Below are 72089 nucleotides of genomic sequence, written 5' to 3'. Positions count from 1 at the left end.
AATGAAATTAAATATTTAGCAGAGTGATTCAAAATATGTTCTGAATTATTATTGTTGATATTACTATACATTACCTTAAGACATATTTTAATTTATGAGGACATCTGTTCTGTACTGGCCAATTCTAGATCTTTAAGTTAAAACCATAATTACTGGTGGCCATCAAACAGAGAGTACTCAAACATTTTAATTTGTAAAGCCTATACTTTCACATTTCAAACAGAATCTCATATTAAGTACCTTCTGTTTCTAAAAATGGGAAATGTCATGGTCATACACTTTGTTATATGGCAAGATGCTTGATAATTTCCAGTCAAATTCTTAATCATGGACTATGCTTGTAACATTCTTACTACAAGGCTGGCCTTTCTCTGCAACCTGGCTTTCTCCCCATCTCCCACAAAGCTAATGGAAAGAGAAGGGAGAGAGGGAAGAAATTACTACACTTCACATCTTCTGTTTGGGGTGGTGGCTAAATATGCTGCTTTGTTTTGTTCTTGTAACCCTCAGGGACATTAGAAGGTCTGGAGATTTTCTTCACACACTGGCAAAAAACGAGAAGATTACAGAATGCTTCCTCCTTTTCAAGGCATTAGCTAGAGGTGAAGGGAGGGGCAAAGAATAGAAGTTCCTTTTTGGTCATAAAAAAGTACATTTGAATATTAAAGGAATTAGCTTAAGTAAACAAGTGTTCAATTGTTTTCTTTTCTATTCTGTGAACAATGCACATCAGAAAGACATGCATGTAGACATTTCTATTTTTCTTCATGTCATCGAGGTAAAATTTCCTCTATCAAATTTCCAGATTTCCTCTATCAAAATTTACATGTGTAACACTCTTTTAAGATTTAGATTTGAGTTTCCTGAAGACACTTCGCTGATTCTTTGATTAGTTAATTTTAATATAATTGCGAGCTCTGTGCTAATTTACCAGTAAAGCCAATTGGCCTCAGAACTTTCTTTGCCAAAGTTAAATAATATTTAAATTGAGATAGGACTATTTAGATTTTCTACTTTCTCTTGAGTTAGTTTTCGTAATTTATGTCATTCAGGATATTTGAACAATTTATCTAGGTTGTCAAATTTAGTGCATAATATTATTCACAGTATTCACTCTTTAATCTTTTTCTCATCGGTAGCAATGTCTCCCCTTTCATGACTGATATTAGTAACTTCTTTTGCTTTATAAGTTTAATTAGAGTTTAATAATTATGTTGAATTTTTCAATGAACCAGTTCTTGGTCCTGTTGTTTTTCTCTATTTTTTTTTGCCTGTTATCTATTTCAGTGATTCCCACATTCATCTTTATTGTTTCCTTCTTTCAGCTTAATTTGATTACAACATGCTCTTTTGTTTTTCTAACACCATAAAGTAGAATCTTAAAACATTGATTTGGGGGGTAATTTTTCTCTAATATAAGCATTTAAGGCTACAAATTTTTCTTGGCACTACTTTAGCTGCATACCATAATGTTTAATATTTTGCACTCTCAATTTGTTACATGTTTACCATATTTTATTAATTCTCTTGAGACTTGCTCTTTGCCCCAGGGGCTATTTGAAAATGTGTTTCTTAATTTTCAAATAATTGAAAATTCCTAGATTTTCTGTTATTGATTTCTAGTTTAATTTCATTTTTATAGAAACAATATTTTGTGTGATTTCATTTCTTTTAAATTTAAGATCCACTTTATACCCAGTCTTTCTACCTTGATGAATAGTCTGTGTGCCCTCAAAAAGAAAGTTTTTCTTTTGCTGTTGGGTAATGTGCCCTTTAAAACTTAAGTAAGTTATTTAATAGTGTTATTTAAGTCTTCTAAATTCCTATCTTTTCTTTCAATTACTTAGAGAAAAGTGTTGAAATACTCAAATATAATTGTGGGTTTGTTTATTTCTTCTTTTTGTGCTGACAGTTTTTGCTTCATATATTATTGAGTCATGTATTAGTTGCATGGGCATTAAGAGTTTTTATGACTTACTGGTGAAATGACTATCACTATGAAATATTTCTCTTGATTCCTAGTAATAATCCTTGTTTTGAAGTCTATAATGTTTGATAACAATTTAGCCACTCCAACTTTCTTATGATTAGTGTTTGTTTGGAATATCTTTTAAAAATCCTTTTGCTCTTAACCTATATTTCCTTTATATTTAAAGATGAGTTTCTTATAGAGAGAATAAGGTTTGTATTGCTTTTTCTTTATCCAGTCATATAATCTTAGTCTTTTAACTAGAGACTTACTCATGCATGTAATATATTTATTGATATTGTTGGTTTAAATCTACTGACTTTCTATTTACTCTATTTTTCTTTGACCTGATCTCTCTCTCTCTCTCTTTTTCCTATTTGTGCTTTGTTTTTATTAGGTTCTATTGTGATGTGACCAAATAGACTTATCTTTTTTCTTAGAGTATCTAAACCTCTGTTAATCCAATCCAGTGCAATTTATATGTCCTATGCCACTTTTTTTTTCATTATTATACGTTCCACTTGATTATTTTTGTTGTGTATTCTATTTTATTCTTCATTAAGTTTCTGTTTTCCAGTAAATACTTGAGCATATTGATTACATTTGCAGTGGCATATTTTAAAGATCTCATCTGCTAATAGTAGAACCTCTGTCATTTCTGGATATGTTTATACTAAGATTTCCCCTGCTTATGAATCACATATCACATTTTTCTTCTCCTATCTCTTAGTTATTTATTGGATTACAGACATTTTTACCTTGACATTTGTGAGTCAAAATTTGTTGTATTCATTCGAAGGGTGCTGGTCTTTGTTCTGGTAGATAGTTTAGTTACTTGGAAATAAGTTTGATCCTTTTAAGGATCATTTTTTGCTAGGACAGACCCAGAATAGTTGATAATATAAGGTTCATTTACTCCCCATCATTAATGTGTGATCCCTGTGGGGTTTCTACTGAATGCCTTGTGTATCCTCCTAAGGTTGGGATCTTGAATGATCCATCGACCTATCTGGGTTTGGAGAATTGTTACTCTTACTCCCCCCTACTATATTTCTCCCAGGAAGTTATTATATTTCCAACCTCTTGCAATTTCTCCAAATGTAAGTACAAAATGGATTTAAGTCAAACATTTGAGGTGACCTTTATACTAGTTCATAGAGTTATTTTTTTGTTGTTGGTTCCTTCTCTCTGGAATTCTGCCCTGCAACTTCAGTTACTGTGGTCTCTCCAAATTCCAATCTCTATCTACTCAGTGCTGTGAGAACTTATGGGTCTTTTTCGGTTTCCCCAATCTGTGGCGTGGTCTGGCATTACCTCTAGGCTGAAAGCTAAGGTAAGTGCATGTCTCACCTTGGATGTTTCCATTTTCTCAGGACCTACAATCCTGTGATATCTGTTTTCTAATGTCTGTGATAACTGTTTTCTAGTCTTTTATATACTTTGTCTAGTTCTCAAGGTAGTCAAAATTCAAAGGAAAAATGAGAAACTGTTATTCCCTCATGGCTATAAATACACATATTTTAATAATCTCACTTTAAAAATGAGCCACCACGATGGAAGATAGTGTGTACTATCCACCCCCATTTTGCTTATAAGACAACTAAGCCCCAGAAAGGATTAGTAATTTGCTTAACGTCACACAGGTAGTAAATGGTGGAGTACAGTTTAAAAATCAGTCAGTCTGGAGCTCATGTTCTTAACCAAATTAGCTATTCTACTGACTTACACTTCTGAATAAATTACAAATTTAGTTATCTAGTTATCAGATAACCCTTTCACACTTAGCAAAATAGCGAAGTTAGTTTCACTTTTCCTGTTATACTAAATATCCAGATTTCCAACTGAATGACATTATTATATTATGTCACTAGTCTAAAAGGAAGCAAGAGATTTCAACCTGCTTTTGAAAATGCGAAGGTAAGAATCATTGTTTCTAAACTGGAAACCCTCAATCATTCATTCATTCAATAAAGATGTATTGATCTTGGCACTGTTCTAGTTGCTAATGACAATATCCTTACAGAAAGTGAGATTTTTTTTTTACAATAATTTAATCAGCAAGCTAAAAAGCTCCCTAAGTCCCTCAGTCGTTTCTTGCAAAGTCAAAAAAAAAAAAGAGATTGTTCGCATTTTTAGGGTGTGAACCAGGGCCAAATTATTTTTGTATCCTCCAAAACAGCTAGCCTAGTCATTAACAGGAGCTCTGTAAATATGTAATATTAAAATATTAAATTTAATTGAAAGGCAGTTAAGGAAGAAGTTTGATTTTCAGTGTATTTTTTGCTTATATTTCTTTGAGTTGCCTAGGAAACCAAGAAGACTGCCCTTTTTTCCCTCTAAAAGGCAGCAGTTATTATATTTTTAATGATAAATGGTGACAAATTGTATCTGACATTTGCCTGAGTGACCCTTTTACCTAAATGGTAAAAATGTACCAAAAAAGAAGGCTGTATAAGAATATCCAAGACTTTTCTGATTATGTTTAACCTCTACATTTTTTTTTTTAATTAATTAATTTATTTATTTTTGGCTGTGTTGGGTCTTCGTTTCTGTGCGAGGGCTTTCTCCAGTTGTGGCAAGTGGGGGCCACTCTTCATCGTGGTGCGCGGGCTTCTCACTATCGCGGCCTCTCCTGTTGCGGAGCACAGGCTCCAGACGCGCAGGCTCAGTAATTGTGGCTCACGGGCCTAGTTGCTCCGCGGCATGTGGGATCTTCCCAGACCAGGGCTCGAACCCGTGTCCCCTGCATTGGCAGGCAGATTCTCAACCACTGCGCCACCAGGGAAGCCCTACATTTTTTGATTCAGTGCACTGCCTTATCTAGAATCATACTGTTTTATTTATTTATTTATCTATTTATTTATTTTTCACAAAGGTTCATTTGGGCACATTTTCTTGGTTAAGCTTGTTCCAGAACTGCATGGTTACTTTATTTTGCTCACTTCTAAATTCCTAATTTACTGTTTGTGAGCTATTGACTGTAGAATACACGCAATTGCTCTGATTGGTTGCAAGAATTAAACCATAAAAAGGGTTAGGAATTAATCTCAGAATGCTCATATTGGGTTCTTCTCAAGTGTGACTACAGGCATTTATTAACTTGAAATTCAGCCCTCTCTCACAATGTGGCTGGATTAGAAAAAGATTGAATGTCGAGTAGAAATGACTCTTTTCAAGTTGGTAGTTAACATTTATATATAGTTTAAATCCTTGAGGTAGAATTATATTGGGCTGAGAAACTAAATAAAATAGTTATTTTTTTCTGTGCCTCGATTATCACTCCAATATTTTTTACAATGAATGTTAATTTGATATTTAGCCATACATGTATATGTTTAATAGCAAGTGATTAACGAAAACTAAATGGATAGCATAGGAAAATATATCAATCCATAATTTGCCATCTTATTTACAGCATTTTAGAGTTTAAAAGGAGACATCTACTTCAAACACCAATTTATATTCAAAGTACCTGATGTTCAGAGATTAAGAGATTTACCCAAAGTAATATGTAGCTAGTCAGTCAGGACTTCTGATTCACAGTCCAGGATTTTTTCATCAATCTGTACTGAATGTTTTATTTGCCTTTAGCTACTCATGAGAAATCAAAATCACCCTCTCTTTCAAGGTTTCAAAAAATGTCTGTGATTAACCTGCTGTGCTAGTGTGAGAACCAGTTTCTCATACAGGAGTCTACACCTCATTGACAGTTTCCCGTGGGAGTCTAAAGTGGAGTTGACTGAAGAAAGGAAGCAGAAAGGATATGGGATTGAAGAAAGTAGAACCAGAAATACTGTAAGAGAGAAAGGGCTACTTGAAAAATATAGTAACTGGTTCATATGGATTGGTGAAGCAAGATACAGTGGAATGATTCAGGCTGACAGAAAATGGATTGAGAGTTTTTGAACAGAGCATGTAATGATAAAGACAAAGTTAATCCATTTCCATTAAAGAAGTCAGATAATTCCAACTTATATTTTAATTACAGTCTGCTATTATTTATTTCCCATAATGTTGTGACCCCATGAAAAGACTCTTACAAGAAATTCAGGGTTTAAAAACTTTCTTCTAATAATGAAAAATCCTATGAACTGGCTCTCAGTGGGGATTTTTTTTTTCTGTTTGCTTGTTTTGCTTCTTTTTATTTTTGGTTTAAATTAATCAGATTCATTGGACATATTGTTTTTAAAATGACCAATTCATTGTTTCCCAACCTTAGTTCACAGACCAAAGATGTACTGTATATCTCTATTTTTCATTCCTGGGATAAGTAGAACCAAAAGAAGATGAATCAAAAATTCTTGATATAGGGAGAAGGGGACCAGATGGTGGAGTAAAAGGACCTTGAGCTCACCTCCTCCCACGAGAACACCAAAATCACAACTAACTGCTGAACAACCATTGATAAAAAAGACTGGAACCTACCAAAAACAATATTCTACAACCAAAGACAAAGAAGAAATCACAACAAGATGGTAGGAAGGGTGCACCTATGATATAATCAAATCCCATACCCCCCCAGTAGGCAACCTACAAATTGAAGAATAATTATATCTCAGAAGTTTCCCCACAGGAGTGAGAGTTCTGAGCCCCACATCAGGCTCCCCGGACTGGGGGTCTGGCATAGGGAGGAGGAGCCCCAGAGCATTTGGGTTTGAAGGCCAGCAGGACTTGATCACAGGAGTTCCACAGGACTGTGGGAAACAGAGACTCCACTCTTGGAGGGCGTACACAAGGTCTCATGTGCACCAGGACCCAGGGCAAAAGCAGTGACTTCATAGGAGCCTAGGCCAGACCTACCTGCTGGTTTTGGAGGGTCTCCAGGGGAGGCAGGGGGTGGCTGTGGTTGTCTCTGGGGACATAAAAGCTGGTGGTGAACAAATCTGGGAGTACTAATCTGAAGGCTGACCTCTTGCTTGGGTCATTAGTGCCAAGACCTGGCCCCACCCAACAGCCTGTAGGCTCCAGCGCTGAGATTCCTCAAACTAAACAACAAACAGGGCAGGAACACAGTCCCACCCAGAGAGGCTGCCTAAAGACTTCCTGAGCCCACAGCCACCTCTAGACAAACCCCTAGACATGACCCTGCCCACCAGAGGGCTAAGACCCAGCTCCACCCACCAATGGGCAGGCACCAGCCCCTCCCACTAGGAAGCCTGCACAAGTCTATAGACTAGCCTCACCCACCAGGGGGCAGACACCAGAAACAAGAAAACTATAATCCCACAGCTTGTGGAACTGAATCCACAAACACAGGTCAGAACCTACCCTGGGACCAGCTGGTCCCTGGCCCATGGGAGATGAGAGGGGAGTGTACTGCTGGGACACATAAGATATCCCCTACAGAGGGTCACTTCTCCAAGGTCACAAAACATAACTAACCTTCCACATACATAAAAATACAAATAGAAATTTAGACAAAATGAGATGGCAGAGGAATATGTTCCAAATGAAGGAATAAGAGAAAACCCCAGAAGAATAACTAAGTGGCATGGAGATAGGCAATCTACCCAAGAAAGAGTTCAGAGTAATGAACGTAAACATGATCCAAGAACTCGGGAAATGAATGGATGCGCTGAGTGAGGAGTTATAAGTTTTTAACAAACAGTTAGAAAATATAAAGAACAACCAAACAGAGTTGAAGAATATAATTACTTAAATAAAAATACACTAGAAGGAATCAACAGCAGAATAAATGAAGCAGAAGAATGGATGAATGAGCTGGAAGACAGAGTGGTGGAAATTACTGCTGTGGAACAGAATAAAGAAAAAAGAATGAAAAGAAACAAAAACATTTTAAGAGACCTCTGGTACAACATCAAATGCACCAACATTCACATTATAGGGGTCGCAGAAGGAGAAGAGAGAAAGGATCTGAGAAAATATTTGAAGAGATAACAGCTGAAAACTTCCCTAACATGGGAAAGGAAACAGCCAGCCAAGTCCAGGAAGCACAGAGAGTCTCATACAGGATTAACCTAAGGAGGAACACGCCAAGACATATAGTAATCAAACTGACAAAAAGTAAAGAGAAAATATTAAAAGCAGTGAGGGGAAAACAACAAATAACATACAAGGGAACCCCCATGAGTCTATCAGCTAAGCTTTTCAGCAGAAACTCTGCAGGCCAGAAGGGAGTGGCATGATATACTTAAAGTGATGAAACGGAAAAACCTAAAACCAAGAATACTCTGCTCAGTAAGGCTCTCATTCAGATTTGACAGAGAAATCAAAAGCTTTACAGACAAGCAAAAGCTAAGAGAATTCAGCACCAACAGACCAGCTTTACAACAAATGTTAAAGGAACTTCTCTAGGCAGAAAGGGAAAGGCCACAAAAGAAACAAGAAAATTATGAAATGGGAAAGCTCACTGGTAAAAGCAAACATACAGTAAAGGTAGGAAATCATCCACATACAAATATGATATCTAAACCAGTAATCGTGAGAGGAAGAGATTACAAATGCAGGATATTTGAAATTCATTTGAAATTAAGAGATAAACAGCTTAAAACAATCATGTATGTGTATGTGTATGTGTGTGTGTATATATATATATATACACACACACACACACACACACACACACACATATAGACTGCTATATCAAAACTTCATGGTAACTGCAAAGCAAAATCTATAATAGATACATACACACACACAAAAAAAGGAATCCAATACAAGACTAAAGAAAGTCATCAAATCAGAAGAGAAGAAAACAAAAGAGGAAAGGAAGAACAAAACAAGTCCAAAACAATCAACAAAATGGCAATAAGTACATATAGATAACTACCTTAAATGTAAATGGAATAAATGTTCCACCCAAAAGACATAGACTGGCTAACTGGATGCAAAAATAAAAACTATATATACAAAAGACCCACTATAAGAGACCCACTTCAGATCTAGAGACACATACAGATTGAAAGTGAGGTTATGGAAAAAGTTATTCCATGCAAACGGAAACCAAAAGAAAGCTGTAGTAGCAATACTCACATCAGACAAAATAGACTTTAAAATAAAGACTGTCACAAGAGACAAAGAAAGACACTACATAATGATCAAAGGATCAATCAAAGAAGATATAACAATTGTAAATATATATGCACCCAACATAGGAGCACATCAATATATAAGGCAAATGCTAACAACCATAAAAGGAGAAATCAACAGTAACACAGAAATAGTGGGGGACTTTAACACCCCACTCTCATCAATGGACAGATCATCCAGACAGAAAATCAAAAAGGAAACAGGTCTTAAATGACACATTAGACCAGATGGACTTAATTAATATTTATAGACTGTTCCATCTTAAAAAGCAGCAAATTACACATTCTTTTCAAGTGCAAATGGAACATTCTCCAAGATAGATCACATACTGGGACACGGCTCATACAGCTCAATATCAAACAAGCAAACAAACAAAAACAACCCAATCAAAAAAATGGGCAGAAGATATAAATAGACATTTCTCCAAAGAAGACATACAGATGGCCAAATAGTACATGCAAAGATGCTCAACATTGCTAATTATTAGAGAAATGCAAATCAAAACTAGAATGAGGTATCACCTCACACTGCTTAGAATGGCCATAATCAAATAGTCTACAAATAATAAATGCTGGAGAGGGTTTGGAGAAAAGGGAACCCTCCTACACTGTTGGTGGGAACGTAAATTGGTACAGCCACTATGGATAACAATATGGAGTTTCCTTAAAAAACTAAAAGTAGAGCTACCATATGATCCTGCAATTCCACTCCTTGGCATATATCCAGAGAAAACCATAATTTGAAAAGATACATACAGCTTAATCTTCATAGCAACACTATTTATAATAACCAAGACAGGGAAGCAACCTAAATGTCCATTAACAGATGAATGGATAAAGAAGATGTGGTGTATATACACAATGGAATATTACTCAACCATAAAAAAGAATGAAATAATGCCATTTGCAGCAAAATGGATGGACCTAGAGATTATCATACTAACTGAAGTAAGCCAGACAAAGACAAATATCGTATGATATCACTTATATGTGGAATCTAAAAAAAATGATACAAATGAACTTATTTACAAAAGACTCACAGACATAGAAAACAAACCTATGGTTACCAAAGGGGAAAGGGGGAAAGGATAAATTAGGAGTTTGGGATTAAAATATACACACTACTATATATAAAATAGATAACCAACAAGGACCTGCTGTATAGCACAGGGAACTATACTCAATAACTTGTAATAACCTATAATGAAGAGAATGTAAAAAAAAAAAGAATATATATGTATATATAAAATTGAATCACTTTGCTGTTTCATTTGAAACTAACACAACATTGTAAGTCAACTATATTTCAATAAAAATTTTAAAATAAAATTAGAAAAATCCTGATATAAAATACATTGTCAAATACTATCCAAATTTTTACCCAAACCTCAAAGTGACAAGTGGACTGTCTGCAGGATACAGAACACATTCACAAACCAGAATTTATTAAATAAATTCATCAAATATTTGAAATTGTAAACTCTTTCCTTCATTTTTAAAGTGAAATACCTAGGCAAGAAAATGTAAATAACATCACAAGAAAGCACTATTATTTCTGGAATATTAAATCTCATTTTATGTCACATAAGTGTAGAATAATGTTTACCTTCCTTGGCTTAACTGAGGAAGGTAACTAAATTTCAAGATAGTGAAATTACAATGAAAAGTAGTCATTTTTGATGGAAAATTTTCTATTATCTATTATACCCCTGGCATTCCAAGAAGGATACCCCACATGATTTAGCTATTTCTTGATAACTCAGGATGAACATTAAGTGCATCCTTTATTATACTGTGACAGATTAAAGTTCACTACTATCTTTTAGTTATTCTATTCCTTTCTTTGAAGTCACATGTTGAGCTATTACTTCTCTTGTTGTCATTATAAGTGCCTTAACAGTTTCCTCCAGTTTCTTCCTGGTTTATTACTTCTAATCTTTTTTGAGCCAGGAAACCAGGTTACCAATCTGCCTATTAAAGCAAAATCACTACGTCTCTGACTGAGAAAAATGCAAAATTCAAGGCTAGGATTGTTGTGACTATTTAAAAACTTAAAACTTCATCCCTTATTTTTTTGTGTCTATGTTTTTAAGGGTGGAGGTTTTATTTTAATTTTCTTTGAAAATTTATATGACATATTCCAATAAATTTGTATATTAGTTTTATATAAATGAAAGCGAGTCTGGCACTTTTAAAAAGTGTTCATTTTAGGAAATTTACATTGTAAAAACCAGTAGTTAAACTTTGGAGGGGGGAGTGTAATGGCAATTTGTTCCCATCAGAAGATAGAATTATCCTTCAAGCTTGAGTGGATATAATTGGCCATCATATAACTCTCTTGACAAATAGTGCCTTCAGGCAGTGTGGCTATAATAATTGTTCAATTACATACTTTTGGCTTTCAAATGACCAAAGCCATTATTATGCATCACATTAATAGATATACAGGCATATTTTAATCACATGAATAAAATGTTTTTCTTTAGAAGATGAGTTTAGTTTTGAAATTAAGCTGTATTGTAATTACCTGTAATTTTTAGTAATTGTAATTTAATTCCCTCTAATCTAATAATGATGATTACTCTCTAATCAAATAATTTTACCAAATGCAAGCTGTGTCATCCAACTGAACTGAAAGAAGACTGATCCTTATTGAATTTAATAAAACTGGTTAAAAAAAAGTATTTTTGTTAAAATAAAAGTTGTGTATTTCAACAATAAACCAGATAGGATTTGAAATGTGTTGGCTGTATCTAGGGTACACTGAGTACATAAAAGTTCAAAGTTCATATGTATTGGTATTTTTATAAACTCATTTTATTGGTCACATGTTTTCATTTGTAAAATTATATTTAAATCTATAAACATATCCTTAATAAAAAATATTGTTATACTGAGCTTAACTTTTTGTTTTATTATCATCCCTTACATATAGATAGGGAAGGGAGTCTATTTTCTCTTTATCATACCCTCATGGAAATATTAAGTAAGTTGGTTTACACTATGGTTTATTTCTTTGCAGAGGAAGTCTTTCAAACATGACACTGCATTTCCATAGGATTAATGTCCATTATTCTTAAAGGGTTTTATCCTATGCAGTCCATCAGAAGAGTGACATACCAAGTAACATTTTAAATTAAAATAAGAGATGGTTTGCCATAATTATCACTGCAAACCTCGAATCTGTGACATATTTAATTTTATACACGTAACATTTGGAATTCTGGATTTGTTATTTATAGAAACGATGAAATGATCATTTAAAAAATCACAGTGTATTACAGAATTGTGATGCAGAATCACAAAAAAGCTAAAACAAAATTGGAACCGAGGCAGGAAACTAAACAAAGATGCAATCAGTGGCTTGTTAATAAGGAAAAGGCTTTATATCTGAGTCGCTCAAGCCATTGAGGTCAACTTTATTATTCTTCAAAAAGCAAAGTGAAACATAAATGTTATCTGGAAAATCCTATTTAATACTTTGACTTCTAGATACTAAAAGAATTTCAGTTGGACTTATTGGGAGGAGCCTCAAGATGGTGGAAGAGTAAGATGCGGAGATCACCTTCCTCCCCACAAATACATCAGAAATACATCTACATGTGGAACAACTCCTACAGAACAGCTACTGAACGCTGGCAGAAGACCTCAGACCTCCCAAAAGTCAAGAAACTCCCCACGTACCTGGGTAGGGCAAAAGAAAAAAGAAAAAACAGAGACAAAAGAATAGGGATGGGACCTGCACCAGTGGGAGGGAGCCGTGAAGGAGGAAAGGTTTCCACACACTAGGAAGCCCCTTCGCGGGCGGAGACTGCGGGAGGCGGAGGGGGGAGCTTCGGAACCACGGAGGAGAGCGCAGCCACAGGGGTGCGGAGGGCAAAGCGGAGAGATTCCCGCACAGAGGATCGGCGCCGAGCAGCACTCACCAGCCCGAGAGGCTTGTCTGCTCACCCGCCGGGGCGGGCGGGGGCTGGGAGCTGAGACTCGGGCTTCGGTCGGATCCCAGGGAAAGGACTGGGGTTGGCGGCGTGAACACAGCCTGAAGGGGGCTAGTGCGCCACGGCCAGATGGGAGGGAGTCCGGGAAAAGGTCTGGACCTGCTGAAGAGGCAAGAGACTTTTTCTTACCTCTTTGTTTCCTGGTGCTCGAGGAGAGGGGATTAAGAGCGCCGCTTAAAGGAGCTCCAGTGACGGGCGCGAGCCGCGGCTATCAGCGCGGACTCCAGACATGGGCACGAGATGCTAAGGCCGTTGCTGCGCCACCAAGAAGCCTGTGTGCCAGCACAGGTCACTCTCCACACCGCCCCTCCTGGGAGCCTGTGCAGCCCGCCACGGCCAGGGTCCCGTGATCCGGGGACAACTTCCCCGGGAGAACGCACGGCGCGCCTCAGGCTGGTGCAATGTCACGCCGGCCTCTGCCGCCGCAGGCTCGCCCCGCATCCATACCCCTCCCTCCCCCGGCCTGAGTGAGCCAGAGCCCCCGAATCAGCTGCTCCTTTAACCCCGTTCTGTCTGAGCGAAGAACAGACGCCCTCAGGTGACCTACACACAGAGGCGGGGCCAAATCCAAAGCTGAACCCCGGGAGCTGTGCGAACAAAGAAGAGAAAGGGAAATCTCTCCCAGCAGCCTCAGAAGCAGCGGATTAAATCTCCACAATCAACTTGAGGTACCCTGCATCTGTGGAATACCTGAATAGACAACAAATCACCCCAAATTGAGGAGGTGGACTTTGGGAGCAATGATATATATATATTTTTTTTCCCTTTTTCTCTTTTTGTGAGTGTGTATGTGTATGCTTGTGTGTTTGATTTTGTCTGTATAGCTTTGCTTTTACCATTTGTCCTAGGGTGCTGTCTGTCCGTTTTGGTTTTTTTTTTTTAATTACTTAAAAATTCTTTTTTCTTAATAATTATTTTTTATTTTAATTATTTTATTTTATTTTATCTTCTTCTTTCTTTCCTTCTTTCTTTTTTTCTTCCCTTTTATTCTGAGCCGTGTGGAGGACAGGCTCTTGGTGCTCCAGCCAGGCGTCACAGCTCTGTCACTGAAGTGGGAGAGCCAAGTTCAGGACATTGGTCCACAAGAGACCTCCCAGCTCCACGTAATATCAAACGGCGAAAATCTCCCAGAGACTGCCATCTCAAAGCCAAGACCCACCTCCACTCAACGACCAGCAAGCTACAGTGCTGGACACCCTATGCCAAACAACTAGCAAGACAGGAACACAACCCCATCCATTAGCACAGAGGCTGCCTAAAATCATTATAAGGCCACAGACACCCCAAAACACACCACCAGACGTGGACCTGCCCACCAGAAAGACAAGATCCAGCCTCATCCACCAGAACACAGGCACTAGTCCCCTCCACCAGGAAGCCTACACAACCCACTGAGCCAACATTAGCCACTGGGGACAGACACCAAAAACAAAGGGAACTATGAACCTGCAGCCTGTGAAAAGGAGACCCCAAACACAGTAAGTCAAGCAAAATGAGAAGCCACAGAAACACACAGCAGATGAAGGAGCAAGGCAAAACCCCACCAGACCTAACAAATGAAGAGGAAATAGGCAGTCTACCTGAAAAGGAATTCAGAATAATGATAGTAAAGATGATCCAAAATCTTGGAAATAGAATGGAGAAAATACAAGAAACGCTTAACAAGGACCTGGAAGAACTAAAAAGCAAACAAACAGTGATGAACAACACAATAAATGAAATTTAAAATTCTCTAGAAGGGATCAATAGCAGAATAACTGAGGCAGAAGAACGGATAAGTGACCTGGAAGATAAAATAGTGGAAATAACTACTGCAGAGCAGAATAAAGAAAAAAGAATGAAAAGAACTGAGGACAGTCTCAGAGACCTCTAGAACAACATTAAACACACCAACATTCCAATTATAGGGGTCCCAGAAGAAGAAGAGAAAAAGAAATGGACTGAGAAAATATTGGAAGAGATTACAGTTGAAAACTTCCCTAATATGGGAAAGGAAATAGTTAATCAAGTCCAGGAAGCACAGACAGTCCCATACAGGATAAATCCAAGGAGAAACACGCCAAGACACATATTAATCAAACTATCAAAAATTAAATACACAGAAAAAATATTAAAAGTAGCAAGGGAAAAACAACAAATAACATACAGGGAATCCCCATAAGGTTAACAGCTGATCTATCAGCAGAAACTCTGCAAGCCAGAAGGGAGTGGCAGGACATATTTAAAGTGATGAAAGGGAAAAACCTGCAACCAGGCTTACTCTACCCAGCAAGGATCTCGTTCAGATTCGATGGAGAAATTAAAACCTTTACAGACAAGCAAAAGCTAAGAGAACTCAGCATCACCAAACCAACTTTACAACAATTGCTAAAGGAACTTCTCTAGACAGGAAACACAAGAGAATGAAAAGACCTACAATAACAAACCCAAAACAAATAAGAAAACGGTAATGGGAACATACATATCGATAATTACCTTAAATGTAAATGGATTAAATGCTCCAACCAAAAGACAGATTGGCTGAATGGATATAAAAATAAGACCCGTATATACGCTGTCTAAAAAAGTCCCACTTCAGACCTAGGGACACATACAGACTGAAAGTGAGGGGATGGAAAAATATACTCCATGCAAATGGAAATCAAAAGAAAGCTGGAGTAGCAATTCTCATATCAGACAAAATAGACTTTAAAACAAAGACTATTACAAGAGACAAAGAAGGACAGTACATAATAATCAAGGGATCAATCCAAGAAGAAGATATAACAATTTTAAATATTTATGCACCCAACATAGGAGCACCTCAATACATAAGGCAAATACTAACAGCCATAAACGGGGAAATCGACGGTAACACAATCATAGTAGGGGACTTCAACACCCCACTTTGACCAATGGACAGATCATGAAAAATGAAAATAAATAAGGAAACACAAGCTTTAAATAATACATTAAACAAGATGGACTTAATTGATATTTATAGGACATTACATCCAAAAACAACAGAATACACATTCTTTTCAAGTACTCATGGAACATTCTCCAGGATAGATCATATCTTGCGTCACAAATCAAGCCTTGGTAAATTTAAGAAAACTGAAATCGTATCAAGTATCTTTTCTGACCACAACACTATGAGACTACATGCCAATTACAGGAAAAAATCTGTAAGAAATACAAACACATGGAGGCTAAACAACACACTACTTAATAATCAAGAGACCACCTAAGAAATCAAAAAATACCTAGAAACAAATGACAATGAAAACACGATGACCCAAAACCTATGGGATGCAGCAAAAGCAGTTCTAAGAGGGAAGTTTACAGCAATACAATCCTACCTTAAGAAACAAGAAATATCTCAAATAAACAACCTAACCTTACACCTAAAGCAATTAGAGAAAGAAGAACAAAACACCCCCAAAATTAGCAGAAGGAAAGAAATCATAAAGATCAATCAGAAATAAATGAAAAAGAAATGAAGGAAACAATAGCAAAGATCAATAAAACTAAAAGCTGGTTCTTTGAGAAGATAAACAAAATGGATAAACCATTAGCCAGACTTATCAAGAAAAAAAGGGAGAAGACTCAAATCAATAGAATTAGAAATGAAAAAGGAGAAATAACAACTGACACTGCAGAAATACAAAGGACCATGAGAGATTACTACAAGGAACTATATGCCAATAAAATGCACAACCTGGAAGAAACGGATAAATTCTTAGAAATGCACAACCTTCGGAGACTGAACCAGGAAGAAATAGAAAATATGAACAGACCAATCACAAGCACTGAAATTGAAACTGTGATTAAAAATCTTCCAACAAACAAAAGCTCAGGACCAGATGGCTTTACAGGCGAATTCTATCAAACATTTAGAGAAGAGCTAACACCCATCCTCCTCAAACTCTTCCAAAATATAGCAGAGGAGGAACACTACCAAACTCATTCTACGAGGCCACCATCACCCTGATACCACAACCAGACAAAGATGTCACAAACAAAGAAAAGTACAGGCCAATATCACTGAAGAACATAGATGCAAAAATCCTCAACAAAGTACTAACAAACAATCCAACAGCACATTAAAAGGATCATACACTATGATCAAGTGGGGTTTATCCCAGGAATGCAAGGATTCTTCAATATATGCAAATCAATCAACGTGATACACCATATTAACAAATTGAAGTAGAAAAACCATATGATCATATCAATAGATGCAGAGAAAGCTTTTGACAAAATTCAACACCCATTTATGATAAAAAACCTTCCAGAAAGTAGGCATAGAGGAAACTTTCCTCAAGATAATAAAGGCCATATATGAGAAACCCACACCAATATCGTCCTCAATGGTGAAAAACTGAAACCAATTCCACTAAGATCAGAAACAAGACAAGGTTACCCACTCTCACCAATATTATTCAACATAGTTTTGGAAGTTTTAGCCACAGCAATCAGAGAAGAAAAAGAAATAAAAGGAAGCCAAATCAGAAAATTAGAAAAGAAGAAGTAAAGCTGTCACTGTTTGCAGATGACATGATACTATACATAGAGAATCCTAAAGATGCTACCAGAAAACTACTAGAGCTAATCAATGAATTTGGTAAAGTAGCAGGATACAAAATTAATGCCCAGAAATCTCTTGCATTTGTATACACTAATGATGAAAAATCTGAAAGTGAAATTAAGAAAACACTCCCATTTACCATTGCAACAAAAAGAATAAAATATCTAGGAATAAACCTACCTAAGGAGACAAAAGACCTGTATGCAGAAAATTATAAGACACTGATGAAAGAAATTAAAGATGATACAAATAGATGGAGAGATATACCATGTTCTTGGATTGGAAGAATCAACATTGTGAAAATGACTCCACTACCCAAAGCAATCTACAGATTCAATGCAATCCCTATCAAACTACCACTGGCATTTTTCACAGAACTAGAACAAAACATTTCACAATTTGTATGGAAACACAAAAGACCCCGAATAGCCAAAGCAATCTTGAGAATGAAAAACGGAGCTGGAGGAATCAGGCTCCCGGACCTCAGACTATACTACAAAGCTACAGTAATCAAGACAGTATGGTACTGGCACAGAAACAGAAATAGAGATCAATGGAACAGGACAGAAAGCCCAGAGATAAACCCACACACATATGGTCACTTTATCTTTGATAGAGGAGGCAAGAATATACAGTGGAGAAAAGACAGCCTCTTTAATAAGTGGTGCTGGGAAAACTGGGCAGCTACATGTAAAAGAATGAAATTAGAACACTCCCTAACACCATACACGAAAATAAACTCAAAATGGATTAAAGACCGAAATGTAAGGCCAGACACTATCAAACTCTTAAGAGGAAAACACAGGCAAAACACTCTGACATACATCACAGCAAGATCCTTTTTGACCCAGCTCCTAGAGAAATGGAAATAAATACAAAAATAAACAAATGGGACCTAATGAAACTTAAAAGCTTTTGCACAGCAAAGGAAACCATAAATAAGATGAAAAGTCAACCCTCAGAATAGGAGAAAATATTTGCAAATGAAGCAACTGACAAAGGATTAATCTCCAAAACATACAAGCAACTCATGCAGCTCAATATCAAAAAAACAAAAACCCAATCCAAAAATGGGCAGAAGACCTAAATAGACACTTCTCCAAAGAAGATATACAGATTGCCAACAAACACATGAAAGAATGCTCTACATCGTTCATCATTAGAGAAATGCAAATCAAAACTACAATGAGATATCATCTCACACCAGTCAGAATGGCCATCATGAAAACTACAAACAATAAATGCTGGAGAGGGTGTGGAGAAAAGGGAACCCTCTTGCACTGTTGGTGGGAAGGTAAATTGATACAGCCACTATGGAGAACAGTATGGACGTTCCTCAAAAAACTAAAAATAGAACTACCATACGACCCAGCAATCCCACTACTGGGCATATACCCTGAGAAAACCATAATTCAAAAAGACTGAAGTACCAAAATGTTCACTGCAGCTCTATTTACAATAGCCAGGACATGGAAGCAACCTAAGTGTCCATCAGCAGATGAATGGATAAAGAAGATGTGGCACATATATACAATGGAATATTACTCAGCCATAAAAAGGAATGAAACTGAGTTATCTGTAGTGAGGTGGATGGACCTAGAGACTGTCATACAGAGTGAAGTAAGTCAGAAAGAGAAAAACAAATATCGTATGCTAACACATATATATATGGAATTTTTAAAAAATGGTCATGAAGAACCTAGGGGCAAGATGGGAATAAAGATGCAGACCTACTAGAGAATGGACCTGAGGATATGGGGAGGGGGAAGGGTAAGCTGGGACAAAGTGAGAGAGTGGCATGGACATATATACACTACCAAAAGTAAAATAGATAGCTAGTGGGAAGCAGCCGCATAGCACAGGGAAATCAGCTCAGTGCTTTGTGACCACCTAGAGGGGTGGGATGGGGAGGGTGGGAGGGAGGGAGATGCAAGAGGCAAGAGGTATGGGGACATATGTGTATGTATAGCTGATTCACTTTGTTATTAAGCAGAAACTAACACACCATTGTAGAGCAATTATACTCCAATAAAGATGTAAAAAAAAAAAAAAAAAGAATTTCAGTTGGAATATCCAGGAAAAAGAGCAAAAGGTGTATTGTCGAGTTTTTTTTTTTAATTTATTTATTTATTTAGGCTGCTCCAGGTCTTAGTTGCAGCACATGGGATCTTTTAGTTGCAGCATGCATGCAGGATCTAGCTCCCTGACCAGGGATCGAACCTGTGCCCCCTGCATTGGAAGTATGGAGTCTTAGCCGCTGGACCACCACAGAAGTCCCTATTGTTGAGTTTTTATTTAACTATTTGAACAAATATCTCCAAGTTTTGTACTAAGCAAAGGCTTCCTTTAGATTTGTGTCATTTGCTTGTGAAGTGCCTCAATTTACTGCCAAGTTATATTAATACATTATATCTTATAGACATTTAAAAAAATTTCCTATACACTATCTCATTTGAGATACATAATCATTTTTGTTCCCTAGGATTTAAAACTGTGAAATTCAACTGGGTTTATAAAGCTAGTTTGGTTCATGAGCAACCTTTTTCTGAAATTTAGGTAAGAGCCCTTCATTTTTTTTTTATTATATATTTTTTTATTACTTATCTCCATATCATTTTATTTTATTAAAAAAATGTTTTTTTAAACATCTTTATTGGAGTATAATTGCTTTACAATGGTGTGTTAGTTTCTGCTTTATAACAAAGTGAATCAGTTATACATATACATATGTCCCCATAACTCTTCCCTCTTGCGTCTCCCTCCCTCCCACCCTCATTTTTAAATAGAACACATTCATGGCTTCTTTGAACAGTGTTGAGATTGGTGAGTTAGTTACAAGATGGGGGAAGAAGTCACATTCCATTCTCAGGAAAAGAGCTCCTCATATTTCCTGTCTGATCTAAATTTTAAAGTGAGAATTTACTTTCACTAAAAAAAATGCAGTTCCTGTCTTATACTGATTGCTAAATGAATATTTAAATAAACTATTTATCTAAATCATATATTTGTATATATTAAGGGACTACAAAAATAGATATACACAGATTTTATGGGCTGAACTGTATTACTTCACAATTCATATGTTGAATCTCTAACCCCCAGTACCCCGGAATGTGACTATATTTGGTGATGGGGCTTTAAAGAGGTAAAGTCAAATAAGATCATATGGGTAGACCCAAATCCAATCGGGTAGACCCAAATCCAATCTGGTATCCTCATAAGAAGATAAAACTTGGACAAATGAAGAGACACCAGGAATGCATGAGCACAGAAGAAAGGCTATGTGAGAATGCAGCAAGAAGGTGGCCATCTGCAAGCCAAGGACAGAGGCCTCAGAAGCAACCAAACCTCCAGAACTGTGAGAAAATAAATTTCTCTTGTTTTAAGTCAATCAGTCTGTGTTATTTTATGGCAGTCCTAGCAAACCTGCGTATATATATACACATACACATATATATGCATATATCAATATATTCCACCATTGCACACCTCTCTGCATCCTCTTGCCAAGTGATAATAGTTTTTAAAAATATTTTAAATCCAGTGTATTACTGATGACAGTTTGCATTGACATAAGCTCTTCAGAAAGTAATGTATATTACCTGGCAAATTTTACTATATATATATATATATAAAATTATCATTTCAACTCCTAGGTATATACCCGAGAAAAACTCTTGCACATGTGCACACAGAGACATTCATACACTGTTTATAATAGCAACAACAACAAAAAATCAATCTAAACACCCATAAGTAGAAGTACGTATAAGAATATTATGGTATACGGATATAGTGGCATACTACTATATATGTTGAAATGAATGAAATACGTCTGTATGTATCAAAATGAATATATACAAAGAACATAATATTAAGTGAAAAAGCAAACTGCACAATGATACAAGCAGTACAATGCCATTAATATATATTTAAAACATACAAATATTAAAACCCAATAGTATATGTTTCTTACTAATATACATATGTAATAAAATATTAAACCAAATTATAATTATAAAAATATTTACAATAGTGCTATGTGCTAATGAAATTGGGAGAAGAATTGGACTGAGGAAAAAAACAAAGGGTTTTAAATAATGTTCTCCATGTTAAATACGTATATAATATGAAATAAAAGATGAAAAACCTTTTCATTAGTATAAAATTCGTTAATTGTGGGAAATGATATTATGGGTGTGTGTTGCAGTTTTTAACATATTTTTGCATGACATTTTTAGCAAATATAAATAAACACAAAAATGAACCCTAACAGAATGATTACATTATATACTTCTAGAAGCACCGAAATTTTAGCGACTGAAAACTAAGATGTAGTTGAAGAAACTTCCTCTAAATCTTGAATTTTCAGTTTCTGTGACCCTATGTTCTAGACAGTTATGCTATTTAAATGCAATTGACATCATTTTTTTAAAAAGCATTAATTAAAAAATGATTAATGGAAGTATGACATTACCTAAGTTTGAATGGCTATTTTTCAGACCATTTTCTGAAAATGCTGTTTTTTTGTTAGTTTCTGTCATTTCTTGAGAATAAGGAGGAGTTTTTTTGTTTTTTGTTTTAACTTATTTCTATTCTGGTCTGATTGCTCTCTGAGTATAAAGACAAGCCCACGGAAATGTATAAACAGGCAGGGACTGTTGAGCAGAAGGATGAGCCCTACTGGAAACTTCACAGCTAGTTTCTACCAGGTAAGCACACGATCTTCTCAATTTCTCATGGATGAAAGTAATGCATGTAATACACTAAGCCTTTCCTGAAGTTTAAAATTAGAGTTGATCTTGCTTAAAATGCAAGATTCGCAATCTACCTGAAAGTAAGGTGGTATTGTAGTAATTTACCAACCTTCACAAAATCGATACAGTCATTTCTAGCCTATCCAGCTCTCCCAAATTTTGCATTTTTGACATTTTTGCAAAATTATCTCCTAGCATCTCTGTAGTAATTCGCATTGATTGCAATGCACTTGATCAGAGACAAAGCAATAAACTGCAGGCCCCGATGCTGCTAAAGTCAGCAAATAGGCCAGTTATGGTTTCATTTTCTATTTTTGCTTTTTTAGGCCTTTTATTTATTTTTTTAAAAGTTTTGCATCAGGGAATTTTTATGCTCTTGAACTTAGAAACCATCTTCACACCAGGCTTGGCTAAACCATCTAAGCTAACTTCATTATCCCAAATGTTAATAATTGCATTTCAATAATGGCTTTCATTAAAGTACCTCCAGGCACTTAACACACATCAATTAAGGTACAGCACGCCTCTGTAAAGCAGGTCAGGATTATTATATCCTTTGAGACACAGTGAGGTTACTGACTGAAGGTCATGGAGCAAATTAACAACCAAGTAAGTGGTAGAAGACCACAGTTCAAACTAAACTCTTGTTTTCTCTCTTAAAATTATATTTGGTTTCCTAAATGCTGTCTGCATTTCATTCGCCTTTAATTATAAATGAAGTGGAAATTTAAAACTTCAAGTACTATGAACTTAAAATACATAACTATAGGTAGTTTAACCAATTCAGATCTACAAAGATTGATCAATTTATGTCATAAGTTTTAAACATTGCTTGGGCTTTATACTTCCTGCTCATGACAAATTTATTCCAAGCCACTTGGATTTTAAATATTAATGCTGATATTTATCCTTATGTATAATTTTCTCATAAGTCCCCTAAGAAAGATTAAATATCTATGGGTTAAATTATTCCTTCTACTTCCTACAGAAGCCAAGTCAGTACTCATAATTACACGCAGTGAATAGCTGATCACTATCATACCCTGGCAGGAATTAAAATAAATAGATAATAAAGAAATAATTGTTTCTTGATGGAGTATTTGGTAGTACCTACTTGGAAAAGGATCTCCGTTTGACAGGCATTTTATTATGGGGCACTAGAGCAGGGTTCAGAGAAACTCAGCTGCAAAAGGTTTGGTAAAGGGAAACTAAAATGATGGAAAGATTGGTGAGACACTCATACATACTCAGTGTTAGGACTTATGAGTCTAGGAAGATGAAAGGTGTGGGAGATGTGGTAAAATTTGATAGGGCCAAGAAGCATGTGACAAAATGTGTTTAGGGCCTTGAAACAGGACCAAACCATTCCTTGAAATTTGAAAAAGGCATCTTAGAACCATACAAAATATCCATTTATACAACAGGCACTAATCATATGATGAATGTGTTAATCTCTCAAAAATGGCATTAGCAGAAGTTATAAAAGGTTCAAAATTGTGTAGATACATTCCATAATGATACTTTAAATTTATACGTAAATTACTGGATTAAAGATGTTTCAGAAAAGTGAAGTAAGTCAGAAAGAGCAAAACAAATATTGTATGTTAACACACATATGTGGAATCTAGAAAAATGGTATAGATGAACTTATTTGCAAAGCAGAAATAGAGACACAGACATAGAGAACAAACCTATGGATACCAAGGGGGGAAGGAGGTGTGGGACAGATTGGGAGATTGGGATTGACATATATACAATACCATATATAAAATAGATAACTAATGAGAACCAACTGTAGAGCACAGGAAACTCTATTCAGTGCTCTGTGGTGACCTAAATGGGAAGGAAATCCAAAAAAGAGGGGATATATGTATACGTATAGCTGATTCACTTTGCTGTACAGCAGAAACTAACACAACATTGTAAAGCAACTATACGCCAATAAAAAAATAAATAGTTTCAAATTAAAATTAAAGAAAGATGTTTCAGAAAGACGACCACGCTGTAGAAGTTATTGTTCATTTTAAACAGATGTTATCTGGGTTATTCGTGGAGCTTATATCCCTGAAACTAGATATTGAATATCCATTCCATTTGTACAAGATGATTATCCATATAGACCACTTAACTGATTTGAATAAATCACTTGGTCACTGTCCATGTTGAGGCAAAGATGCACCATTTTCCCTGACAACTGATGGTCTGTTTCATCACCCAACCTCTCAACTTCTATATCACATTTCTGTTATAGCAAGGATGTAATATATGTTTAGTGGTTAAATATCATAGCTATACCTGTGGATAAACAGCCTTCTAAACCTTTACATGTTTATTCAGTTTAAATCACTGCTTAATTCAATAATTTATCGTCCTCTCTGGGGGTTTCCTTATATGGTAGGGTTTTTTTGCTTTAGCCTCTTCATTAATTCCCCTGAAAAATCAGTGAAGAGGAAAAATACCTTTTAGCAGGAAAACTTAAAGGGGTAGAAAATCTTAATGCAGAATATGATACGTATACATAACGTGTAGATGACTACATTAATGATGAAGTGATTTGATTCCTAAAAGTCCGTTTCACCCAAGATGGTTTCCTTAGTACTTAGTTATCTTAGGAGAACCCTGTCAAGGTGGATGTGACAGGTTCTGGACTCTGCGTAGTTCTCTCCTAATCAGCAACAGCCATCTTCCAAATTGCCTGTTCATTTTTTTCCAATTACAGACAAGTTTGGTAATGGAGGGTAGGTGATAATACCTACTAAATTTATATTCTGTTGAATTTTATATGGAAAGCTGTGACTCACATTTTCTGGGCCAGCAAATATGAAGAAACCATGGGATAACTCTAAAACTAAATTCTAAAATAAAAATCAACATTATAATTTGAGCTTTTAAAATTTAAAACAAAACTGACTAAAAATTCAGTTATATTGTAACATTTAAAAAAGTTTTTAGTTTGTGGTGAGACCACATATAAATCAAGAAAATCTGCTAACCATTCCAGGAGGTAAGGGGGTACTCAATGGTATACTTATAGCAAGTGCAGTTTTCCATCTTTTACTGCATGCTAGTTGAGCAAACTAGTGTGGGCTGAATAAAGGACATGGCGGAGGGGCGATGGGAGACAGTGACTACTGCTGATTCCAGATGATTAATTTTGAACTTTATTATACTAGTAATGCTGAGGTAGTTATTTTATAAAGGCCAACGGATGCAAAGGAAGATATCAAGAAGAGCTGCATATTAATATTGAGGAATGTTAATTGGATTCCCTTATTCTTTGATAAAACCTAAGAAAATCATGTATTCTATTCTGGCCATCACAGGAAGATAAAATGAGATAAGGGAAAGGCCATTGAAATCTTAGAATTGAAAAATTAACTCAGATTTGCCTCTCTAACTCCATTTGAACATCCTTTAAGTAGAAAGGAAAGAAATGGTATACCAAAAAATAAAAGTTCATTTCACTGACTGGAATTGTTGAGAAAATATCAAGCAAAATTGCAATCTTCATTTTATTGCAGATAACTACAACACATAGAGGTGAGTTTTTAAATAAATAAAAACATAAAATATAAAACATAGACGAAATAACTGCTTGAGCTCCTGGGCAAAGTTGCAATAAATGAAGCAGTGATTACCCAAACCAGCAGAAGTCTTATTCTGTTGCCTCTCATAGGAAATGCTGCTGATACTTCTACTAGCTACCAATTTGGAAGGACATTTGAGACTTGATTGAATGATTTTACAACACACACACACGCCACACATTCTTTAGGGAAGTCAGTGGTCAGGACAGTGTCATGCTTAGAATCGATGTACTAAAATGCAAAGAGGAAATCTCTCATTGTGCACAGTTTCCTTGGCACAGAAATTAGAAAAGGGCTGAATCTCTGTGAAGCAGAGCAAAAATTGGCTCCTACTTCTGAGGTCAATGTGTACAGATGATGTTAATGATAGCACAGGGTTAAAGCTTGACGTACTGACAGAGAGGAAATTTGTCTCGGAAAGTGTTTCACATCGGAAAATATAAAAATCCAATACTCAAAATCACCATACGGAGATGGCAAAGTCACAGTCCTTGCTTCCAAAGCACTTATATTTTAGAGAAAAGGAGAGACATAGACGTGTAAATAGCTACTCTCGATACAAGGAAATATTACTAGGTTCAAAATGAATTATGCAACGTGCTGTGCAAGTAAATAGAAGTTATTAACTTTGATGACCATTAATAATGGTTTCATTGAAGAGATGGTACTGAAGCAATTTTTGGCACTAGAGATATGGATTTGGAAGTAACAAGCACATAAGAAGAGGAATCCAGGGGTGTGAAGAATAAAATGAAATATGGAAAGAGAAGGAAAAATTTTAAAACATTGTACAATATCTATACTTAAGGGGTGAAAAAAGACAGAGGACTTAGAAAAGAAGAAAGAAAAGATATGGACAAATAGAATGGGAGCTAGGAGCAAAATGTATCTCATAAAAGAAGGTGTGGGAGAGGAGGATATTAAGAAAAGGGTGTGGTAATCAAATACTGCTGAGAGATAATCAAAATGCAATAAACAAAGTTGGCTGATGAGTTTGGTAGTTAGCTGGTTTTTACTCCATGAGGTTAATAAGGGAGTGTCTAGTAAAGAGATATATAAATTTATGTGTGTGTGTGTGTGTGTGTGTGTGTGTGTGTGTGTGTGTGTGTACAGAGAGACAAAGAAAGATAGTTTGAAAGTGATGGTGTCCCAAAGAAGTTTTATAATCATTTTATTTCGATGGACAGATTTGAAAATTATTAGGCTGAATAGTCTAGTAAAGCCTAGAGGCAGAGACAGACACACACAGGTTCAGAGATTCAAGGAGATGAGATATGAGGGGATATGGATCAATAGAAAAGAAGAGACAGTTCTTCTGAAGCAGAATGGGGGGAAGAAAGATTGAAAGAATACATGGAGACATTTCGAAGAAGAGAGTTGAGAGAGCTCAGATTGGATGGTTTCTTTTTTCTCAGTGAAGGTGGAAACAAGGAGAACAAATTTAGCTGGACTTTGAAAAGAATGAGCAAGATTCAAAACACTGACCGGGAGGGTTGAGATAATTAAAGGTAAATAAAATAACTGAACAGCATTGTCAGGACTTGGCTGGGGAAGGTTGATGTGGATTTGTTCACTAAAGTTTCTCTGATTTCTAACTATCCATAGTGTTCACTCACCTGGGATCAAGAGCAAGGTACATGGACATCTCATTTGACCAAGTTAGGAAACCAGCCAATGATGGGAGGTGTGTGAAAGCAGGAATGATTTCAAAGACTAAGAAAATAGGGAGAATGTGAGAATATGGTAGACTGGGTAGAGTGGGAGTGAAGGACCACAGGAGATGTTGGTTTAAGGGAGAGAAAAGTCATAGTTTGAATTGCAGATGAGGACAAGTTACTATTGTTGCCACAAGAGAATGAGGCTAGACTGAAGTAGAAGTAAACGTCTTCAGAGGAGAGAGAGTTAAGGAATTATAGTACCAAATACTCACATGGGTTATGTAATGTGAAAATTATGTCACCTTGGACAGGAGCCTGTGTAAAAGGAAACTTTATTAGAAGCAAATTTGAGAGAGTGACCTGGGGTGGCTGATACCAATATGGAGGATGAGAAGTTGAAGGTGTACTTGGACTACAGTGTGAGCTTCAGAGGAGGAGCTGTAGTGGAAGGAAGGTGATAGAACAACGGAAGGCAAGCAGCTGATATGCGTAAAGAGAAGGTAAAACTGCTCTCTTGGCTCTGAGAGGAGGAGAGTGAGCAGATTCTCTTCGAAGAATAAAGTCTAACATATTGAAGAAGATATTATCCTATATTATGAGATTCATTAGTTATTAGTCACACTGGAATCTGCAATCTACTTGAATTGTGTGTGTGTGTGTGCATGGTGTGAGTTAGGGGTTCATTTTCCTTCACATTAATATCCAGTTGAATCAGCCCCATTTGTGAAAAAGTGTTCTGTTTTCCTATTATCTTCCATGCCAACTTTGTAATAAAATAAAAGTCCATGCTTTTATGGGTTTGTTTCTGGACTCTCAATTCTGTTACATTGTTATATTTGTCTATCCTTGAAACAATACCATGCTGTCTTAATTACTGTTGCTTTATAGTTACATATTTGCCCAAAAGTTATTTTACCAGTGATTTATTTGACATCTAGTAAATGACATTCTTCTACCTGGTTCTTTTTCTTCAAGAGTGACTTGGCCAATTTTCATCCTTAACATAAGCATAACATTTTTAAAAGAAGTAAGTATGTCAGTTTGCACAAAAGACATAATAGAACGTTGTTTCAATTTTAATGAGTGCATAGAGAAATTTGGGGAGAATATCTTTAAAAATTGAGGTTTCAAGTCAATGAATCTGCTATATGCTCCATTTATTTAGACCTACAAAAATTTTTCTAACTTTATAGCTAAAATTAGCTAAGTGTATAGCTTTCTGTGTTGAGTTATCCTGTATCTTTTATTAACTTCATTCCTGGGTATTTTTTATATTATTGTAAGCTGTTCTTTACATATACTCTAAGAAATGTCTATTATACGTGGCATAGTTTAAAATTTAATGTTCTAATTTATTGCAGTTGGTATACAGATATATATCTGATTTTTATATAGTCTTAATATTCTGCTACCTTGCTAAATGCATTGATTAATTTTGATAATGTATTCAAAGTATATTTTCTGTGAATAATGAGAGTTTCATTTCTTTCATTATAATCCCTATAATTTTATTGTTTTTTCCTGATTTTGGCACTGGCTATGAACCCCACTTCAAAATTATGTGGAATGTAGAAGTGGTGATTGACAACTTTATTTCACTCTTTATCTTAAAGAGAACATTTGCAACATTTCCAATTAAGTATTATGTTTCTTGTAAATTTTAGTTCATAATTTTTAAAAATTAATTAATTAATTTATGCCTGTGTTGGGACTTCGTTGCTACACGCAGGGTTTCTCTAGTTGAGGTGAGTGGGGGCTACTCTTTGTTGCGGTGCACGGGCATCTCATTGCGGTGGCTTCTCTTGTTGCGGGGCATGGGCTCTAGGTGCGCAGGCTTCAGAAGTATGGCACACGGGCTCAGTAGTTGTGCCTTGCGGGCTCTAGAGCGCACGCTCAGTAGCTGTGGGGCACCGGCTTAGTTGCTCCGCAGCATGTGGGATCTTCCCGGACCAGGGCTCGAACCCGTGTCCCATGCATTGGCAGGTGGATTTTAACCTCTGTGCCACCAGGGAAGTCCCTGTTCATAATTTTTAAAGATTAAGGAAGTTCTTTCTATTAGCAGTTTTCTAAAAAGTCATTTGATCATAATTAGATGTTAAATTTCATCAAAAGTTTAGTTGCTTTTGATTGAGTTGATCACATAATTTTGTTAAAATTATATATTTTTTTCATTTTTCATGTCAATGGTATGTTGTTAGGGGCATATGACTTTAGAATTGTTATATACTCATACTGTACTGAAATTTTATTTTAATAAAGTATCTCTATTTCTCTCTAGAAAACATTTTATCCTTAAAACACATTTTCTCTAATACTAATGTAAATATCTTATTTTTCTTTGGGCTAATCATTCCATGATATAATTTATCCATACATTTATCTTTAAATTTCATTTCCTTAAAATTTGTATACATAAATTTTAAATAGTAAATCATGTTTTAATATTATATTACCTCTGACAATTATTTTACCTATTTATTTATTTATTTTAAACATCTTTATTAGAGTGTAATTGCTTTTCAAAGGTATGCTAGTTTCTGCTTTAGAACAAAGTAAATCAGCTATACATATACGTATATCCCCATATCTCCTCCCTCTTGCTTCTCCCTTCCACCCTCCCTATCCCACCCCTCTAGGTGGTCACAAAGCACTTAGCTGATCTCCCTGTGCTATGCGGCTGCTACTAACTACCTATCTATTTTACATTTGGTAGTGTATATATGCCCGTACCGCTCTCTCACTTCTCCCAGCTTACCCTTACCCTTCCTGTGTCCTCAAGTCCATTCTCTACGTCTGCGTCTTTATTCCTGTCCTGCCCCTAGGTTCATCAGAACCATTTTGGTTTTTTTAGATTCCATATATATGTGTTAGCATATGGTATTTGTTTTTCTCTTTCTGACTTACTTCACTCTGTATGACAGACTCTAGGTCCATCCACCTCACTACAAATAACTCAATTTCATTTCTTTTATGGCTGAGTAATATTCCATTGTATATATGTGCCACATCTTCTTTATCCAGTCATCTGTTGATGGACACTTAGATTGCTTCCATGTCCTGGCTATTGTAAATAGAGCTGCAGTGAACACTGTGGTACATGACTCTTTTTGAATTATGGTTTTCTCAAGGTATATGCCCAGTAGTGGGATTGCTGGGTCATGTGGTAGTTCTTTTTTTAGCTTTTTAAGGAACCTCCATACTGTTCTCCATAGTGGCTGTATCAATTTACATTCCCACCAACAGTGCAAGAGTGTTCCCTTTTCTCTACACCCTCTCCAGCATTTGTTTGTAGATTTTTTGATGATGGCCATTCTGACTAGTGTGAGGTGTTACCTCACTGTAGTTTTGATTTGCATTTCTCTAATGATTAGTGATGTTAAACATTCTTTCATGTGTTTGTTGGCAACCTGTATATCTTCTATGGAGAAATGTCTATTTAGGTCTTCTGCCCATTTTTGGATTCGGTTGTTTGCTTTTTGATATTGAGCTGCATAAGCTGCTTGTAAATTCTGGAGATTAATCCTTTGTCAGTTGCTTCATTTGCAAATATATTCTCCCATTCTGAGGGTTGTCTTTTCATCTTGTTTATGGTTTCCTTGGCTGTGCAAAAGCTTTTAAGTTTCATTAGGCCCCATTTGTTTATTTTTGTTTTTATTTCCGTTTCTCTAGGAGGTGGGTCAAAAAGGATCTTGCTGTGATTTATGTCATAGAAGAAAACATAGGCAGAACACCCTAAGAGTTTTATAGTGTCTGGCCTTACATTTAGGTCTTTAATCCATTTTGAGTTTATTTTTGTGTATGGTATTACGGAGTGTTCTAATTTCGTTCTGTTACATGTAGTTGTCCAGTTCTCCCAGGACCACTTACTGAAGAGGCTGTCTTTTCTCCATTGTATATTCTTGCCTCCTTTATCAAAAACAAGGTGACCATATGTGCGTGGGTTTATCTCTCGGTTTTCTATCCTGTTCCATTGATCTATATTTCTGTTTTTGTGCCAGTACCATACTGTCTTGATTACTGTAGCTTTGCAGTATAGTAGGAAGTCCAGGAGCCTGATTCCTCCAGCTCCGTTTTTCTTTCTCAAGATTCCTTTGGCTATTCGGGGTCTTCTGTGTTTCCATACAAATAGTGCAATGTTTTGTTCTAGTTCTGTGGAAAATGCCATTGGTAGTTTGATAGGGATTGAACTGAATCTGTAGATTGCTTTGGGTAGTATAGTCATTTTCACAATGTTGATTCTTCCAGTCCAAGAACATGGTGTATCTCTCCATCTGTTTATATCCTTTTTGATTTCTTTCATCAGTGTCTTATAGTTTTATGCATACAGGTCTTTTGTCTCCTTAGGTAGGTTTATTCCTAGGTATTTTATTCTTTTTGTTGCAATGGTAAATGGGAGTGTTTCCTTAATTTCTCTTCCGAATTTTCATCATGAGTGTATAGGAATGCAAGAGATTTCTGTGCATTAATTTTGTTTCCTGCTACTTTACCAAATTCATTGATTAGCTCTAGTAGCTTTCTGGTAGCATCTTTAGGATTCTCTATGTATAGTATCATGTCACCTGCAAACAGTGACAGCTTTACTACTTCTTTTCCGATTTGGGTTCCTTTTATTTATTTTTCTTCTCTGATTGCTGTGTCTAAAACTTCCAAAACTATGTTGAATAATAGTGGTGAGAGTGGGCAACCTTGTCTTGTTCTTGATCTTAGTGGAAATGTTTTCACTTTTTCACCACTGAGAATGACGTTCGCTGTGAGTTTGTCATATATGGCCTATACTATGTTGAGGTAAGCTCCCTCTATGCCTACTATCTGGATGGTTATCATAAATCGGTGTTGAATTTTGTCAAAAGCTTTTTCTGCATCTATTGAGATGATTATATGGTTTTTCTCCTTCAATTTTTTAATATGGTGTATCACATTGATTGATTTGCGTATATTGAAGAATCCTCGCATTCCTGGTATAAACCCCACTTGATCATGGTGTATGACCCTTTTAATGTGCTGTTGGATTCTGTTTGCTAGTATTTTGTTGAGGATTTTTGCATCTATATTCATCAGTGATATTGGCCTGTAGTTTTCTTTTTTTGTGACATCTTTGTCTGGTTTTGGTATCAGGGTGATGGTGGCCTCGTAGAATGAGTTTGGGAGTGTTCCTCCCTCTGCTATATTTTGGCAGAGTTTGAGAAGGATAGGTGTTAGCTCTTCTCTAAATGTTTGATAGAATTCGCCTGTGAAGCCATCTGGTCCTGAGCTTTTGTTTGTTGGAAGATTTTAAATCACAGTTTCAATTTCATTGCTTGTGATTGGTCTGTCCATATTTTCTATTTCTTCCTGGTTCAGTCTTGGAAGGTTATACCTTTCTAAGAATTTGTCCATTTCTTCCAGGTTGTCCATTTTATTGGCATACAGTTGCTTGACGTTGCAACAGCCGGAGGCATGCTGTGTGTTCTCATGGGGAAGTTGTCTCTGGATCATGGGACCCTGGCAGTGGCGCGCTGCACAGGCTCCCGGGAGGGGAGGTGTGGATAGTGACCTGTGCTTGCACACAGGCTTCTTGGTGGCTGCAGCAGCAGCCTTAGCATTTCATGCCCATCTCTGGTGTCCACGCTGATAGCCGCACATCACGTCCATCTCTGGAGCTCGTTTGGGCAGTGCTCTGAAACCCCTTTTTGCACATCCCAAAACAATGATCTCTTGCCTCTGAGGCAGTTCCAGAGTCTTTCCCGAACTCTCTCCCGGCCAGCTGTGGCGCACTAGCTCCCTTCAGGCTGTGTTCACGCAGCCAACCCCAGTCCTCTCCCTGGGATCTGACTTCCGAAGCCGAAGCCTCAGCTCCCAGCCCCCACCCGTCCCGGCAGGTGAGCAGACAAGCCTGTCAGGTGGGTGAGTGCTGGTCAGCACTGATCCTCTGGGCGGGAATCTCTCTGCTTTGCCCTATGCAGCCCTGTTGCTGCACTCTCCTTCGTGGCTCCAAAGCTTCCCCTCTGCCGCCCCTGTCTCTGCCAGTGAAGGGGCTTCCTAGTGTGTGGAAACTTTTCCTCATTCACAGCTCTATCCCAGTGGTGCAGGTCTGGTCCCAATTCTTTTGTCTCTGTTTTTTCTTTTTTCTTTTGCCCTACCCACGTATGTGGGGTGTTTCTTGCCTTTTGGGAAGTCTGAGGTCTTCTGCCAGTGTTCAGTAGGTGTTCTGTAGGAGTTGTTCCACTTGTAGATGTATTTCTGATATATTTGTGGGGAGGAAGGTGATCTCCATGCCTTACTCTTCCGCCATCTTGAAGGTCTCCCCTATTATGTTTTAAAATATATATTCAGCCCCATTATCCTCCTTTCGTTTCCCTGACTATACTTATATATAAAAGCTTTTCACTCTGTCCTCTATTCCTCTTACCTTCTTATGTATTTTTCACCCATGTTTATTCTCTCTGACTTCATAATGTATATTTTCTTTTGATCTACATTTTCTAGTTTTCTAATTATACAACAAGCTATCTAATATTTTAGTAAAATTACACACTAGTTTCTTTTTTTTAAACATTTTTATTGGAGTATAATTGCTTTACAATGTTGTGTTAGTTTCTACTGTATAACAAAGTGAATCAGCTATATGTATACATATATCCCCATATCCCTCCCTCTTGTGACACACTAACTTCTTAATATCACTTGTTATACTTCTCCATTCTAAAATTTCCATTATTTTTTCAACTTTCAGTTCTTGGACAAAAGTATCATGTCTCTAACCAAACTAAATTATTTAAAAATTTATTTGATACCTGCATTGTCTGGAGCCATAGTGGATCTGCTTTTCTTGTGTGATTTTGATGTTCTTTTTGTTGTTCATGCTTTTCTTATCTCCTCATTATTTGAAGACTTGGATTATATTATTTTCCTCAAGAGAAGATTAACATTCAGACCTGTCATGGGGCTGGTAGTACTCACAATCTCCTTATTTCAATTTTAAAGATTGCAAAATTTGAAGTTGGATTCTTTTAACTTACTTATTTGGAGTGGTATGGTTGGTTTACCCAGTCAACTCTTGGCTGACAAGTGATTCCAGTTTTTGATGCCTTAATCAGATTAGGTTATCAACAACTCTGTTATACTCTGAGCATATATGCTGCCCCCAATGGAATCCACAAATGTTCATACAGGCAAAAGAAATTCCAGATATCCAGATAACCTCTATGAGTTTTAGTTATTTCTCAGAACTTGACTCCATATTTTTTCACTGACTCTTATCTCTCATAAACTTCAAACATATATCTTTTAAATTTTCCCCAATTTCTATTTTTCTCAGCAGACGTATTGTTAAAATAACTTAAATTGTCATTACTAGAAGTGAAATTCAAATTAGCTAACTTTTATAGCAGAAAGAAACAATAGATATGATTGTTAAAATGATATTGGCCTATGTTAGTGTTCTATGTCAAGCTATCTTACAGTATTTAAGTGTAAACTAGAAAAGTATGTTGTCTTCTTTTTAGATTAAAGGACTCTTATGGGGAAAGTATTCTAGCAATCTAAAAGAAGGCAAGAAAGGGCAGACAAAGGTGGGTGGGATAAAGAACAAAAAGGACAAAAATATCCCACGTTATAAAATGGCAAAGCAAAATTCACACACATCAACAATCATATTGTGTGAATTATCTTTAAAAATCTATTAAAAAGCTCAAATTAAAAGATTGGGTAAAATGCAAGACCTTACTAGATTCTGCCTACAGGGCATACCTTTTACATTACAAAGACGTAGATAGATTGAAAGTAAGGAGATTGGAGAAAGTTGTATCATGCAAAGAATAATCGTATGAAGGCTGGAGGTCCTAGTTTAATGCCAGGTGAAACAGACCAAAACAAAGAGTTTTAGAATTAATGAAGTATGTGTCATAATGACAAAAGGGAAAATGATCAGGAAAACATAATGATTATAAATATACAATTGCCCATTAAATGGCTCTTAAATTACATGAAGTAAAATTGACAATATTAAAGGGAAAAATAGATATTCCAAAATTGCAGCAGTAGGTTTTATAGCCATCTCTCAGTAACTGATACGATTCGACAAAAAACTCAGTAAGAACACAGAAGATCAAAATAATGCTATTGATTACTTTAATCTGATTAACATTTATAATACATTAGATCCAAACTTTAGAATATGTGCTTTACAAGGACATATTATATATTTTAATGATCTATAAATTATATTGGACTTTAAGTATCTATACATTTTAAAATATTAAGTACAAAGTGTATTTTCTGACTAAATAGAATTAAAATAGAAGTCAATAACAATACCCAGAAATACCCCACCATATCTAAAAGAATAAGCATCATAGGTCTAATTAAATCATGAGTCAATCATAAAATTAACATCAAAATGTGTAGGATTCAGCTAAAACAGTGTTTAGAAAGAAAATTTTACCTTTAAATGCTGAAAGCAGCACTTTGAGGAAAAATTTCAGTTTAAGTGCTTTTATTAGTAAAGATGAAATATCTATTGCCAATAACCTATGGTTCAAGTTAAGAGACTTTAAAAAGAAGAGTAGAGTATACCCAAAAAAGTAGAAGGAAGGAAATAATAGAGATTAGAGCAGAGATCATTGGCATAGAACATATTGATATAAACAAAGAACTTTCATAATGACAAAAGCAAATTCTATAAAAAGAACAGAGAAGGGGAGGGGCAAGATGGCGGAAGAGTAAGACGTGGAGATCACCTTCCTTCCCACAGATACAGTAGAAATACATCTATACGTGGAACTGCTCCTACAGAACACCCACTGAACGCTGGCAGAAGACGTCAGACCTCCCAAAAGGCAAGAAATTCCCCACGTACTTGGGTAGGGCAAAAGAAAAAAGAAATAACAGAGACAAAAGAATAGGGACGGGACCTGCACCAGTGGGAGGGAGCCGTGAAGGAGGAAAGGTTTCCACACACTAGGAAGCCCCTTCGTGGGCAGAGACTGCGGGTGGCAGAGGGGGGAAGCTTCGGAGCCACGGAGGAGAGCGCAGCCACAGGGGTGCGGAGGGCAAAGCGGAGAGATTCCTGCACAGAGGATAGGTGCCGAGCAGCACTCACCAGCCCGAGAGGCTTGTCTGCTCAGCCGCCGGGGCGGGCGGGGGCTGGGAGCTGAGGCTCGGTCTTCGGTGCTAGCCGGGAGGGAGTCCGGGAAAAAGTCTGCAGCTGCCGAAGAGGCAAGAGACTTTTTCTTGCCCCTTTGTTTCGCGGCGCGCAAGGAGATGGGATTCAGAGCGCTGCCTAAACGAACTCCAGAGACGGGCGCGAGCCGTGGCTATCAGTGCGGACCCCAGAGGTGGGCGCGAGCCGCAGCTAACAGCGCGGAACCCAGAGACGGGCGTGAGCCGCGGTTATCAGCGTGGACCCCAGAGACGGGCAGGAGACGCTAAGGCTGCTGCTGCCGCCACCAAGAAGCCTGTGTGCGAGCACAGGTCACTCTCCACACCGCCCCTCCCAGGAGCCGGTGCAGCCCGCCACTGCCAGGGTCCCGTGATCCAGGGACAACTTCCCCGGGAGAACGCACTGCGCGCCTCAGGCTGCTGCAACGTCACGCCGGCCTCTGCCGCCGCAGGCTCACCCCGCCTCCTCCGTACCGCTCCCTCCCCCCGGCCTGAGTGAGCCAGAGCCCCTGAAGCAGCTGCTCCTTTAACCCCGGTCTGTCTGGGCGGGGAACAGACGCCCTCAGGCGACCTACATGCAGAGGCGGGTCCAAATCCAAAGCTGAACCCCAGGAGCTGTACGAACAACGAAGAGAAAGGGAAATCTCTCCCAGCAGCCTCAGAAGCAGCGGATTAAAGCTCCACAAACAACTTGATGTGCCTGCATCTGTTGAATACCTGAATAGACAACGAATCATCCCAAATTCAAGAGGTGGACTTTGGGAGCAGGATATATTAATTTTTCCCCTTTTCCTTTTTTGTGAGTGTATGCTTCTGGGTGAGATTTTGTCTGTATAGCTTTGCTTTCACCATTAGTCCTAGGGTTAGGTCCATCCGTGGTTTTTTTTTTTTTTTTTTTTTTTTTTACTTAAAAAAATTTTTTTTTCCTAATAATTTTTTCCTTATTTTCTATTCTTAGAAATTAGAAAAATTTTTAATAAGTTTTTTCTTACTTTTTATTTTAAAAAGTTTTTTTTCTTAATAATTTTTTCTTAATTTTTTTCTTATTTTTTACTATAAAAAATTAATAACTCTATTTTTAAAAATTAAAAAAAATTTTTTTCTGAATACATTTATTCTTAAATTTTTTCTTATTTTTTATTATAATAGCTTTATTTTATTTTATTTTATCCTCTTTTTTTCTTTCTTTCTATTTTTTTCTCCCTTTTATTCTGAGCCACGTGGATGAAAGGCTCTTGGTGCTCCAGCCAGGCATCAGGGCGGTGCCTCTGAGGTGGGAGAGCCAACTTCAGGACACTGGTCCACAAGAGACCTCCCAGCTCCACGTGATACCAAACGGCGAAAATCTCTCAGAGATCTCCATCTCAACATCAAGACCCAGCTTCACTCAACGACCAGCAAGCTACAGTGCTGGACACCCTATGCTAAACAACTAGCAAGACAGGAACACAGCCCCATCCATTAGCAGAGAGGCTGCCTAAAAACATAATAAGGCCACAGACACCCCAAAACACACCACCAGACGTGGACGTGCCCACCAGAAAGACAAGATCCAACCTCATCCACCAGAACACAGGCACTAGTCCCCTCCACCAGGAAGCCTACACAACCCACTGAACCAACCTTAGCCACTGGGGACAGATACTAAAAACAACGGGAACTACGAACCTGCAGCCTGTGAAAAGGAGACCCCAAACACAGTAAGATAAGCAAAATGAGAAGACAAAAACCACACAGCAGGTGAAGGAGCAGGGTCAAAACACACCAGACCTAACAAATGAAGAGGAAATAGGCAGTCTACCTGAAAAAGAATTCAGAATAATGATAGTAAAGATGATCCAAAATCTTGGAAATAGAATAGACAAAATGCAAGAAACATTTAACAAGGATGTAGAACAACTAAAGAGGAACCAAGCAATGATGAAAAACACAATAAATGAAATTAAAAATACTCTAGATGGGATCAATAGCAGAATAACTGAGGCAGAAGAACGGATAAGTGACCAGGAAGACAGAATGGTGGAGTTCACTGCTGCGGAACAAAATAAAGAAAAAAAAATGAAAAGAACTGAGGACAGTCTCAGAGACCTCTGGGACAACATTAAACGCACCAACATTCGAATTATAGGGGTCCCAGAAGAAGAAGAGAAAAAGAAAGGGACTGAGAAAATATTTGAAGAGATTAGAGTTGAAAACGTCCCTAATATGGGAAAGGAAATAGTTAATCAAGTCCTGGAAGCACAGAGAGTCCCATACCGGATAAATCCAAGGAGAAACACGCCAAGACACATATTAATCAAACTGTCAAAAATTAAATACACAGAAAAAATATTAAAAGCAGCAAGGGAAAAACAACAAATAACACACAAGGGAATCCCCATAAGGTTAACAGCTGATCTTTCAGCAGAAACTCTGCAAGCCAGAAGGGAGTGGCAGGATATACTTAAAGTGATGAAGGAGAAAAACCTACAACCAAGATTACTCTACCCAGCAAGGATCTCATTCAGATTTGATGGAGAAATTAAAACCTTTACAGACAAGCAAAAGCTGAGAGAGTTCAGCACCACCAAACCAGCTTTACAACAAATGCTAAAGGAACTTCTCTAGGCAAGAAACACAAGAGAAGGAAAACACCTACAATAACAAACATAAACTATTTAAGAAAATGGGAATAGGAACATACATATCGATAATTACCTTAAATGTAAATGGATTAAATGCTCCCACCAAAAGATACAGACTGGTTGAATGGATACAAAAACAAGACCCATATATATGCTGTCTACAAGAGACCCACTTCAGACCTAGAGACACTTACGGACTGAAAGTGAGGGGATGGAAAAAGATATTCCATGCAAATGGAAATCAAAAGAAAGCTGGAGTAGCAATTCTCATATCAGACAAAATAGACTTTAAAATAAAGACTATTACAAGAGACAAAGAAGGACACTATATAATGATCAAGGGATCGATCCAAGAGGAAGATATAACAACTGTAAATATTTATGCACCCAACATAGGAGCACCTCAATACCTAAGGCAAATACTAACAGCCATAAAAGGGGAAATCGACAGTAACACAATCATAGTAGGGGACTTTAACACTCCACTTTCACCAATGGACAGATCATCCTAAATGAAAATAAGTAAAGAAACACAAGCTTTAAATGATACATGAAACAAGATGGACTTAATTGATATTTATAGGACATTCCACCCAAAAACAACAGAATACACATTTTTCTCAAGTGCTCATGGAACATTCTCCAGGATAGATCATATCTTGCGTCACAAATCAAGCCTTGGTAAATTTAAGAAAATTGAAATCGTATCAAGTATCTTTTCCGACCACAATGCTATGAGACTAGATATCATTACAGGAAAAGATCTGTAAAAAATACAAACACATGGAGGCTACACAATACACTACTTAATAACGAAGTGATCACTGAAGAAATCAAAGGGGAAATCAAAAAATACCTAGAAACAAATGATGATGGAGACACGACGACCCAAAACCTATGGGATGCAGCAAAAGCAGTGCTAAGAGGGAAGTTTATAGCAATACAAGCCTACATCAAGAAACAGGAAACATCTCAAATAAACAACCTAAGCTTACAACTAAAGCAATTAGAGAAAGAAGAACAAAAAAACCCCAAAGCTAGCAGAAGGAAAGAAATCATAAAGATCAGATCAGAAATAAATGAAAAAGAAATGAAGGAAACAATAGCAAAAATCAATGAAACTAAAAGCTGGTTCTTTGAGAAGATAAAGAAAATTGATAAACCATTAGCCAGACTCATCAAGAGAAAAAGGGAGAAGACTCAAATCAATAGAATTAGAAATGAAAAAGGAGAAGTAACCACTGACACTGCAGAAATACAAAGGATCATGAGAGGTTACTACAAGCAACTCTATGCCAATAAAATGGACAACCTGGAAGAAATGGACAGATTCTTAGAAATGCACAAACTGCCGAGACTGAACCAGGAAGAAATAGAAAATATGAACAGACCAATCACAAGCACTGAAATTGAAACTGTGATTAAAAATCTTCCAACAAACAAAAGCCCAGGACCAGATGGCTTCACAGGCGAATTCTATCAAACATTTAGAGAAGAGCTAACACCTATCCTTCTCAAACTCTTCCAAAATATTGCAGAGGGAGGAACACTCCCCAACTCATTCTACGAGGCCACCATCACCCTGATACCAAAACCAGACAAAGACGTCACAAAGAAAGAAAACTACAGGCCAATATCACTGATGAACATAGATGCAAAAATCCTCAACAAAATACTAGCAAACAGAATCCAACAGCACATTAAAAGGATCATACACCATGATCAAGTGGGGTTTATCCCAGGAATGCAAGGATTCTTCAATATACGGAAATCAATCAACGTGATACATCATATTAACAACTGAAGGAGAAAAACCATATGATCATATCAATAGATGCAGAGAAAGCTTTCGACAAAATTCAACACCCATTTATGATAAAAGCCCTGCAGAAAGTAGGCATAGAGGGAACTTTCCTCAACATAATAAAGGCCATATATGACAAACCCACAGCCAACATCGTCCTCAATGGTGAAAAACTGAAACCATTTCCACTAAGATCAGGAACAAGACAAGGTTGCCCACTCTCACCACTATTATTCAACATAGTTTTGGAAGTGTTAGCCACAGCAATCAGAGAAGACAAAGAAATAAAAGGAATCCAAATCGGAAAAGAAGAAGTAAAGCCGTCACTGTTTGCAGATGAGATGATACTATACATAGAGAATCCTAAAACTGCTACCAGAAAACTACTAGAGCTAATCAATGAATTTGGTAAAGTAGCAGGATACAAAATTAATGCACAGAAATCTCTTGCATTCCTATACACTAATGATGAAAAATCTGAAAGTGAAATTAAGAAAACACTCCCATTTACCATTGCAACAAAAAGAATAAAATATCTAGGAATAAACCTACCTAAGGAGACAAAAGACCTGTATGCAGAAAATTATAGGACACTGATGAAAGAAATTAAAGATGATACAAATAGATGGAGAGATATACCATGTTCTTGGATTGGAAGAATCAACATTGTGAAAATGACTCTACTACCCAAAGCAATCTACAGATTCAATGCAATCCCTATCAAACTACCACTGGCATTTTTCACAGAACTAGAACAAAAAATTTCACAATTTGTATGGAGACACAAAAGACCCCGAATAGCCAAAGCCATCTTGAGAACGAAAAATGGAGCTGGAGGAATCAGGCTCCCTGACTTCAGACTATATTACAAAGCTACAGTAATCAAGACAGTTTGGTACAGGCACAAAAACAGAAATATAGATCAATGGAACAGGATAGAAAGCCCAGAGATAAACCCACGCACATATGGTCACCTTATCTTTGATAAAGGAGGCAAGCATATACAGTGGAGAAAAGACAGCCTCTTCAATAAGTGGTGCTGGGAAAACTGGACAGGTACATGTAAAAGTATGAAATTAGAACACTCCCTGACACCATACACAAAAATAAACCCAAAATGGATTAAAGACCTAAGTGTAAAGCCAGACACTATCAAACTCTTAGAGGAAAACATAGGCAGAACACTCTATGACATAAATCACAGCAAGATCCTTTTTGACCCACCTCCTAGAGAAATGGAAATAAAAACACAAATAAACAAATGGGACCTAATGAAACTTAAAAGCTTTTGCACAGCAAAGGAAACCATAAACAAGACCAAAAGACAACCCTCAGAATGGGAGAAATTATTTGCAAATGAAGCAACTGACAAAGGATTAATCTCCAAGATTTACAAGCAGCTCATGCAGCTCAATAACAAAAAAACAAACAACCCAATCCAAAAATGGGCAGAAGACCTAAACAGACATTTCTCCAAAGAAGATATACAGATGTCCAACAGACACATGAAAGAATGCTCAACATCATTCATCATTAGAGAAATGCAAATCAAAACTACAATGAGGTATCATCTCACACCGGTCAGAATGGCCATCGTCAAAATATCTAGAAACAATAAATGCTGGGGAGGGTGTGGAGAAAAGGGAACACTCTTGCACTGTTGGTGGGAATGTAAATTGATACAGCCACTATGGAGAACAGTATGGAGGTTCCTTTAAAAACTAAAAATAGAACTACCATACGACCCAGCATTCCCACTACTGGGCATATACCCTGAGAAAACCATAATTCAAAAAGAGTCATGTACCAAAATGTTCATTGCAGCTCTATTTACAATAGCCAGGACATGGAAGCAACCTAAGTGTCCATCAGCAGATGAATGGATAAAGAAGACGTGGCACATACATACAATGGAATATTACTCAGCCATAAAAAGAAATGAAATGGAGGCATTTGTAATGAGGTGGATGGAGTTAGAGTCTGTCATACAGAGTGAAGTAAGTCAGAAGGAGAAAAACAAATACAGTATGCTAACACATATATATGGAATCTAAGGAAAAAAAAAAAGGTCATGAAGAACCTAGTGGCAAGATGGGAATAAAGACACAGACCTACTAAAGAATGGACTTGAGGATATGGGGAGGGGGAGAGTTGAGATGTGACAGGGTGAGAGAGTGTCATGGACATATATACACTACCAAATGTAAAATAGATAGCTAGTGGGAAGCAGCCACATAGCACAGGGAAATCAGCTTGGTGCTTTGTGACCGCCTGGGGGGGTGGGATGGGGAGGGTGGGAGGGAGGGAGATGCGGGAGGGAGGAGATATGGGGATATATGTATATGTATAGCTGATTCACTTTTTTATAAAGCAGAAACTAACACACCATTGTGAAGCAATTATACTTCAATAAAGATGTTTAAAAATAAATAAATAAATAAATAAATAAATAGTGACTTTAACTGGCCAAAAAAAAAAAATTAAGTACAGCCAAACAATGAAACTCCATTCAGTCACTAAAAGAATTCAAAAATGGGGCTGGCTATGGAGCAGGGCTACGAGAATTTCAAAAAGGAGAAAAAGAAGAAAAAAAGAAAAAAAAAAAAAAGAACAGAGAAAAACGATAAACTTCCAGATGAGGGTTTCTCAACTGAAACACTATTAATATATTTTTCATCTCCCTTTCTAAAAATTTTATTTTTCCCATATTTATTGAGGTATAATTGACAAAAGTTTCATAACAATTAGGTTGTACAATGTGAAGTTGTTTTTCTTTTTAATTTTACAACATGATGAATATATTTTTTTCCAAGGAATACAAAGAGAGGGTCCAAATCAATAAAATCAGAAATGAAAAGGGAGAGGTTACAACTGACATTACAGAAATATAAAGGATCAAAAAAGGCTACTATGAACAACTAGATGACAATAGACAACCTAAAAGAAATGGACAAATTCCTAGAAAGATACAATCTTCCAAGTCTGAAAAAGAAAAAAATAGAAAATATGAACGAACCAACTACCAGTAATGAAATTGAATTAGTGTTTAAAAAAACAATCCCAACAAACAACAAAAGTCCAAGACCAGATGGCTTCAGAAGTGAATTCTACAATTTTTTAAAGAAGAGTTAACACCTATCTTTTTCAAACCATACCAGAAAATTGCAGAGGAAGAAACCCTTCTGAACTCATTCTACAAGGCCAGCATTACCCTGATACAAAAACCAAAGCTATCACGAAAAGTTTAATTACAGGCCAATATCACTGATGAACATAGATGCAAAAACGCTCAATAAAATATTAGCAAACCAAATCCAGCAATACATTAAAAGGATCATACACCATCATCAAGTGAGATTTATCCCAGGTATGCAAGAATTTTTCAATATTCCCAAATCAATCGATGTGCTACACCACATTAACAAACTGAAGAATAATAACTATATGGTCACATCAATAGATGCCAAAAAAGCTTTTGACAAAATTCAACAACCATTTATGATAAAAACTCTCCAAAAGTGGGCAGAGAGGGAACATACCTCAACATAATAAAGGTCATATATGACAAGCCCACAGCTAACATCATACTCGACAGTGAAAAGCTGAAAGTATTTTCTCTCAGATCAAGAACAAAACAAGAATGCCCCCTTCTTGCCACTTTATTCAACATAGTATTGGAAGTCCTAGCCACAGCAATCAGACAAGAAAAAGCAATAAAAGGAATCCAAATTGGAAAGGAAGAAGTAAAACTGTCACTGTTTGCAGATGACATGACACTCTACATCGAAAATCCCAAAGACACCACCGGAAAGCTACTAGAGCTCATGAATGAACTAGGTAAAGTTGCAGGATACACAATTAATCTACAGAAATCTGTTGCATTTCTATACACTAACAATGAACTATCAGAAAGAGAAACTAAGGAAACAATTCCATTTACAATTGTATCAAAAATAATAAAATGCCTAGGAATAAACCTACCTAAGGATGTAAAAGACCTGTACTTGGAAAACAGACACTGATGAAAGAAATTGAAGACTATAAAAACAGATGGAAAGATTGGAAGAATTAATATTGTTAAAATGACCATAGTACCCAAGGCCATCTAGGTTCAATGCAATCTCCATCAAAATACTAAGGGCATTTTTCACAGAACTAGAACAAATAATTTTAAAATTTGTATGGAAACACAAAAGACCCCAAATAGCCAAAATAATCTTGAGAAAGAAGAATAGAGCTGGAGGAATCATGCTCCTTGACTTCAGACTGTACTACAAAGCTACAGTAATCAAAACAGTATAGTGCTGGCACAAAAACATACATAGATCAATGGAATAGAATAGAGCACCCAGAAACAAACCCATGTACTTATGGCCAATTAATCTATGACAAAGGAGGCAAGAATATACAATGGAGAAAAGATATTCTCTTCAATAGATGGTGCTGGGAAAACTGGACAGCTACATGTCAAAGAATGGAATTAGAACATTTTCTCACACGATATACAAAAATAAACTCAAAATGGATTAAAGTTCTAAATGTAAGACCAGAAACCATAAAAATCCTAGAAAATAATAGGCAGAATACTCTTTGACAAAAAAGGGTAGCAATATTTTTTGAGTCTTTCTCCTAAAGCAAAGGAAATAAAAGCAAAAATAAACAAATGGGACCTAATTAAACCTAAAAGCTTTTTTATAGCAAGGGAAACCATTGACAAAACAAAAAGACAACCTACTGAAAGGGAGAAAATATTTGCAACTGATATGACCAATAAGGGGTTAATATCTGAAACATATAAACAGCTCATACAATGAGCTGAGTAGTATTCCATTGTATAATGGAATAATAAACAACCTAAGTTAAAAATTGGCAAAAACCTGAATAGACATTTTTCCAAAGAACATATACAGATGGCCAATAGGCACATGAAAATATGCTCAACATCATTAAACATCAGAGAAATACAAATTAAAACCACAATGAGTTATCATCTCACACCTGTCAGAATGGCTATAATCAAAAAGACCGCAAATAACAAATGTTGGTGAGGATGTGGAGAAAAAGGAACCCTCATACACTGGTGGTAGGAATGTAAACTGGTGCAGCCAATATGGAAAACAGTAAGGAGGTTTCTCAAAAATCTAAAAATAGAACTACCATATGACCCAGAAATTCCATTCCTATTTATCAAAAAAAAAAATCCCCCAAACCCTGAAAACACTAATTCAAAAAAATACACACACCCCAAAATTTATAGCAGTATTATTTATAATTGCCAAGATATAGAAGCAGCCAAAGTGTCCATCAACAGATGAATGGTTAAAGAAGATATATACAATGGAATACTACTCAGCCATAAAAAAGAGTGAAATTTTGCCATATGCAACAACATGGATGGACTTGGAGGGTATTATGCTTAGTGAAATAAGTCAGAGAAAGACAAATACTGTATGATATCACTTATATGTGGAATCTAAAAAATACAACTAGTGAACATAACAAAAAACAGAGTCACAGATATAAAGAACAAACTAGGGGTTACCAGTGGGTAGAGGGAAGGGGGGAGTGTCAAGATAGGGGTAGGGGGTTAAGAGGTACAAACTACTATGTATAAAATAAATAAGCTACGAGGATGTATAGTACAGTACAGAGAATATAGCCAATATTTTATAATAACTGTAAATGGAATATAACCTTTAAAAATTGTGAATCACTATTTGTACACCTGAAACTTATATAATATTGTACATCAACTATACCTCAATAAATAAGATATTAACCCTTTATCAGATATGTGGTTTGAAAAAATTTTTCTCATTCCATTCTTGCCATTTCTTTTTATTGATGGTTTTATTTGCTGTACAGAAGCGTTTTAAGTTGATGTAGCCCCACATGTTTAATTTTGCTTTTGTTGTTACTGCTTTTGGTGCCATATTCAAGAAATTATTTCCAAGACTACTGTCAAGGAGATTTTGTTCAATATTTTCTTCTAGGAGTTTTATGATTTCCGGTGTTATGTTTTTAATTCATTTTGAGCTAATCTGTGTTTGTATGGTATAAAATAAGAGTTCAATTCGATTCTTTTGCATGTGGATATTCATTTTTCCCAACACCATTTATTTAAGAGACTATCCTTTCCCCATTGTGTATTCTTGGTGCCCATGTCAAAGATTAGTTTACCTTACATGTATGGCTCTTTTTCTGGGTTTCTGATTCTGTTCCATTAGTCTATGTGTCTTTTTACCCTGCTACCATACTCTTTTGTTTGTTTGTTTGTTTTTAACATCTTTATTGGAGTATAATTGCTTTACAATGGTGTGTTAGTTTCTGCTGTATAACAAAGTGAATCAGTTATACATATACATATGTTCCCATATCTCTTCCCTCTTGCTACCATACTCTTTTGATTACTATAGCTTTTGATACAGTTTGAAATCAGTAACTGACGCTTTCAGCTTTGGTCTTTCTCAAGATTGCTTTTGCTTTCCAGAGACTTCTGTCGTTCCATATGAATTTTAGTATTGTTTTTTCTATTTCTGTGAAAAATGACACTAGAATTTTGATAGTGGTTACATTGAATCTGTATATCGCTTTGGGTAATATGGACAAGTTAACAATATTAATTCTTCTAATCCATAAACATGGAATACCTTTCCATTTATTTGTGTATTTTTTCAATTTCTTTCATCAATGTCTTACAGCTTTTAGACATTCACCTCCTTGGTTAAACTTATTCCCAAGTACTTTATTTTGTAAGGCTATAGTAAATGAGATTGTTTTCTTAATTTCTTTTTTAGATAGGTCATTGTTGGGGTATAGAAATGCAAGTGAATTTTGTGTATTGATTTTTTTATCTGTGACTTTATTGAATTGTTGTTTAGTCCTACCAGTTTTTCTGTGGAGCCTTAAGAGTTCATATATATATATATACACACACACACACACAAACACACACACACACACACACACACACACACACATATATATATGATCATGTCATTTGAAAAACAGAGATGCTTTAACTTCTTCATTTCTGTTTGGATGCCTGTTAGTTCTTTGCTAGACAAATTGTCCCTGTCTAGGAATTCCAGGGCTATGTCAAATAGAAGTGGTGAAAGTGGGCACCCTTTCCTTGTTCCTGAACTTAGATAAAAATGTTTCAGCTTTTCACCACTGAGCATAATGTTAATGGTGGGCTTGTTACATATGGTCTTTATTATGCCAAGGTACATTCCTTCTATTCCTAGTTTGTTGAGTGTTTTTTAATAATGAAAAGATGTTGAATTGTTTCAAATGTTTTTTTCTGCATCTATTGAAAAGATCATAAGATTTTTGTCCTTCTGTTAATGTGGTGTATCACATAGATTGATTTGCATAGGTTAGAATATCTTTGCTTCCCAGGGAGAAATCTGACTCAGTTGTGGTGTATGACCCTTTAACATGCTGTTGAGTTCAGTTTGCTAGGGTTATGATAAGGATTTTTGCATCTGTGTTCATCATTGATATTGGCCTATAATTTTCTTTCCTTGTAGTGTCCTTATCTGAATTTGGTATGGCGTAATGCAGGCCTGATAAAGTGTGTTCAAAAATATTCCCCCCTCTCCAAGTTTTTGGAAAAGTTTGAGAAGGATTAAGAGTAATTCCTTAAATGTTTGCTAGAAGTTATCCTGGAAGGCATCTGTTCCTGGGCTTTTCTTTGTTGGGAAGTTTTGATTACTGCTTCAGTCTCCTAACTCATTATTGATGTGCTCAGATTTTCTATTTCTTCATGACTGTTTTGGTAGGTTATATGTTTCTAGCAATGTATCCATTTCTTCTAGGCTATCCAATTTGTGGGTGTATAACCGTTGCCAGCCGTGTCTTATAATCCTTTGTATTTCTATGGTATCAGTTTTAATGTCTCCTCTTTCATTTATAATTTTATTTGAAACCTCTTTTTCATTGTTAGTTTTGCTGAAGATTTGTCATTTTTTTTTTCAAAAAATGGCTAGTTTTATTGGTCTATCATCTATTTTTTTTCATTTATTTCTGCATTAATTTTTGTTATTTCCTTTCTCTTGTAAGTTTGCGTTTAGTCTGTCTTTTTCTAGTTCCTTGATGTGAAATTTTGGGTTGTTTGAGATCTTTCTTTTGTCTTAATATAAGCATATATCACTATAAACTTCCCTCTTAGGACTGCTTTGGACAAATTGATTATAATATTTCTTGGGATTAATCATCTTTGGATTGCTCTTTCTTGGGATCCTTTGAGCTTCTTACTTCTGGATATATATAGCCCTCCCAAATTTGGGAAGTCTTAAGCCACTATTTCTCTAAATAATCTTTGCAGCCCTTTGTCTTTCTCCTCCTTCTGTGACTCACATAATGCATATATTCATCCCTTGATAGTATCTCATCAGTTCCATGTGCTTTCTTCTTCCTATTTATGTTTTTGTTTGTTTGTTTCTCTAGTTGGCTAACTTAAAATCACTTGCCTTCAAGCTCGCTGATTCTTCCTTCTGCATAATCAAACCTGCTATTGAAGCTTTCTATTGAATTTTTAAGTTCTTCAGCCTCACGATTTCTGGTTTTTTTTTTAATGATTTCTATTTCTCTATTAAACTTATTTTGTTCATGCATTGTTTTCCTGATTGTTTAGTGGTCATCTGTGTTATCCTACATCTCACTGAACTTCTTTAAGATGATTATTTTGAATTCTTTGCCACGCAATTTGTAGATTTATTGTTTGGAGTCAGTTACTGTAGCTTTATTAGTTTCCTTTGGTGGTGTCATGTTTGCCTGATTCTTCACGACCCATGTAGCCCTGCATTTGTGCCTGTGAATTTGAAGGAGCAAACACCTCTTCAGGTTTTTACAGACTGTTTCAGCAAGTTAAGATCTCCTTTTGGATCCCCAGGCTGATGGTACTGTTTCCAAGATCACAGTCAAGTGGGGTTGGAGCCACATCATGTGGCAGCTGCTGGGTCTGCAGTGGGATCTGCAGTTGGCAGGCCTATTCCATGAGCTCAGGTGGACATGAATTCTGTCTGGTTCCTGGGTGGATAGGACTAAGACCGCCTCAAAACCTTGATCAGTTAGGCTGGCACTGGGATAAAAGTAAATATCAGGGTCTTCAGATGATGGACTTGTTACCAGGTATGCAGATCAGTGTGGCTCCCACTGGGTCCCTTAGAGGCTTCCTGTCAAGTTGCTCACTAGGTGAGTTCTTGGGTGAACAAGATTGGCCCAGCACTACAGCTGACAGGGGGTAGAACCCAGTCACAGGGCTGCTTCAGAGTCCATAGCCAGGAGCAAGGTCTGCAGCTCTACCCTCTGGGGAAATGGATGGGCATGCCTCTTCTTGGGTTCCTGGGCAGTCAGGACTGCTCCCAGATCAAGGCCGAGAGAGTTGAAACTGAGTCACAGGGTTGCTTTAAGATCTGTAGTCAAACTGAGATTTATAGGCCTACTTCAGGGGCACAGATGAATGTGTCTTCTGGCAGGTCCCCGAGTGGGCAGTTTTCCTAGAGGCTGTGAGAGGTGGAGCCAGGTTACGGGGCTGTTTAAAGATTCTCAAACACACCGAGGTTAGCAGGCCTACCTCTGGGGGTATAGATGGGTGTGTCTCCCTCCAGCTGCCTAGGCAGGCAGAACCATTCTCCAACTACAACTGCAAGGGGCTGGAACCAAACTACATGGTCATTTTAGAATCTGCAGTTGGACCAAGACCAGAGGGCCTGCCTCATGGTCATGGATGGGCATGTCTTCTCAGTGAATAGGAGTATTTCTGGCCTGTGGCTGGGAGAAGCTGGAACTGAGTTACACGGCCACTTTAGTATCTGCAGCAGAACGAAGGTTGGAGAGCCTGTTTTGGGGCACATATGGGTACGTCTCCCACTTGGTCCCAGGGTGGGAAGAACTGGTGGCTAACTGGGATTGGAGCTGAGTCACAGTCTGCTTCAAGGTCCACAGTTGGGACCAAGACCACTAAGTCTGTTTCCCAGGGCACTGGTGGGTGTGACTCCTGCCAGGTCCCTTAGCAGATTGTGCTGGTGGCAGAACTAAGGCCAAACAGGATTATAGCTGAGTTCATAGTGGACTGGGGCTGTTTCCAGGTCTGTAGCCAGGACCATGGTGGACAGGTCTGCCACCTGGACATGAACCTGTCTTCTCAAAACAACTTTCCTCAGTCTTGGGCCTCACTAGGGATTCAGAATCTCCTACCTGGATCTCAAAGCTCTCACAAAGGCAGTGGTGTCCATGGATGGCTGTCAAATTATTGTTGCTGAGGGAGGATAAGTGTGGAGCACCTCCTATTGTGCAACTTTGTTCTACTACTGATATTTTGAAGGGGATAATTCTTTGTAATGTGTGTGTAGTGTAAGGCCTATAATCAAGGCCCAATATTATGCAATGCCTTGACATACAGTAAGACCAGGAGGGCCTTGAATGGTCTAACCACAGGTTCTCCTCTCCACTCTGCTCTGGCAGATGAGGTCCACTGGCCAAATAACCCTCCTTATCAAAAGAATCAAGCACAATTCCTGCTTATTTGAGAGCAGTGGTTTTCACTTCCCTGCTTGACCACAGAATTATTCAAACAAGCCAATCACATCGTTACACAGGAACTAGGGGACACCCTATCCTCTTGATACTATAAAACCTGTCTTCCAAAGCTCATAGTATTTCACTCTGTTTATGTGTACAATCCCCATGTGGCCCTGCAAGGCATGTGGTGTTTTCCTCCCCTGGGCTGTATGTGACTAATAACCTGCTATCAATCTCATCCATCCAGTGTATTATATATTCATTAAATCCTATAATACTAGGGTGGGAATCCCTCCTTGATGGGGCAAATAGGTGATTTAAACAGGGGGCCTATCCAGTTCATTGTAGGATTTTTAGAATTACCTCTAGTGTTTAATCACTAGATGCTAATAGCACCCTTTCAGTCATGACAATCAAATTGTCTGACATTGCCAAATGTTTCTATGATAGAATACAAAAAGCACAAAGCATAACAGAGAAAAAAGTTGAAAAACTAATTCATGAAAATCAAGAGTTTTCAGTTCTAAAGTAAAAATAAAAGTCAAAAAAGGAAGTAAAAACCTGAGAAAATAATTGCAACCAAAGGACTTGCACCCAGAATACATATATTATCTTACTAAATATAATTTATATATATACACACAATACAAATATTTTCTTATAAGCTGTATGTATTATGTAAATTATCATATACAAAATATACTTATATATTCTCTCATATGTATATATAATCTCTTATAATTGATTAATAAGAAAATAGGCAAAATATGGAAAAGATCATATATCAATTACCTATAAGTACATGAAAAGATGTTCAATATTAGGAATCATGAGGGAAATGCAAATGAAACCACAATGAAATACCATGACAAAGGAAAAAATTAAAATGACCAGCTGTACCCAGTGTTGGCAAGGATGTGAAGCAACTCTCATACACTGCTGGTGAAAATGTTAAATTTTAAAGCCACTTGAGAAAATGACTTGGTACTTAAAAACTTTAAAGCAAACTTCCCATATGACCCGGTCATTCCACTTCTAGGTGTGTATGCCAAAGAAACAAAAACATACGCCCACATAAAGACTTGTATATAAATGTTACCAGCAACTTTGTAATAGCCAAAAGCTGAATACAACTCAAATATCCATCAATATGTTAGTAGGTGAAAACAAATTTTGGTATACACATGCAGTGGAATACTACTTGACAATAAAAGAAATGCAATATCAATACACAAGACAACATGGATGAATCACAAAATTATTATGCTGAAAGAAAAAAACCACCAGATCAAAAAGTGCACATACTGCATGATTCCATTTACATGGAATTCTAAAAAATGCAAATGAATCAGATCAGTGGTTGCCCAGATACAGGGGTGGAATTAGGTACAGATTACAAAGGAACACAAAAAACTTTTGGGGTGATCAAAATGTTTGCTGTCTTTTGGGGTGATGGATCCATAGGTGTATACATTCATATAACTTATCAAATTGTTCACTTTAAATATGTACAATTTATTGTACATCAATTACACTTAAAGTTGAAAACAGAAGATGCTCTGAAAAGTCACATTGGTATACTTTTAATTTCTGGTTAGTGGTCATAGAATATACGTATCTATCCCTTCTAACTAATGTAACAAATAGAATTGGAGACTATTTATTCCACAGATAAAGACCTTTTTAAGCTAATAAAGACACAGGCTGTGGGCAGTAATATTATAGGAACTAGCAATTTTAAAAGTCTATTGTTTTTCAGGTTGATTAAGAACATTTTGCAAAAGGACCATATAAAGGGTATTGGGGAACTTGGACACTATATGCTTAATATAATAGATGCTCTGCTATGGAGAAATATATATTAAAATCATTCTTGTTATATGAAAGCTGGAAACAAACATCAAAGGGATTACATCATGGGTAAAAATGCTTTTTATAAAAAAATTTTATAGTTAGTTGAGACAACATTCTTTCAGAAATCTACAATATTGCTTCAGCTTCACTTAAAATAAATACTACAGCTAGTCAAAGGATATAAAAGATAATAAAGTAACCTATATTTATACATCACTTTTCTCAGGTGTCCTCAGAGCACTGATATTGGAAAGACTGAAGCAAGACAGGGGTTGTTTATACCTCATAAATTCAGGTTGTTTGACTCCCAAAAGGTGGTGTTTTCAGTTGTGAATCCATCGTTACTTTTATTAGAAGATGCCTTAACATATGTTTCAAATAACCTGGGTGTGCGTGGAAGCATACAGGTGTATAGATGAAACAAAATTGGTCATTAGTTAAGTGTTTGCTGGATGGTGAGTATGGGAGCTTTCTTTATGTCATTCTCTCTACTTTTGGATATGTTTGAAATTTTCATAATACAAAGAAAGAAAAATAAAAACGAAAAGGAGAAGAATGCTCTAAGGTAGGACTTAAAGGAGTTAGTAACAAAATACATTCCACATATTAAGACTGTGAGTAAACTACAACTTAGGCCCCCCAAATTATAAACATCTTAAGTCTGGAAGAGAGGTTAAAGACGGTGGTATAACTAGGAAATGTGTACCTAAATTGCTATTTATTTATTTAACACTATGCTCCAGTACTGGAGAAGCAGCTAGAAATACAAGAAACAAAAGTCTTTGTATAAAGTAACATTCTACTGGAAGTAACAGAAAAAAATATCAAAGAAAGAAATCACAGTGTCAGAATTCATCCATGAAGAAAAGTAAGGCAGGTTTTAAAAACAGAGAATGACAGGAGCCTAGGGATTTGGGGGAAATGGGATCAGATGCCAGTTTAGATAAGTCCTCTCTCAGATGGGGAAGGAAGTTAACATGATACAATCTACTGAGGGCTAGTGGATCAAAGCTAGTAAAGGTCAGTTTAATATCGAACTCTCTTCCTTTTCCTTCGGACTGCGATTCAAGTAAAAATGCAAGAAGACAGCGGTATGCAAAATAAAGAGCAAACATGAGAAAACAAAAATTACAAAATAGAAACATCTGAAAACATGTGTTGTAATTGAAATTGAACGACTTTGCTGATGTGGTTATCCCATACAACGTATGTTGCAAAAGGGCTTCCAAAGTTTTTATTGTACACTAACTTATCCCACTGTGCTTCCTTCTGCAGCGACACCCAATCACAACACAGCAGGATACACACATTGGCTACAATATTCTTTCGCCCTGTCTTTGGGTTCAAAATAGAAACAAAAAGAGTTGTATATATCTAGATTTTTACAGAATACTAACAAGTGTGTCTACTGATAGTACTATGCTCTCCTCTTTGTTTAGCCTTCTCACGAAGAGCTGAAAAACCTTGCACTTTCCAGCAATGGAAAGCAGTGAAAATGTAAATAGTGTATCAAGGGTAAACACTTTTACATATTAAGGATGTGTAATTTTCTTATTGGGTCCAATATGTTTAGGTAGACATTTATCTCATAAAATCAGTTAGAAAAGTCAATATTTACATGTATACATCAAATAATATTAAAAGCACATGCAATGTGTTGTGTTAATGCCATACACAGAGAGAAAACTAAATAGAAATATTCGATATCTGAGTTAATTTGTCACATCAGCATTGCTTTGCCATCATATTGTATTTACTGCATATTACCCAGCTCAGAGCAAGGAATCATTACTCTCTTACTAAAAGAGTATAATTCAAATCAAATGGTACTTACATAGGAAGAAAACAGTCGTTGAATGGATGTGGGCAGATGAAAACTTCAACCTATACCTCTCTGAAATTATTGAGAAATAAATTTTGTATCCATTGGTAGGGCGACCACTTTTTCTTGTTCCGTCAAAGAGTTATATAGTCAAGGCTGTGACGCTTCACCTAGATGCCCCTTCCGGAATGATGAACTTCTTCCTGGCTTTCGCCCTCAGCTGTCAGCCCACTTTGGAGATTGCCTCAGCTGAAAGATATTGCCTCACCCAAGATTCCCTTACTTTTGGCAGCCTACATCAAATTACTGATCAGTGTGAAGATATAAAGGCCCAGTCTCCTTGCCTCTATTTGGGATAATTCGGAATGTCAGTCCCACCTCTAAAGTTCTCAAGGAGGGCCAGCTGAAACCTTATTTGGGCTGATACCACAGCTCAACTTCTCCCTTTGGTCCAATCCTCCTTTCTCCCTCTTGTTTCTACAGGTGTTGATCCTAAGAGCACTAACTAATTAACGTCCTATATAATAAATCCTGCCTCAGAATCTGCTTCCCAGAGATCTCAATCTGTGATACGTTATGAGAAGCATATGACATGATTTTAATATTAGATTGTTCAAATGTTTTATATTATGTGTTAGTCTTAAAGCTTTCTATAGGTAACCACAACATTCCACTAAGCAGACAGAATATTTCTCAGGTATTTTTATTAATCATAAATATACATTAATCCAGGCCTTGTTACTAAAATAAGAATTATCACTGGGGAATATATAAATACGCATAGACCTTATTCTTATCGCTGCAATATCATTCCTAATGCTTGTTAGGGCAATAATATAATTCAGAGCTATGGAAGATTTGAAAATCTTTACTGAGTATAACAAATCCCTGTTCATACTTTCTATGGTCTGAATGTTTGTGTTCCTCTAAAATTTATATGTTGACATCTTAATGCCCAATGTGATGGTATTAGAAGATGGGGTCTTTAGGTGGTGATTAGGTCACGAGTGTATAGCTGTCATGAATAGGATCAGTGCTCTAATAAAAAAGACTGCACAGAGCTCCCTGGCCCCTTAACACCATGTGAGGACACAGCCAGAGATGTGTCTGCAACCAGGATAACGGTCCTCACCCAACCAGGCTGTCACCATGATCTTGGACTTCTAGCCTCCAGAACTGTGAGAAATAAATTCTGTTATTTATAAGTTACCCAGTTTTTCATGTTTTGTTATAGCATCTCAAACAGACTAAGATATTATATAGAAAATTATTCTTATGGAGGTGCATTTAAAATGTACCACGATGACCATGATTCTCCAATGTTCTTATTTTCATTGACTTGTAAAATATAGGCAGTTTCTATTACAAGTAGTTCTAAATAAATTGTAGTATATTTTTCTACAAATAATATACATTGAACACCTAATCTTTAGTATTAAGGCTGGTGGTTGAAATATTCATGCTTGAAAAAAATCATTATGTGATTGTGTCTGATTAAAGTTTTATTGCATAATTCCAGACTTGTGAAACTATGACATTTTCTTCCTCTGGGTTACAATTCTTAGACAAAATCACTTTGAAATGACCTGTTTCACACTGTAGTGTACTTTCAGCACTTATGTTCTGTTAATTAGCCAATCACCTGTGTTTTGAAGGGTGGTTTAACCTTTCTTTCATGGGGTAATGTTACAAAAACTTGAAGAAAAGCTTATTTTTTTTTTTTACAATATACTGCTCAGCCCAACCAGCTTCTGTGCTACATTGCCTGAAGCTCAAAACCTGGTTGTCTTTAAAATATGCAGTTACAGAAGTAACCATTCTCAATATGTTATTTTACTAAATAATATTCATTATCCCAAATCCTAGAGGAATTAAAGCAATATTACCCTAACATACTAAGATGATGATCGACATACCTACATGGTGGATAGAGGTGTTTTATTATAGTATAGAAGACAACATTCTCAACAAGGAAATCAAGTTATGCAAATTGATCAAAGCAGCCTTGTTCTTATTTTTCCCTTTCTTTCAGCAGTTAGGAATGATAGATTTCTCTCCTGTTTCCATCATGCAGCTCTAAAATCCACTACAGTCAGAGAGGAAGTTTGAGATGAGTACATTTCAGTGATATGCTGGAGCCAACTCATACTGGCTTACAAGTGCTGATTCTGTGCTTTTATTCCCAACTCCATGTTTAGTGAGGTAACACTGATAACCTGAAATTGACATGGTGGGCGTATATACATAATAGAAATTGGCAAACAGTATAAACCAAAACTTTTATTCCTAGGAGAGCCAGTTGTTAAACATTTACCAGCACACCACTTTAATTTCTATATAACCAGTAGTATGCTAGTGAGCCAGCTGACTGAAGTGAGTACAATCAACTTTCTTGCGCCAGTGTGAGCTAGCTCCAGCAGACCACTGTATGTAACTCCATTGACCCCATTTATACAAAAATTGTGAAGTTATACACATGGCTCCTTTATTATGAAGGAAGTTGGCATTATCAGCATAGTAAAAATTTAAAATATCCAAAAAACAGCATTGCTTTTGTAGTAAGTGTAACTGAGCAGGACCCTATGGGGCCCTCAGGGGACAGACTGCCCCCCCCCCACCATGTCCTCCAATTGCCTCTTGTTTGCAGAAAAACTTGAGCCTCCTAGGCCTTCCCCAAGTTCCAAAGAATAAATTTACTCAGAGAATTGCGAAAATGCAGAAACAAAGGAAAACAGTCAAGCAAGAAAAAATAATAATAGTTTAGCCATTAGACAAGGTCAAGGACCTTTAATTCCTCCTCAAGGGCTATCGATAATATTCTGAGCCATAGCCTTTGAGGTGTTTTGCGGATACTGATAACCCCCACCAGGTGGAAGAAGTTAACTGCATTCGGACCACTAGCCCGTAGACCTCAGACTGGCTGGGACCAGAAGGTTGATGATGTTGACTCCTGATTGCCTCAGCATCAACCAATCAGAAGAATGTCCATCAGCTGATCACTCTCTCCCTCACCCTATCTTTAAAAACCTTCTCCTGAAAGCCACTGGGGGGTTGGGGGAATTTTGGGCCTTAGCGGCCTGGACTCTTTGCTTTATGCCTGCAGTAAATGCTGCACTTTCCTTCATCACAACCTGGTGTCAGTAGATTGGCTTAACTGTGAGCAGGTGAGCAGACCCAAGTTTGGTTTGGTAACAGTAAGGATGTAGTGTACTCATTTCTTAGGTTACAAATTTCCTCACAGATTAAAAATTCAGGAAGTTATCAGCAGTGTAGAATGATTGCATAGTTATTTGATCTAGAGCCTTTCGCTCTCTCTCTTTCTCCTTTTAATTTTAGAATCTTCTATGTTTTGGCTTGAGACATTTTAAGCTAAAAGGATTTAATTATGAAATACTTAAACGTAGAAAATTCAGAGTATATTATAACAAAAATAATTACCACAAACTACATTTAATAAAGAATAATATTTTGCCATATTTGCTGAGGCTCATTCTCTCCCTCCACTTTTGGTTAAAGAAATAAAACATAAGCCTCACCACCACTGCTCCATCACTTCCATACTCTTCTCCAGAATTAATCACTACCTGTAATTGGCATGGTATATCATCACACATGATCAATGTGAGAAATAATGCATACTATCATTTTGTATACTTAAAATATTTACATAAATGCTATTATACTGTGCATATATTTATTTCCTTTTTACATTTTTTATAATTTATAAATTATTATATATCTATTATATTTTAAAATGTAATTCAAATATAGACCAAAGTTGAAAAAATTCACCACCATATGTCGTCCATTCTGATTCAACAACAATCAACATATTGCCATATTTTGTGAACACTCTTTCTCTCTACATAACTATTTCAGCATGGGCCTCCTAAGAATAAAACTATTCTATATAGTCACAATATTTTTATCACACCTAAGAAAATTCAAAATATTTTCACTGTATCATCTAATATCCAGTCTCTATTCATTTCTCCCAGTTGTCACAAAAACAGAACCTATCTTTAGTGTTGTTCAATCAGGATCTAACCAGGATTCATGCATTGCATTTGATTATTTATATGGTTTCTTTTCATTTCAAAGACCTCCTCCATTTTTACCAGTAAATTCATTACTTTAAAGGTGCCCAGATCAGTTGCCTATTTTATGAATTTGTTGATTGTTCCCTTATAGCAATAAGAAAATCTGTGTACCCTGTATTTTTGTAAAGTGAATTTTCTTCTGGTGACTGCTTCAAATATGTAAATATATCTCATATACAGTGATATGTAGTACTATCATTATCATTACTTCTCAAAAATCCTGCAATTCTTCTTAGTATCCTTTGCCCCAAAAATTGTCTAATAGTTTTTAAAAAAATATTCAGATGAAAGAGATTTTCAATTTTTTATATTTTATTTTAAATTTCCAGATCTTATGCATGATTATAAGAAAATATAAGATTTCTCTTTATGATACTTCTTGATATTTTCCTGATACGACTCTTCATATATAATAAAATATGACATGTTCTATAAGCATTTTGGAAGAACATACGCTGTCTCTTTTTGGACTGTAGGGTGTTATGTATAAGATTTACTATATTAATTATGTTGCTTTTATTTCTTATATTCTTATTTATGCCCACTTATTATATTTTATACTGAAAGTGGTATATTAAAGTTTCACATTATTAATGCTTCTACATATGTCTCCATGCATTATCTGTAATTTCTGGTTTAAATGGGCATTTACTGTGTAATTTGATATTATACATAGATAATTTCTGTTGTGTCTTCATTGTGAATGTGGCTTTTAGCATTATAAAATATATTTCTTGGTCTAGTTTAATACGTTTTTATGAATTCAACCATATTTGCATTTATTCCTTGTTTTATTGATTTCTGTGTTAGTTTTTTAATTTCCAACTTTAGAGAAAGAATGATAGGTGATAGATAAGTGATAGACAGATGTCAAAAGCCTTATTGTATAATATATAATTTAGTTAGAATTACGTGTTACATTTTCTTTTTTTACTTTATGGTGGTTTGAGGATGGTGAGTTTTCATTAGCTGAAGTATTTTTATTCATTTACCTGTTTTATTTGCCCAATTGCTTTGTATAGAGATTCTCTTGCCTTCTCTCTCTCTCTCTGTATGTGTGTGTGTGTGTGTCTTTTCCTATTCCTACTCATGTCGTGCACAGGGTTTATACTTGAACCACACTCCCTGCTGTTGCTTTAGTGAAATGTGGTTTTTTTTAATAGGTGATATTAATGGTGGGAGTGAAGGAAAAGCTGTCAAAGCTTTTGTTTTTTTCCTTCCATTTCTTCAGGATCCTACTCTTTCCCCTCTAACTTTTTCTTTCTTTTCAGTGTTATCTTTCTCAAGGGTGCAACCCCATTATCCATCTCCTTCTCCAGAACAAATCTTCTCTAATACTCCCACTTTGAGTGTCTCTTACTATATTTTCAAGGCCATTTCTTGTATCAGGTGGTGTAGATTACCAAGTGCCAAACTTTCATTTTGGTTTAGTACTAATTTGGCTCTGAACATTGGATGTTCTCTTTCTGAGGATGATTTTGTCTGTGCTTCATTAATTCTTCCAAACCTCTCCCCTCTTTGTCACGGAGTCTCCTAAGCCTTCTCTCCCTGCTCTCTACATCCAGAGTCTTGCAGTCAGAGCAGAAACTCTCTTGGAATTGAGTGTTTATTTCTCTTTATAAATGTAATTTAAAGTTTATGGTATTCTCTGTCTTCTAGTAATCCAGAGATTGTAGGTTATGTGTGGTTTTATATGCTCTTCTTATTGATCTTATGATATTGGAGAGGATACATACATTTGTAGGGATTCAGATTCTGATGGCCAACCCTTTTTGCCATATGCTGAGGATTCTGATTTTCTCCTTTGAAATATTCCTGAGATTTTGGTTCTGCTCCTTGGAAATTATGAAGTGAAACTCATGGTAGTTCATAACATTCAATGATATACTTGGCAAGCCTTGACCTCTAGGTCTGTATGGAGCAGAGGGCAGCATAATTCAACTATTCTTGTTCTATTACATTTATTCTATCTCCTATTTTTAAAAAATCCTCCATATCACTTCATTTGATTTTAACCCATCGTTCTTTTTTTAAAAAAAGTAAAGCTAAATTGAATTTTCAGTTGTTTTTTTAATTTAGCTACAACTGACATATAACATTATATTAGTTTCAGGTATACAACATGATGATTCAATATTTATACACATTGTGAAATGATCACCACAATTAAGCCTAGTTAACACCTATCACCATATATAGTTACAAGCTTTTTCCTTGTGATGAAAACTTTTAAGATTTACTGTTAGCAGGGACTTCCCTGGTGGCGCAGTGATTGGGAATCTGCCTGCTAATGCAAAGGACACAGGTTTGAGCCCTGGTCTGGGAGGATCCCACATGCCACGGAGCAACTAAGCCCGTGCACCAAAACTACTGAACCCGTGCACCACAACTGCTGAGGCCCGCATGCCTAAAGCCTGTGCTCTGCAACAGGGGAAGCCACTGCAATGAGAAGCCCATGCACCACAATGAAGAGTAGCCCCCGCTCGTCACAACTAGAGAAAGCCCGCATGCAGCAACAAAGACCCAAAGCACCCCAAAATAAATAATTAATTAAATAATTTTAAAAAATTTACTCAGCAATTTTTAAATATGCAATACAGTCTTATTAACTGTAATCATCATGCTGTACATTACATCCACATGACATTTATTTTATAGCTGGAAGTTTTTACTTTTTAACCTCCTTCACACAGTTCACCTACACCCCACTCCCCACCTCTAACAACTAACAATCTATTCTCTATCTATGAGTTCATATAGTATTGGTCTTTCTCTATCTGACTTATTTCACTTAGCATAATGCCCTCAAGGTCCAACCATGTTGTCACAAATGACAAGATTTCATTCTATTTTATGGCCGAATAATGTTCCATTGTGTATATATGCCACATTTTCTTTATCCATTCATCCACAGATGGACACTTAGGTTGCCTCCATTTCTTGGCTGTTGTAAACAATGCTGCAGTGAACATGGGGCTGCATATGTCTTTTCAGGTTAGTGTTTTAGTTTTCTTCAAATAAATACCCAGAAGTGGAATTGCTGGATCATACAGTAGTTCTATTTTTAATGTTTTGACAGACTGCCATACTGTCTTCCATAGTGGTTGCACCAATTTACAGTCCCACCAACAGTGTACAAGGGTTCCCTTTTCTCCACATCCTCACCAACACTTGCTATTTCTTGTGTTTTTGGTGATAGCCATTCTAACAGGTGTGAGGCAATATCGCACTGTGGTTTTGATTTGCATTTCCCTGATAATTTGTGACCTTGAGCACCTTTTCATGTACTTGTTGTCCATTTGTATTTCTTCTTTGGAGAAATGTCTGTTCTGATCCTCTGCTCATTTTTTAGCTGCATTGTTTGTTTTTTTGCTATTGAATTGTATGAGTTCTTTGTATATTTGCGATATTAATCCCTTATTAGATATAAGATTTGCAAATATTTTCCGCCATTCTGTAGGTTGCCTTTTCATTTTGTTGATGGTTTTCTTTGCTTTGCAGAAGCTTTTCAGTTTGATATAGTCCCACTTGTTTATTTTTACTTGTGCTGTTTTTGCTTTTGGTGTCAAATCCAAAAAATCATCCCCAAGACTGATGTCAAGGAGCTTACTGCCTGTGTTCTCTTCTACAAGTTTTATGGTTTTAGGTGTTACATTCAAATTTTTGATCAATCTTGAGTTAATTTTTGTGTACAGTGTAAGATAGTGGTCCAGTTTCATTCTTTTGTTGTGGCTGTCCAGTTTTCCCAGCACCATTTATTGAAAAGACTGTCTTTTCTCCACTGTATATTCTTGGCTCCTTTGTCATAAACTAATTGGTCATATATGCATGGGTTTATTTCAGGGCTCTATATGTGGCTCCATTGATCTATGTGACTGTTTTATGCCAATACCATATTGTTTTGATTACTATATCTTTGTAATATGGTTTGAATTCAGGGAACATAATACCTCCAGCTTTGTTTTTCTTCCTCAAGATTGTTTTGCCTCTTTGGGGTCTTTTATGGTTCCATACAAATTTTAGGATTGTTTTTACTATTTCTGTGAAAAATGCCATTGGAATTTTGATAGTGATTGCATTGAATCTGCTTTGAGTAGTCTGGACACTTTGACAATATTAATTCTTCCAATCTATGAACATGAAATATCTTTCCACTTATTTATGTCTTCTACAGTTTCTTTCATCAGTGTCTTATATTTTTCCATGTACAGGTATTTTACCTCCTTGGTTAAATTTATTCCTAGGTATTTTATTTTTTTCTGATGAATTTGAAATGGGATTGTTTTCTTAATTTCTTTCCCTCCTAGTTCATTGCTAGTGTATAGAATCGCAACAGATTCTTATATATTTATTTGTATCCTGCAACTTTATTCAATTCATTTAATAGTTCTGAAAGATTTTTGGTGAAGTCTTTAGGGTTGTCTATATATAACATCATGTCGTCTACAAATAGTGACAGTTTTATTTTCTCCTTTCTGATTTGGATGTCTTTCAGTTATTATTTTATAATATCTTCTAGCATACATTAGTTAATGTCTTCATCCAAGTTTTAACATGTAGTGTGTTTATTAACACAGCCCTTAATATGTTTTACTTTCCATTATACTTTCTTCTGTGAACCATGTGTTGTTTTAACATAAGTTTTTATATTATTGTGTATTGTGTTTTTTCTCATCAATCTTTTTATTCTGTCAATGTTTAATTTATACATTTTAAAAATTATATTATTAGGTGCTTAAAAGTACATGATGGTATAACTTTGATAAACAAAGTGAACTGCTTCCTTTATCATTATTACATATCTGTGTGTCTATTTATCATCTGTTTTTAATAGAGTTACATCAGCTTTGTTATGGTAGTACCTGCCTGGATCAATTTTTTCCAACCCTCAATCCTTCACATTTGCCTTTATGTGTCATTATTTTAAGTATTTTTTCCCCTACAATGCAATTAAAATTTAATCCACATCTGAGAACCTCTTTTAGATGACTCTTAAATCTAGTTATTTTTATTGTAATTTCTGATATAGTGTGGATTTATATCTAACATCTCATTTAGTTATTTTTATTTATTATTCATTTTCTTTACATTTATTTGTTATTTTTTCTCCCTTTAGTAATTTGGAAAGTTATACATTCTCTTTCCATTATTTTGGTGACTACATTAAACATTTAAAATATAATATTGGGGTTCCCTGGTGGCGCAGTGGTTGAGAGTCTGCCTGCCAATGCAGGGGGCATGTGTTCGAGCCCTGGTCTGGGAAGATCCCACATGCCGCGGAGCAACTGGGCCCGTGAGCCACAATTACTGAGCCTGCGCGTCTGGAGGCTGTGTTCCGCAACAAGAGAGGCCGCGATAGTGAGAGGCCCGCGCACCGCGATGAAGAGTGGCCCCCGCTCGCCGCAACTAGAGAAAGCCCTCGCACAGAAACGAAGGCCCAACACAACCATAAGTTAATTAATTAATTAATTAAAATAGCCATCTAAAAACAGTTATTTTAAAAAAATAAAAAAATAAAAAATAAAATACATTATTGACTTGCCAAATTTTAAAATTAATCATTTAGTTCTCATAAACCCTTGATTAACAGAAGGATCTTAGAATACATTTATCACTTTGTTTCCTAATGTTTAGTTCCACCTTTTCAAAAAGTTCCCTATATAATCTTTATTGCTATTATTATTATTATCATTACTAGAGTAATTGATCCTTATTTATATTTATGTATTTATGTATTATTTATATTTATGTATTTGCCAGTTTCTTTACTCACCATTAATTCTTACTATTGTTTCCTTCTGGATTAAACTTTCTTCTTCCTAAAATACATATTCCAGGACAAGTTATTTCAGCAAGAGTCTATGAGTGGTAAATTTCCTCACTTCTGTTTTGGAGATGTCTTTATTTTACTTTCACTATTTAAGGACAATCTACCTAGAGATAAAATTCTAAGTTGAGTCATTTTCTTCTGTACTTTAAAAATATTATTCCATTTTCTTTGGTATTTTTGTTTGCTTGTTTGTTTCCAGAAGTCTCCTGGGGTTAAAATTACTGTAAAACTTTACTTCCTGTCTTCTCTTTAGATGAGTTTTATATATTCTCCTTGCCCTTGGATTTCTGCAATTTCAGCATATTGTGTTTATATATAGATTTATTTTTAAATATCCAATCTGAGTCATTTTTTTTCTTTAACCTGGGGATTCATATATTTCATTAATTATGGAAATAATCAACCATCTTACATTTGAATATTGAGTTGCTTTTCTTCTGTCTAGCTTTCTAGGTCTTCTCAATCCACAGTCAATGTCTCTTTACCACTTTTTCATATTTTCTATCACTTTATCTCTCTGTGTTACATTATTAAAACTTCAGATCTATCATGCAGTTCATGAATTCTCCCTGCAGCTGTGTTCAATCTTTTTATCCAATCATTGGGCTTTTTAGTTTCATTGAGTATATTTTTTGAAACTCTGTAAGTCTTTCTAGTGCATATTCTCTTTTTTCATGTAAATCTCTTCTCTCATATGGTGTGAACTTTTCTGTCATATCTTACTATTCTTATAACATACTACAAGTTTGTTTAAATAGTTCTATTACCTCAAAAAGTTGGGGTGCCGAGCCTCTTGGTGGTTTTATAAAGCAACTATTTGACTGGTTTGAGAACTTTATTGTGTGTTCATATCTAGTAGAGATGAAAAACATTACTGCTTCCCCCAGCCAGTGGATAGAGGTTTGTTTGTTTGTTTTCAAATCCATTTTGAAGAGAGAGAATAGTTCTTTCAGGTCCCCATATTTATTCAGTAGTGCCAGATATACTTATTTGCCTCATCACTCATCACTGTGTTCCCCCAGCAAGAACATACCCATGAACAATTACATATATTATAATTTATATATAATTTTTTTTCTTTTTCTCCAGCCAAATAAAATGTCTTTAATTTTCTGAAGCAAGCCTGTTCTTTCTTGCCTCTGATTCTTAGCTAATGGTGTTTGTCTTAGGGAGCTCTGGCTGCTATAACAAAATACTATAGCCTGGGTGGCTTAAACAACAGACATTTATCTCTCACAGTTCTGGAGGCTGTGAAATCCAAGATCAAGGTGCTGGCAGATTCAGTTTCTGGTAAGGGCCTGCTTCCTGACCTGTAGACAGCTGCCTTCTTGCTGTGTGCCCACATGGTCTTTCCTTGGTGCATGTGAATGGTGAGAGAGAGTTATCTCTGTCTTCCACTTCTTATAAGGGCACCAATCCCATAAAGAGGGTCCTAAAATTATGATATAATCTAAACCTAATTACTTCTCAAAGGTCCCATCTTTAAATATCATCGCATTGTGGATGAGGGCTTCAGCATGTGAATTTTAAGCAGACACATTCAGCCCACAAGAGTATTACCTTATACCAAATCATTCTTTGCCCACTTGTTTTTGTAGTTAACTCCTACTCATGCAACAGGCCTCAACTTTGATATTCCCAGACTCCTTCCTCAAAACTGTGTCATTAGCCTTAAAATTTACAATCTAAACCATGCACTTGCCTTACCTTTTCTATTAGATGATGTAAAGGACCATGTTTAATTTGTTCATAATGTACCCGCAACACTTAGTACACTATTGATTAGTACTTGGCACTTAAAATGAAATATTTCAGAATGAATTTTGTATATCTTCTGTGTGATATTTTATGACCAGACATTTAAGTAACTCTATTCTTCTCTTGAGAATAATATATGGGCTTTCCTGTGTCCAAAAGAGAAAAGAGTTTTATTAAAAAAAAAAAAAAAAAAGGTACAGCTATCCATGTCAAACACTGAAGAGTGATCCAGTGAAATCAAGTTTTGAAAACAAGTATCTGGAAAAAAGGTGGTCATGTGCAACATTAGCAAGGGCACTTACAGTAGAATGGTGAAGACTGAAAACCTGTTGCAAAAGGTTTACATAAAATAAAATAATGAAATAAAATAAATAAGATAAAATAAAATAAAAGATCTTGCCTTAAACCAGTGGTTCTTAAAGTGTGGACCTCAGATCAGCAGTATCAAAGTCATCTAGGAACTTGTTAGAAATGAAAATATTTGAGTTCTACCATAGACCTCTTGAATAACAAAATCTGGGGTTAGAGACCAGTGATCTGGCTTTTAAGAAGCTTTCCAGGTGATTCTGATGCATAGTTAAGTTTAAGAACCACTGTTTTATATAGAAAGGGAATTGAATGAACAGAGGCTAGAAGGGATCACATGGTCATGGATGGTTCATTCCCCTTGTTTTGTTTAAAGATGAAACATTGAACTTATTTTTATGATTACAGAGAAAAGATGAGGGTGAGAGAGAAAGAGACCAGAAATTGACAGGACCATGTATTAGGAGAGAATAAATTAATTAGATCAAGCAGTGGAATGTGCCTTGATATGTATGATGACTCCCTCCTTTTTAAAAGTAAGGGAAGCAGGTGAGAGCAAGAAAGGAGAGAGGAAGAAAGCAGCTGGGATTTATTTGTAGGAAGGGTGAAGGAAAAATAATACAGTAGTTAGCCTCTGGCTTGTGAAGAAGAGTGAAGTTATTTCATGAGAGTGAGAAGAAAGATAGGAGCTTTGTAAATAGTGTTTTGGAATTGGTGCTTTGCTATGTGGGAGGTTATCTGAGCAGGGGCATATAATGTAAGTTTTTACAAGAAGCCCTGAGGGCTCAGGTAAGGTGTTCCTCTGTCCTCACAGGTGTATTATATTTTACAGCAGAAAAATCTGAGTGAGGTGTTGAATTGAGCCAGGTTTGTAACTCAGATGTAGGAGAAAAATAAAGGGATAGTGAGTTGAGTTGCACTTAATTATTTTTTTAAAATTCCTGGAAATGATGTAATTTCAACTAGAAAGGAATAATTAATGAAAAAAGTATATCCTTTGCATTCAAACTCCATGATGGCTTTAGAAAAGTCAAACCACTTTGTGGGGGATGTTAAAGATAACCATGCATCAATGAGCTGAATATAATCACTTGTGAGTTAAAAAAAGATTCTTGCAAATATGTCTGTATATTACAAAAAAAAACCAAACAACCGTTAAATCTTTTAGTGCTCACAAGAATGACCAAGGAATATCACACCAACTCAAAATTAAATGTGTATGTTTACTTGAGCACTTTAGTTATCTGTTCATCAAAATTCCATCAATATTATTTTAAGGATGCCAGTCTGTGGAGCAATGATTCGGTGGTAAAGTAGACTCAACATGATATGAAAAGGAAGTTAATGGTTGTAATTTTCATAAGATGTGAGGGTCTCTGAAGGGTACCATTGCCCAAAATAATCCTCCTCTCCATGTAGCCCATGGCTAAAATTTCTGTTATTCTTATGTCAATAATTTAAGGTATTACTGTTATAAGGCCTAAATATGAATAAGTGAGAGCTCTAGAAAAAGTTCATGAGTGTATTTATTTATTAACTGATTAATAACCATTAACAACTCTAGCACATACTACTTTATCAGAAAACCTTCACACTGGGGTACCAACAACCACAATTTTGTGAGGAATGAAAGTGAGAAAAATCTCAGAACACAGATCGTGGGACAGTATAACTGGATGAGCAATCAGCCTAGGATTTATTTTTCTTATCTGTCAATTACTGGCTATGTGGCTTTTTCTGTGTCTCAGTTCCATCATCTATAAATGGAGATAATAGTAATTCCTACTTAATGGGATTATATATTAGGGATTAAATGAGCAAATACATTAAAGTACTTATCACAATACCTGGTAAATGGGTAGCACTCAATAAATATTAACAGCTATCAACATCATCATCATCATCATCATCATCATATCATTATTGCTTGCTGTGAAGAAAGGGGGCCCCAGGATTTAATTAAGATATACTTTGCGGTTTACAAAGAATTAATGATATCATTACTGAGGAGAAACATAATATTGATGCTATTTTTCCATAAAAAGAAAACTAGGACAACACCATCCATAAAGTAAAAAGAAAACCCACAGAATGGGAGAAAATATTTGCAAATCATATATTGGATAAATGGCTTCTATCCACAATGCATAAAGAACTCTTACAATTCAACAGTATAAAGACAAATAACCCAATTTTAAAAACGTGGGCGAAGAACTTGAAGACATCACTCCAAAGAAAATACACAAATAGCCAATAGGCACATTTGTTTGACACCAATATTCATCAAGGAAATGCAAATCAAAATCACAGTGAACCCCCTCACACCCACTGGGCTGGCTAGAATAAAAAAATACAATAATCCAAATACATATAATTATACACCACAACCCTAAACCAAGTGGGATTTATAGCCCAGATATGCAAGGCTGGATCAATATTCAAAGATCAATTAATGTAATCTATCACATCAAAAACTAAACAGGAAAAATCACATGGTCATATCAACAGATGCAGAAAAAGCATTTGACAAAACCCAACACCTGTTCATAATAAAAATTGTCAGTAAACTGGGAATAGAGGCGAACTTCTTCAACAAGATAAAGAATGTCTAAAAAACCCTACAGCTAACCTTATACTTAATGGTGAGAAACTCAAAGCTTCCCCACAAATATCAAGTATAAGACAAAAATATTCTCTCACTACTCCTCTTCAAAATAGTACTAGAAGTTCTAGCTAATGCAATAAGACAATTAAAGAACATAAAAGGTATACAGATTGGGAAGGAAGAAATAAAACTGTTTTTGTTTGCAGATGTTGTGATTGTCTATGTAGAAAATCTGAAAGAATCCACACACAAAAAAACCCTCCTGCAACTAATAAATTATAGCAAGGTTTTAGGATACAATGTTAATACACAAAGGTCAGTCACCTTTCTATAGACCAGCAATGAACAAGTGGATTTTGAAATTAAAAATACAAAACCATTTACATTAGCATCCCCTAAATGAAATATTTAGGTAAAAATCTAACAAGATATATACAAAATATATGAGGAAAACTACAAAACTCTGATAAAAGAAATTAAAGAACAAAATACACGGAGAGACATTCCATGTTCATGGATAGGAAGACACAATATTGTCAAGACATCAGTTGCTCCCAACTTGATCCCCAGATTCAATGCAATGCCAGTCAAAATCCCATCAAGTTATGTTATGGTTATGTATTCGCTGATTCTAAAGTGTATATAGAGAGGCAAAAGACTCAGAATAATCAACATAATATTGAAAGAAAAGAGCAAAGTTGGAGGACTGACACTACCCAACTTCAAGATTTACTATCTAGTTACAGTAATCAAGACAGTGTTTTATTGGTGAAAGAAAAGGCAAATAGATCAATGGAACAGAGCAGAGAGCACATAAGTAGACGTTCATAAATATAGTCAACTGATCTTTCACAAAGAAGCAAAGGTAATATAGCGGAGCAAAGAAAGTCTTTTCAACAAATGGTGCTGGAACAATGAGACACCCACAAGCAAAAAAAAAAAAAAAAAAAAATTGATCTTGACACAGACCTTATACCCTTCACAAAATTAACTCAAAATTGATTACAGATACAAATGTAAACTGAAAAAGCATAAAATTCCTAGAAGATAACATTAGGAGAATACCTAGAGGACCATAGCTATGGTGATGACTTTTTAGATACAACACCAAAGGTACAATCCATGAAAGAAACAATTGATAAGCTAAACTTTTATATTAAAAATAAACACTTCTGTTCTGCAAAAAACAATGTCAGAGAACGAGAAGAGAAACCACAGACTGGGAGCAAACATTTTCAAAAGATACATATGATAGAGGACTATTATCCAAAATAAACAAAGAACTCACAAAATTCAACAATAAGAAAACAACTTGATTAAAAACTGGGCTAAAGACCTTAACAAACACCTCACCAAAGAACATACACAGATGGCAAATAAACATATGACAAGATGCTCTATATCATATGACATCACTGAAATGCAAATTCAAACAATGAGATATTATTTCACACCTACTAGAATGGGCAAAAACTAGAACACTGAAAACACCAAATGCTGGAGATGTGGAGCAAAAGGAGTTCTCATTCATTTCTGGTGGGAATGCAAAATGGTACAGCCGCTTTGGACGATGGTTTGACAGTTTCTTACAAAGTTAAAATACTCTTGTCATATGATGCAGCAATCACACTCCTTAGTATTTATCCAAAGGAATTGAAAATTTATGTCCACACAAAAACCTGTACATGGATAGGAATAGCAGCTTTATTCATAATTGCCAAAACTTGAAAGCAATCAAGATGTCCTTCAGTAGGTAAATAAACTGTAGTACATCCAGACAATCAAATATTGCCCAGTGCTAAAAACAAATGAGCTATCAAGCCATAAAAAGACATGGAGTAATCTTAATGCATATTAATAAGGAAAAAAAAGCCAATCTGAAAACCTACATACTGTTTGATTCCAACTATATGACAGACTGAAAAAGATAAAACTATAGAGACAGTAAAAAGATCAGTAGATTGGGGGTGGATTAAGGGGAGGGATGAATAGGCAGATCACAGAACATTTTTAGGGCAGTGAAAATACTCTGTGTGATACCATAATAACTGACACATGTCATTACACATTTGTCCAAATTCATATAATGTATAACACCAAGAATGAACCCTAAGGTAAACTATGGACTTCGGG

This window comes from Eschrichtius robustus, chromosome X, assembly GCF_028021215.1.
Source record: "Eschrichtius robustus isolate mEscRob2 chromosome X, mEscRob2.pri, whole genome shotgun sequence".
Taxonomy (NCBI): Eukaryota; Metazoa; Chordata; class Mammalia; order Artiodactyla; family Eschrichtiidae; genus Eschrichtius; species Eschrichtius robustus.
The sequence above is the reverse complement of the archived record's forward strand: the minus strand, read 5'-3'. Positions refer to the sequence as shown.